The sequence below is a fragment of the Mustela erminea genome, chromosome 8 (assembly GCF_009829155.1).
Source record: "Mustela erminea isolate mMusErm1 chromosome 8, mMusErm1.Pri, whole genome shotgun sequence".
In the NCBI taxonomy this organism is placed as follows: domain Eukaryota; kingdom Metazoa; phylum Chordata; class Mammalia; order Carnivora; family Mustelidae; genus Mustela; species Mustela erminea.
The window spans coordinates 18,003,083-18,075,171 of record NC_045621.1 but is presented as its reverse complement, the minus strand read 5'-3'; the positions used below and the strand labels follow the sequence as shown (position 1 = coordinate 18,075,171).

Genomic DNA, 72,089 nt, shown 5'->3' with positions numbered 1-72,089 from the left:
TCAAGTGCTATCGGCAGAGCATGGGAACACTACTTCCGTGCATTTATTGTCTACACTTTACAGGCTCTAAGTGAGGATTATTCTTAGAATTAAGTAAGAGGGTGGAATAAAGAAAAAGTTTCAATGGAAGAAAAGGATTTGTGGGGAATAGAGAACAGAGTTCTATGGGAAGAGGTTGAGGAAGACAGACAGCAACTGGTTTTCTACAAAAATTAAAAGGAAATCACATACAGACTCCAGAGGAGTTCAAAGACATTTAAAGTTTGGGATGCTGATTCTTTAAGTATCATTTTTCTTTGCACAGATTTCCCAAGCAAACCACCTGGCTGACCTTACTGGGTTTTGTTGTTGTTGTTGTTGTTTAGATTTTATTTATTTATTTGACAGCGAGAGATCACAAGTAGGCAGAGTGGCAGGCAGAGAGAGAGGAGGAAGCAGGCTCCCCACCGAGCAGAGAGCCCGATACAGGGCTTGACCCTAGGACCCTGGGATCTGGCCTGAGCCGAAGGCAGAGGCTTTAACCCACTGAGCCACCCAGGCGCCCCATGACTTTACTGGTTTATCATCCATGTGGAGGTCTCTGGCCACGAGCTATAAACAACAACAATAACAACAGAAAATACAAATAACAACCCTGGAAATAGAGATTCAGCTCTCAAGCTATGAACATAGCTAGTTAAGTTACGTGACCTTACTGAAGCCTGGCCCTGACCTTATCAGGCTCATTCATTCCTATAGATGTGCCTGTGTAAACCAGCACCTCAGCCAACAGGCTCTTTCAGGGGGTAGATATTTGCCTCTCCTCTGCTTCATTCTCCATCCCCAGGTCTGTCCTGAGACGTCATTGTCAGATCTGGGGAATTATAGTATCTGCCTGCCACCCCAGTAATGCAGTCAGCGTGAATACATTTCTTATGTGCGCATCACATGTGGAGCTTTGGTCAATGGCCAGTATTTTCCTTCCTTCCTTCTCCTCCCCCTCACCCCCACACTGGCATTTCCTTAGCTGTGTGGAATCTGGGGCCAGCCTTGAGAACAGCTCTGCCTCTCAGGGGAGAGACTGATTGGCTATGCTCTTCACCCGGGACAAGGAGACCTTTCATTTAAAAAGGAAAGATGTTTTATTTCCTCCTGAATTAGAATAATGAAATATTTCTTGTAAACCTGGAAATTAAAATGCAGACAATACATGTCCTTCAATTTCCTTTTATGGGTCTTCGGAGGTGCTGGTTTACACAGGCACATCTATAGGAATGAATGAGCCTGATAAGGTCAGGGCCAGGAGGACTGTAATGACTCTTCAGTAAGGTCACGTAACTTAACTAGCTATGTTCATAGCTTGAGAGCTGAATCTCTATTTCCAGGGTTGTTATTTGTATTTTCTGTTGTTATTGGAAGTGTTGTAAATATGGACCGAGGGGCTCCTGGCCTGGAGGTATTGAAACTCCACTGACAACCATGCCAATTGTTGCTGTCTGGTGCCTCCAAGAGCCCCCTCCCATTTCTCCTCCATCTCCGTGTCACTTCCATCTCCCTCCCCTGTTTACAGTGACTTTGAGACCAGTAAGAAGCATTTTGAGGTGACACTCCAGCAGCTGTGTGGTCTGGAATGCATTATAATGCTATGTCTCAATTAGAATATTCTGTCGTTGATGCAGAAGGCATGAGCCAGGATCCAGCCTTAGAGTGCACTGCCATCTCCTGGAAAACCCTCTATACGGGAGGCCTGCTGTCCTCTCTCCTCCAATGCCTCGAATCAGAAACCAAGACCTCGGTCGTGGCCCTCTATCTTTAGCACCAAAGATCTGGGTGCACTGAGCCTTCTTCCTCTGTCCCTTCAAATTGGAACACACCAATTCCTGAAGGAAATGAAAAGGTGTTCTATTGTCATCTTAATTAAAAACAAGTAACTAGGTTGGGGAGGCCACTGGTGCCCAGACTGTGATTACCACCGCCTGCCTTCTGCTCCCGAGGCTGGTAACAGACGCTGCTTCCTGTAAATGAGTGCCTGGCACCAGTACAATCCTGCCCTCGGGATCTTGAGGAAAAAGCAGCAACCTTATTTACACCATTAAGGACAGTATTGAGGACTCGGGGCAGAAGTCACCTGCTCAGGCAGAGCATCAGAGACAAGAAAGCCCTGAGTTTGTCAGCCCTGTGTTCTGTGTCAGTTGCCTATTGAGATTCCACCTTACGGACATACTGGGATAACTAATGAGGTATTTTCAGAAAGCACCAAAGACACAGAAAAGCACCTATGAGTTTCCACTGATATTCCCAGCCTATGAAGACCAGCACACAATAGTATCTTAGAGACAACAGTAGATTTTTCTAAGACACAGCTTTCATGATTAGAGCTGGTTAGTTGTCAGATTTTGGCTAGAACAAAATGCATTTGAGAAGATATCAGCCTCTTCATCATGAACAAGATAGGGTAACGGATTTCTCCACTTACAGCTTTCTTTTGAAATAAATGATTATCTGTAAAAAGACAAATACAAAAATATTCTCATTAGCTGAATTAATTGATTTCAGTTAATTAACTGAATTGCTTAAATTTAACTAACAACCCTCTGAATCAGTAGTTCTTATCTTTCTGAAGATCCTTTGAAAAATCTGAAAATGTATGTGTCTTTTCCCCCAGAAAAATTCATACTCGCTTTCTGCATATGATTTAATAAAGCTCCTTACCAACATCATCAAAGCCAAAGTGATTTTAACAGCTCTCAATTAAAATGCCTTTTGCAGCTAGACCTCCTTTGCAAGCCTGGTTTTAAGTTTTGGGTCTCATGGTTATTTAAGGGGGAAAAGGAGGGGCTACAGGAATATTTGCAAACTAGCTGACCTCTGGGTTGGCACCTACAAGGAATGGCCGGGGATATTTCTCTTTCCTTTCCATTCCCTGGCCTCATATTGAAAGTAGGTTTAAATGTTCCTCTTTTGAAAATCCTGGACTTGCAAAGGCACCCATGTGAAAAGCTCTGAAAACCTCTTGCTTCAGCCGGTCTCCGGGAACAAAGAGGAAGCAAGCATCTGCCATGGCACCTGGTTGGGCCCCTCCTTTGCCTCAATTCCCAGAGAGAAACCCTAATGAGAACAGTCTGGGAACACAGCTTTCTATGTGATGGGAAGATCACACATCACCTTGCCCAACAAACTCATGGTAGTAACCCCACAACCCTTCCAGGGGACTCTCATGTATGAAGAAAGGAGCAGATCTCATGACAAAAAGGGTGAGAGGGATTGTAAAAGCAACATTAAAATAGTGCTTTTTAGCACTATTTTATCCTGACATTCAGGATTTATGCCAGGCTTTGGGCTTCTAACCAAAGACTTGTGTCTCTGGCTCCTTGTTTTCATCTTTATCATCAATTTCTAGAAGGAAGCCTTGTGTCTTCCCTTCCTGATCTGTTGGCAGAAGTTGTGTGACCACATGAGCAGGTTCTTGATGGAGCCTTCAAAGAAGTTTTCACTCTCCAGTCTTGTTCTTCCTCGGCCACTTCAGCAGGTTGCTGGGAACTCACTGCTGTTTCTCCCTCTGAAGTTTGATATGGTGGAATTTGATATTTACATGGTACTTTCAACTTTTTTGAAATTTCTCCCATTTAAACCTATTTTCTTCCCAGTTACAGGTGGGAAAACAGAAACGCTCTTAGATGAAGGTAAGGAACATCGCCTCCTGGCACCTAGTAATGATAATAACAAGGAAGCACTAATTGGTTTTGGGTATGGGGCAGTTTGTTTAGCATTTCACATGCACTGTCTCATTTACCTTCTCCAACAACCCTAAACAAAAGTACAATGATGATCCTTTTTTTTTTTTTTCAAGTTAGGAAACTGAGAGAAGATTCTGTTAGCTGTTGCTGCAATAATGTTGCTTAACAAACACCTATATCTTCTCAGTGGCATGGGACAGGAAGTAGCTACTGATATCATGCATTTCTGGGTTTTCAGGATGTTGGCTGTGCTAAGCTGAATTCAGGGGTGGTTCTGTTCCCTGTGTCTTTCATGCTCTTGGGCCAGTGGACTAGCTGGGGCATATTCTTCCAATGGTGCTGGTAGAGATGAAAGCAACCAAATGGAAATACATGAGGCCACTTAAGTTATAGGCTCAGAACTATATGGGGCTAATTCCTCTTAACATAAAATTAGCCAAAGCAGGTCACATGGGTCAGCCCAAACTCAAAGAATGGGAAAGCACACTCTGCCCAAGATGAAACTGGAACCCATGCTAGCTATGGGGCAGGGTTGGAATTTGAACAAGGCTTTAAACCCAAGTTCTTAACCAATATTTGCATCGCATGGACTTAACAAAGGGTCACTGTTGTTATTTTAAAAACTCAATTTGTCCCCTGTATAGATTGAGTGAATTACTATAAACAAACAAATGAGAGTGAGAAAGAAAAGCTATTAGTAAGAAACAATGATAGAAGAATAAGAAATGGGACAGAGAAGAAATCTGTAACAATAATCCATTACCCAGTGTTCACTATTTACAGGATACTTTGCTCATATTTTAAATCATCATTTCAGAGCAAATGAAGAGACTGTCTCATTTTGTCTTCCAAGTGTCTATCCTGGCTTAGGTTAAAAGCTTTGAGACTCAAAGTCACTTGGAAGTAGTGATTTGAGAGCTGTGCCCTGTAGTATCATGCTTAACTTTAGATAAGTCAGGAACACTGTGCTCTCCTGGAAAGGCTGCAAGGCCAGAAACATCAGGGTCTGACCTTAAGAGGAGCAGCAGAAAAGCAAAGCAACATTGATGAACCAGATGAAGACAAATAGGAAGGAATAGGACAATGGCTTAAAATGACCTATGAAGACTTATGAGGTTGGAACAAAATAAAAGTATGGATAGAGAGTTAAAAAAAACCTCTGCCTGCCAGGGAATGGATGACCTAGTTTCTTTAACTTTGTAACCTCAACTTGAGCTAGATTGCTGGTGTCAACTACAGATAATCTCACAGGAGATCAACCTTTGTCAGGTCCAGGCATCCAAATGCCACTCCCCAACAGGAAACCAGTGAAGGCTGGAAAGAGGTCATTGCAAAAAGAGCTGACTGACCCCTCAGCCACCTAGCACTTTCCCCCTGGGTTTATGACATTCCCCTTTCCTCTCCTTTTTGGAAGAGATCTATGTGGATTACCTTAGACAATGATTCTACTCTCCATCTCCTTATTCCCCTAATTTGAAATCATATTTAAGGAACTACTAATAATTGCTCTTTTCTCCTCACTGGACATGTGCATGCCTCATTGCTGTGATACAGAAACCTGTCTTACAGAGGCATGGAGAAAAGAGCCGAGAGAGCCCACAGAGGACTAGAAGTGACTCTGGGGTCAGCCAAGGGAAAAGGCAATAAGAAGGAGAGGAGCAATAGAAGGTTCTTACAAGAGAAGGAAGACAAGCTCTCTCCTCCTGGTGACCAGAAAGATTTAAGATCCAGAGTAGGTGCTGATGCCCACGAGGTAGCCAAATGTGGGGGGCCTCCGTGATACATTATGGAGTCATTTATCTGTACTTTGCCTTCCTCCTCCAACCCACTCGTCCATGCCAGATATCATTCTTAAAGGAAAATTCTTCAGTGATGCCACTGTGAGACATCTTACTGATCTCAGAATAACCAAATGCTGAGAAACCAGGAGATAAAAGAGGGAAGTATGTAGTCATTGACAATCACATCAGACATACCCTACGCTAGGCAAGTCATCATGGGGGAGGACAGTTGGCAGCTGGATAGACTCAAAGGTGTTTTCTTTTTTATTGTTACTCTATGGTAAGAGTTCGCTTCCTGTATCTTAGAATTTCCCATGAGAGCTGGAGTTTGGGAGTGATAGAGAAAATAGTCTTCACTCCTTGCATTTATTGAGCACTTCACTCTGATCAGTGAGGTGGTCAATTGACTTTGGGTGGACAAGTGACTAGGGTGGACAAGTGACTTTGTTGTGGAAAATCAGAACCCTTCAAAGTGTTTTACAAACATTATCTTATTGAATTGTCTCAATAACTCTGTAATGTGGATCCTCTGACTACTTCCATTTTATCAATAAGTCTGTTGAAGCACAAACAGGATCAGCAACTCCCTCCCCTCCAAGATATACAGACAAGAAATGACTGAACTGAGCTTTTCACCTGGGCAACAGGCTTCAGAATTTCTGCCCTTAACACTGCCCTGTATTGTCTTCTGCACATGAAACCTGGGAATAGTCTGTGAAAATAGTTACATGCAGACTTTGAGCCCCGGAGACAATTAAGTAGACCTTATGATTAGAATGGCTTTGGCTTTGGTCTGGGGAACCTCAAACCTAATTTTGGATGTATGCCCAGCCCAGAGTTGAAGAAAAAGTTTGACTTGCTTCTTGAGAATATGATCCTCTGAATCTGTTGGGATAAATTCTGAAATTGTACAAGGCTCTGCCTTCTCCCTGATAGAATTGTCAACTTTGCTTTTTGATTGACCAGTGTCCACTCACTCTTCTTCCATCTACAAGTGCCTGACTTCATTTTCTGTCTCAGTCTACATGGTTTAGGACAGCTGATCTATGAGAGGCCTAGAAGTCAGTGTATTCTTACTTCTGGGCCCAAGGAGCCCCATTCAGTCCTTATTGGGGCATCTTACTGGAACTACTAGAAAAGAGAAGCATTTTCCTAGTGGCAGAGAGGCTGGGACACTGTCCTAGATCAGTTAGGGGTAACTTGCCCCAAGCAGGAAGAATCTGTTTCAGGAAAATCAACAGGAAAAAAGCTGATACAAAATTAAAATATGAAAAATTACTAATCCTGAAAACATATTTGGAATTCCCAGATCCTTCTGTTCCTGAATTCCCTCTAAACATTTCTGTTATACAAATCAATAAATTCCCCTTTTTAAGTTTGAAGCCAGATTGTTTGAGGTTCCAATCCCTTGTGTTCAAAGAAAAAAAAAGTCTGGCTAGGACACCTGCGGGCAGTTGAAAGAAGGCGCACCCCTTGGTTCCTAGGGCTTAAGAACTCCATTCCTTTAGAAGCAGGGTCCTGGGAATTTCCTCCTGTTATCGGAGACAACAGCTGACATCAGATGCTTGACTTTTTATGAGGCAAAGATCCAGAAACAATCAGATGTTTCTTCACTGAGATTTAATTCCAGTCTTTTCTTCCCTGCTTGAGAGAGGGTTTGTTCAGGCTTATCCCCACCTCCACTGCTCCCCTGCACGCCCCCAGACTCCCAACCCCACTACTCCATCCTATTCTACCCTACTGCATTCTGCCTAATAAAAGTCTTGGAGAGTACTTTTAATTACAAAAGCATAATTGGATGGAAAAATCTATGGCTATTATCAGGACCTTAAATTAAAGAATGTGTCTTGCATGGACTACAGATCATTTAAACAATCAGACTATTTCCAAGTTGTGTTCAAGATTCAAGATTCAAGTTTTCCTTGCCTCCCCACCCCCGCCCCACACAGAGGCTGAGTTAATGGCTCTTTTATTCTTGGTTAGCTCCATATACCTGGCATCCGTTTTAGTACTTATCCTTAAGTGAGTGTTTACTTTTCTGTATTTTGAACTAGACTCAAGGATCTTTGAGGGAAGAGATTTTGTCTTTCACATTTTACCTCCTTTTACTCAAAAAATAAATCAAGGTACTCTCTGTCTACCTAGTGACAGCTTTACCCTGATTATGAGCCAAGGGCTCTAATTTAGTGTTTCCCAAACTGTGTTCCCTGCACCAGCAGCATCAATATCACCAGGGAATCTTGCAGAATGCAAATTCTCAGGCCCCATTTGCTGAATCAGAAACTGAGATGGGACCCATCAGTCCATGTTTAATAAGCCTTCTAGATGATTCTGATACACGTTAATGTTAGAGAACTACTGCTCTAACATTGCCACCCAATAGCATCACTGGGGAGCCTGCTAAACATGGAAATTTTATGCTCTGCCACAGATCTATTTGTGTGGCCCAAGAATCTGTGTTTTAATATGCTTTTTGAGTGACTTGTATACTGTAGAGCACTGCTTCCTAAAATTTCAAGGTCATCAAATTACCTAGGGATCTCGTTAAATCCATATTCTGATAGCCAAGGATCTGAATTTCTAACAAGCTTCCATGTGAGACTAGATCTACCAGGTCATGGACCACAATTTGAGAAGCAAGGGCCTACAGAGAAAACAGAAAGTGCTTCAGGACTTTGGGGAATTTGTGGGAGGGGGGCAAGGGGCATCTCTAGACCCACTACCACCCCTCTCTCCAGATCAGCAGAGCAATGCTGGTTTTGCCTGATTGATATGTCATACTTTAAGGTACATTTTTATTTGAAATAGGAATTCTGCTGCAAAACAAATCTTTGGAGCAACTGCGTTAGAGAAAATAGTCAACCTTTAAAGTGATAGACTTGCAAACCTAATTATAAAATAAATGTCATAGGGTACATTAGCGTATGTGCAGGAGGAAGCTGGTGGATATTATGTTTTTAAACTTTTTTTTTAAGCTTTTACCAAGTTTCCATATTGAAGGAAATTTTTTGAAGCATGAGATTGAAAAGAAGGTTGTCTGTGACTAGAGACCTGGTTTAAAGTTAGAAAGTAAGCCTGAGTTTCAACTGACACCCTTAACATGGCAACTTTGCATTTCCTGCTTCCTGTCTGAAACTCAGTGGTTCCTCTTTTTTCATACTGTTTCCCTTCCCTTCTGGTTTCCATGGATCTGTAAGTCCACTTTCAGCATTGGTCTGCTGTACCTTCCTAGGTAGGGATGAAACAAATTTGACTTAAGTTCTCATGATCTTATCATGCCATAATTTTTCTAATCACTCACTGGCAATAATTTCCACCTTCCTTTCCCACATCTCTGTGTTCTAAGAGACCCCACATTGAATCTTTCTGAACAACATCTCTGATTTCTATCTCTAGTTTCCATTTTTACAGCCTCCAACTTGACTTGAATCTTACTCAGTTTATATGTGCACAGTATATTTTCTGAACTCTTTGCCTCAGACTTCTCCACTCCAACTGTCTCTTTCTAATTCATCCTCCCAGACCTATCTTTACACAACATGTGTTTACTTATCCTCCCTGTGCAAAAACACTAGGACTCCAGGCAGCCTATAGGGATAATATCCAAACTGTTTGGCATTCAGGATCTTCAACCACCTGATTCCACTTAGACTTTCTGCCTCACATTCTCTGGATCCTCTACCTAATTAACTGGGTTTTCAGGGAGTTCAAACCCATGAATACATATTATTTAATGCCTCCTCTGCGTTTCTGTGGCTGCTTTTACATCATCTGTGTGAAGAGAAAAGACAGTGTTCGCCTTTGATTTGCACTATGGTTTTGCACTATGATTTACACTTGCTCAAATTATTTTTGTGTGTTTGTTTTTGTTTTTTTAAAAAAGAACAAGTTCTCAGGAAAAAAAACATAATAAGAGATCAATGAGAAAGGTATTTGCAGTTTGGGAAGGAGTTAGTACACTCACCATTTAAGCTACTTGGAGTTTTGCTTTTTATTATTATTATGTTAAATGAATGACTCCTTAGAAAGAAATAAAATTCCTTTTCAGGATAGCTAAGAAAAGACTGTACAGTCTTGATTACAGCAGAGTGTGAAACTGTGGTAAGTGGCATTATTTTCTCATAAACTTTTATCATAACACCAAATACTTCAAAATTTACAAGTTCATAAATGGTGATCTTTTTTTACTTTGCTTTCAATAAAGACAAAATGGGAAATGCATGTTTTCCTGAAATAAAAGTCTTATCTGAAACAAGATTCCTCACATTCTAGAATGATAAGTCTTCAAAATAAGAATATTTCTGTCCATATGACATTCATAATCCCCAGACATATTCTGATTATGAAATCCTACTATGACTTTTATTAAAGGTCATCCTAGGAAATTAAGAACATATTTTGTTTTGGTAATAATTCCAAACAGGGTTGTCCTATGTTGTGTTCCCCAGATGTAGACCCAAAAGTGAAGATTCATATACAACTGGTTTACTCAGGAGGTGCTCCCAAGAGAAGCTGGTAAGGAAGTGGGGGCATCAGGACAGGAGAAGGGAAGAAGCCTTGCACAGTTGTGCCCTCTGAGAAAGTTCTTTGGAGGGTAACTCCGAACTCATCCCACAAAATCTCTGCAACATGAGTTATGCTCCAGAGTTTTCCCCAATCCTCTGCAAAGAGATAGGGTGTTATACTTGTGAATTTGTCAGTCCCCATCTGGGCAGGTGCTGATGTTTCTGGTGGTGGGTAAAAACCCCATACATGTCTCACGCTCAGTGGCTGCAGGCAAAGTATGTGCAATAGCCCAAGGGTAGACATCAGAAGAAGAGTCACATATGTGTGAGCTGTTAAAGACTAAAAACATGTCAAGGACAGAGAGAGATACAGGAGAAGGGGCCTAAAGGTATCTGGATGAAGTATTGACAGTGAGCACTGGACAGTGCTTCTGATATCCCAGAGCCAGGGAATTCTTATAAATATGAAACTCTCAATAATTATTTGATCAGTCAACAATTACTAAGAACCATGTGAAAACTGGCATGCTACTTCTCTTTGTCTCGATTTCGTCATCAAATAAATAAAAGTACCTAACTCAGGATTCTTATGAGTATTACACAAGGTGATATACATAAAGTATTTTAATCACCTCATAGTATAACAGAAATTAACAATTATTCATTTTAATTTTTTAACTCCTTTATAGTTAGTATTGTAATTTTTGGGCAATGGGCTTCTCTTAGTGCCATGATACATTTAGGCCAGATTCAAATTACATGTATGAGATAAGAATAATACTGGGGTGATAAGAAGAATATATTTTTAGTAACATATCAAAAGATGGTTAAACTGCATAAGAAAAGGAAGGGAAACAGGAGCTTGGTCATACATAGCCGAAACAAAAATATAACTCATTTTGACACTGATGTAGAAAAAAATAGGAGTTAGAGGCTTGGATACCATCTGAATTTACCATTTTGCATCATTTTAAACTCTAAATTTACCTATAAGTCAAGAAGATTTAGATCCTTTGTAGGAACATTTATGGAAAAAAAACACCAACAGAGTTTAGTGGAAGGAAAGAAATAGTAACATAAAATGCAGAATATTCAAACTTTCTAAAAAATTTTTTAAAAGGAACATGGAGGCCCCTTTATTAATACTGAGAAATTACGTTAAACCATATACAATCACCAGTAGTTGGACATTTTTGACCTCGGAAAACAGCAATTTCGCATGATTTGATCTAATACATCAAGCCTATTGGAAGACAGTCATCAATGGGCTTCTCTTGCTCCTACAACATCCTGCTAGCTATGCTAAGGGTGTGAGGCTCTGGCCCATTTCAGAGTTGTGTTTGAAGCAAGCAAGCAACTGTGAGTATTGAGGAAGTGTCTCCTACTACAATAAAGAGCAGGCTTGCTTACTGTTTGGTATAAAAGCAGTGAAATCCTCCAGCTTAGTGTTTTCTCTCCTGCATTAGCAGGTGTCATCTGGGATCTTTGGAAACTTGAGAGCAAGAGGAATCAATGTGAATATGTTGATGCTCAAGCTGCTTACTGTGCTGTGAGTACTGCTGTCCTGTGTCCCTGACTCTGGAGTCTCATGTCTTTCAACATCCATGAAACAGTAACAAGGTAACTTCTTAGCTTTAAAGTAGGATAATATCAAATCCCAGATCCAACAGTCACAGGACAAGACACTCTCAGGATTTCATTAATTGCATCGGTTGTGAAGTTTTCCCAATCTATTGCCACTTATGACCAGGAAGTTAAAACTTCCTTAAGAAAGATCTGTGTGGTTGTTTATCACCTTTCCACCCTTGCTCTTAGGATCCTGGCACAGGAAGTATGAAACTTTCAGAAGAAGTAAAAAACATGTCCTGGACCTCAGATCCCCTTCATGACCTCAGAGTCATGTGAAGTCCCCCACCAAGAAGCTATGATTGTGTCCTAGACTCTTGAAAGAATCCATGTAAGAGGTTTCAGGCGAGCTAATAGCTTGCATCTCCATCTGTTCCCTTCCAATTTTATTGCCCATAGGATCAATCCTTCGACATAAATTAAGCTTTGTAGGTCAGAGTTCCTATACTACTTACAGGTCCAAATTGTTAAAAGACAGTGATAGAAACTAAAACACAAGCTAGATGAAAGTTGATAACCCAGGTTCCAAGGCACAGCTCCCTCACTTTCTTCTTGAATATGGCACTGGTGGTCACACTAGTTTTCTTCCCTCTTAGGCTGATTACTGATGAGACCCTACCATTTCCTCCTGACAATGCCACAATTGTGGGGTTGGCATTTTTATGGAAATAGCTGTTCTCTGATTCATTAAGCCCTATTGCCCCTGACATTTTTTTTCTTTCTGACCCTTATCAGCCACACACTGGCAAAACAGGAAGAAATAAAGAGGACAAAGAAAGGCAATAACAGGGTTACAACCAAGAAGTGTATTGTGACTGTGACTAACAGGGAAATTTAGAAATGGGTGACTGAACACCCAAGGATGCTCTGTCAGTGGGTTACAGCTACAACATTTGTTCAAAGCCTGACAAGTGCTTAGCTCCATTTCAAGGTGTCACACGGAGATACATAGGAAATGACAGTCATAGACACTACCTTAAGAGCACTTGCAATTTAATAGACAAGGTAGCACAATTAAATGCCTGTATTCCTGTATATGTACAGTCTGGCCCTTGCTTTCATCTCTACTTACTCGTTCTCTCATAGTACCTGTTACAAGCTTCAATATTCAGTTTATTTATTTGTGTTCTTGATTATTATGGCTTCCCTGAGCCAAGAGTTGTCCTTATGCAACAGTGTGTCCATTCCAACTATTTATAGCTATCCCCAATCTCACCTACTGGAATAGAAATTCCAAGAGGTTAGGGACCATATCTATCTTATTCACCACAGTTAACACTAGCACCTAGCGAAATGTACCTAGCAGATTCTCAAAAAAGATTTTTGAAATTAATTAATTAATTAATTAATTAAACATTAAATAAATAAAGTCAGGAATGGCTATATAGAAAGATTATGTAACATCTTCTGAATGCTGCTACTAATTCAGTAATATAAAATTAAATGTGAACCTGGTTCCAAAAAATGAGCAAATTTTTAAAAAATTTAGATAAGAAAAAAACATCTCTAGACCCTAGAGTAGCTGCCCTGAAACTGATCACAGATGCATGAAAACGGATGGGCCAAAATCATCAGAACTTCCCAGCTGACCTGTAGATTCACGAGTCACTGAACTTTAGAGTGGTTTGGTGTTGCATTGTTGTAGCAATAACTAATAGTACACTCCTTGAAAGTAAAAATAAATAAATAAATAAAATAATAATAATAATAATAATAATAATAATTACCAGCAAAACACACCTGAAAATGCAAACATGGTTCATCTTTATTGAAATGGAAAATATACTTGAATTATCTGATTTCTCTTTAACTTCAGACAAACACCTTCCTTACATTCTCATGACTGGGGCTGAGCAGGCCTGGGTAGGATACACTCAGAAAACAGACATGAAGGAGACCAGCAGGCCCAGCACCATAGCAGTCGATGTCATCTTTACAGCACCGTTTGAGCCCCAGTATTTCTCACAGACATCATCCAGGACCGAGAGCACAGCCTCCATGGTCTCCTCGCAGGTGGCCTGAATCTGAGATGCTGGCAGAATAAATCCGTATGTGCCATTGTCCCTCAGCTCAAACGTGTATGAGAAGGGGATCCCAATGTCCCGAGCCCAGTCTCTTGAAGACCCTGATGTGGTATCTACAACCGAAAGCATGAAGGTAGAGGTAGAAATTGTACTGGGAAAGGACAAGTTTCTATGGCTATGTCAGGGAATAAAGTTCCAATGCAAGAACATGAGTAAATTTTTTCATATGAAGGATTCCTGGGTAGCTGTCTTCTCCCTTTCATTGATTGGAAGCCCCACAGGGCAGGAATTATATCTCATTTAGACTCTCTGTATCCCCTCACCACCTCCCTGAATATCTAGCGTTATGCTTGGCACATAGCAGAAGTTTGGTTAAAGTTTCCTGCTGAATCAAAGACTAGACAACCTAGTTTTACAAGGCAAGTGAACGGACATATAAGGGAACAGAAGGAAAATGAGCAACAGGGAAAATATTATGCAAATATTATCCAGGTGGTCCTCAGGTGGATGGAGGAGGTGGTGGCTGCGGATGGGGGAGGCTGTGCACTATCCTTTTAACTAAAGTCTTTTCTGTGTTAGATCCTTTCTCCAGGCCCCACCTGCTTTGCTTTCTCAGCCTGATGGGTCCTCTGAGAACTGAATCAACTGACCAAGGGTCGCTGGAAAACGTCCTTCCTGTACACTCCTGTGCCTTCTCACTTGCCAGCTCTTTTTAACTGAAGCCAGAGGGAGTTCTGGTCTGAGCCAGGGTATTAATTTTTTCTTTTAGCTCACACCTTATCCCTAGAGAGCATAATTCTGGACTTGTACAGACTCCCTTTTATCCTTGGTCATTTTGATTTGTATAACTTCCTGTTGACCCCAGGAACTCTTCCGTCCCTCTCCAGCCCACTCCACTCCCCAAAGTCCACTGGCTTCTTTTGTGCCTTAGATACTATTGAAGAGGAAAAAAAAAAAAAAAAACCTACTTACATAAAATATCTGCACTCGATCCAACTCTATAATTGGTTCCATGCTTTTTTTTCAATGCATTTGCTGCCTTCTGTCCAACTTGGATCTGTAGGTGGGAAATGCAGAGACAGATATCTGGTGTTAAAAATAAATCCAACAATCCAGAGGGTTGGGTATTTTGTCCAAATCCATCTCCGGAGTTCCAGACCATCTTTCTAACTTCCCATTGGACCTCTATACCTAGATAGCCTTCTGGTACTTTAAACTCAACACGCTCACACCCATTTTCATCATTCCCCCACTAATAAAGCTATTCTGATTTCCAATTTCTGGCTTATCATGCTCCTCCAAACACACGTAAAATCCTGCAGTCACCTTTGAATCTCCTTCTTTCAAATGGTTACCAAGTTGTATTATCCTATTTTAGTCTCATTACCTCTGAAATGAACTATTGTCATCTTCGAGTAAGTTTCCCTTCCTCTCACCAATCCTTATCCCAATCGAGCTCTGGATTCCAGGGGAACTTGGGTGGAGTAGAACTATGATCATGATCCTGCTGAAAAGCCTTATTCTTAATTGCCCACTGAATTAATCCCAAGCCTCTCAGTTTCACATTCACAGACCCTTTACGATATGGCCTTAACCTACCTTTCCAACACCATATTCTTTATATCCTACCCTAGATCATAGTCACACTCAAGTTTTCCCACTGTTTCCCAGACATGCCCCTTTCCTCAGACTCTGACCTTTTCTCCAGATATTCCCTCTACCTGGCATACCTTACCTCTTTTCTCTGCATGTTGAAATTCTATCCAACCTCAAAAGAATTTTTCCAATGCGGACTCTTCCATGGGGCCTTTCCTCATCACCTCAACTAAATCCCCTCTCTCCCTGCCCCTCCCACCTTGGCCCTTTGTTCATACTTCTAACTCCCTTCTTATTTTTCCTTATAGGTATTTAATACTTATCTCTTATAGGCTTCTAGAATTTCAGAGCCGGAAGCTACACCCTTCCCTAATCTACCACCATGTCACCTGACTACACTGGAAATTTCTCAGAACTGAATGATTTCTAATGTCTCAGCCTTGCTCTCTGAAAACCTTTTCCTGAGATCAGAACCACTAACAAGGAGAGATCCAAGTGTATTGCTGTGTTTATTAACCTTCTGATAAATTTTTTCATACATCCTTTCAACAGTCTTTCAATAGTCTCCTCTAAATATTCCCAACCCAGACTCTCTATTACTTCCCCTTCAATTTTACACAACCACCGCCAAAGCCTCCTTGACCACTTCCTGCCTGGACTGTGATCCATCTTTGCTTTCTCCACCCTTAGGGCAGTCTGACTGCTCTTACAGGTGCATCAGCTCCCCTGACTTCTGACTAGTGATGAATCCAACTTTAAAGCTTCTTGGTCCTGCATTGTCCTGCATCGCCCTGCATTGTCCAGCTGAATCTTGGGGTATAGCAGAGTGGTGCTTGGGCAGAGTAGGGATAGGTATGATGAAGTTCAAAAGGAAGAGTAGAAAAGGGTATAAGTGGTGGTAAGTCATATACAGTAGCTGTGAGCAGTATCCTTAGGGCACTTGGGACTTTCTGAGTGTGGCAGAGATGAAAGAAAAAGCATTCAACTGAACATATTTTCAAGAGCTTTGCCTCCTCTTTACTCACTATTGAGAATTCTGTCATGGGCCATTCACCTTCCTTCTCTCCTCCTGAAAAAAGGGTTCTAAGTCTGGCTTAGTCCCTGGGCTCATGTTGTCCAGAATGACGTCATGGGTAGGAAGGGCTTGAGGAGTGCATGAAATCAAGCTGGTTTGAGTCTTTTACACTGCAAAAATGTATACGAGCTGTTTGTAGATAGAAGAGAAAATGATGGTAAGAAGGAGAAGAGGATCAGAAAGAAGATATCTGGAGAGAGAAATTCTGCGAAGGAGATAAAAATGAAGAGTGAAGGGAAAAGACCAGGGGTAGTTGCTATCCATGAGCAAAATGAAGAGCGTGAGGCAGGGAGGGGCAAAGAGTTGCTAGGATTTACCAGCTACACTTCCTTTTGAAGTTCTTTCAAAGTCTGGTAGAGACATGAATTGCTTTTAATTATTTTTAATTCCCATATGTTTCTCAATTTCTCTTAATGAAACTCCATGCTAACTGGTCCATGTGGGACCTTAACTTTTACTTGGGTTATATGCACCAGCTCCAGCCTGCAATTTCCTTCCAAATGGCTCTTGCATTTTTTTTCTCTTCTGCAGTTCAGCCCACAACTGGGCTGAACTTTCTTTCTTTTCTTTCTTCTGATTGCCAGCCTTTACTTACTTTATCCTATGTAATTCCTTTCCCTCACATCCTGTTGGATGGGAAACATTCTTTCTAGGTTCCTCTTCTTTATTGTTATAAGAAATTTTGATTTTTTTCAGTGATTCCATTAGCAATTACTACAGAGAAGTTGATAGGAGTAGGAAGTATCAGGTATATAAGAAGTATACAGTTGTGACCATAGCTTGTAGACTCGGTCCTTTCCAAGAAGACACAACAAAATCCAGAGACTCTGACTTCTATCCCTAAGGGTGGACCTCCTGATTATTCTTCCCTCTCCTTTTGACACTATACTGTAGGGCCATCGAAAGCCAATTTCTCTGCTGCCCTTCTTCTCAGCCCAAAGGAATGTTAGTCAAAATAATAAAAATCCCTTTGCCAGTAGTACATAATTTACATTTCTCAAGACCTTGAGCCTCCTGAATAACTCCCAGAGAGTTTCCTATAGGCATATATTCACAGGGAGGCACACAAAAAGGTTGATGAGGACCCTGGCATGTGTGTAGGAGGAAGGAGCTTGGGATAGGATCGAGAAGTTGATAGGGGAAGAGTTCAAATGGAAAGAATGTCAACATTTAAAACATTAGAATTTTTATAGCTATTCTAATTTCCAGAGCAATTTAGAACAGGGCTATATATAGTTATGTTTCCCCTACATAGTGATTGCCAAGTTGTCTATCATGCGGTATACTATTAATCATGATTTCTACAAATTTTTGGTTTTGTAAATATATAAAGATTAATTACTAGTCTCTGGTAGTTGTAAATAATACCAAAAATGGAGATCTCCTTCAACAGTTGGCTTGATTCTGTGTCTTTTGTGCACTCTATCAAAGCTTACTCATAAGAACCTATAACCACTGTTAGCTAGCTTCAGTGAGATTGACACAAGGTGGCAAAATTTTCACACTGTCTTTTTTATTGAAAAGTCTTGGAGATGAATGTTTATGCTAACTCTTCAGCACCTCAGACTGTAAGAAATGCAGAACTGAAGTACCCTTTCTCAATTCAATGTGCTCATTTCTGCATACGATTCTAAAGGTTTCTCATTAATTTCCACCTTTTGAGTTACCTTCCAGTCGTGGCAATGTTAGTACCACAGGTCTCTCCTGCCCTTTTGCCTCCTTTAGTTGTGGTCAGAGTGCTGTAAGCAGAAAACCAATGGCACAAGACTCTCTCATATTTGAATACAAACTTTGCAAAATGGTCATATAGTATCTGTTTTCCTGAGCCAAGAAGAGAACAGAATTTAAAAAAAAAAAATACCAGGGGTTACAGGCTGCTTTTTTTCTGTTGGTGGAAGGCCTGGCCCATTAAAGATCTACAATGGCTTGTCTATGGTGGTTCATTTGTATTTGTCACAGATCCCTTTGACCAGAAGGTAGGACATCTACAATACCATAGGAACAGGGAAATAAAACAGGTTCTGCGCTTTTCAACTCAAATTTCTGTTTCTGCAGTTTCCTTTAATGAGGAAATTTCTAGAGCTCAGGAATAGGAGGAAATAGAACATAGTGATCTGGTCATCAAAGTTGATAGGTGCTCCAAGAAGTAGTATGCCCTTTCTAAGCAGAGAGGCAGTATGAGGAGACTGAATAAATGTAGCCTCTGGAGTTGAAGACATGAGTTCCAACCTGGGCTCTAACAATCACTCTCGATTGTTAACTCAAGGTCTCAATGTTCACATCTCCAAAGTGAGCTTATTGTATCGTCATCGGGTCAGATGAGATAATGGTCCTAAAATCCCTTTATAAATTGCAAAGTGCTAAGCAAATGTTAGTTCTTGCCACACCTTGCAAAAAGGTCACATAGTACAAGTGTCTGAAAACACTGCAAGAAAGATTTTGGGGTACTACCGGAGGTACTTGATTGTTGGGGGATGGGGTCCCTTCAGCAAAGACAGATATCGGTTTTTCTTTTTGTGCCCAGACATGTGTTCTCCAGGTCATGTTCCAGCAGGAGAAGGACAGGACAGGTAAGAGAATCGGAAGGTCCACAAGCCTCTACCTCCTCAAGAACAGAGTGAGCTTAGCCTCCATCCATCCCAACATTTGTTGATAATGAGGGGCTTGTTCTAAATAATAAAAAAAATGAGCAGAGAATAACAAGTGTTGATGAGCAAGTGGGGGAAATTGGAATGCTTGTGCGTTGTTAGTCGGAATAAAAAATGGTGAAGCCACTATAGAAAACATTATGATTCTCCCTCCAAAAATTAAAAACAGAACTGTCATATGATCCATCAATTCTACTTCTGGTTATATCCTCCCAAATTTGAAAGTGGGATCTCAAAGAGATCTTTGTATACCTGTGTTCTTAGAAGCATTATCTGCAGTAGCTCACAGGTGGAAACAATTCAAATACACATGGACAGACGAATGGATAAAGAAAAGTGAGACATACATATGATGAAATATTATTAAGACATAAAAAGGAAGGGAATTCTGATATATAATACAACATGAATGAACCTTGAGGACATTATGCTAAATGAAAGAATCCAGTCACAAAAAGATAGATACTGTATGTTTCCATTTGTACGAGGCATAAAACTCACAGAAAGTGAAAGTAGAATGGTGGTCTACAGAAGCAACAGGGACGGAGAGTTGCTTTTAGTGGGTATTGAGTGTCCACTGTGCAAGATGAAACAGTTTTGAAGATTAGTTGCACAATAATGTGAACATACGTAACACTTCTGAACTGTCCACTTAAAAATGGTGAAGATGATAAAATTTAGGTTATGCAAATTTTGCAGTACTTAAACATAGGAAAAATACTGTTTTTAAAAAGATAACAAATATTCCAACAATTCTAAATTTACCCTTCCTTTGATTTGTGTCTGCTGTCCATAAGTGCAAGAAAGGGCAAAGAGACCAGTCCTTTTCAGCAACTGTGCCCGGTGCTTGCCTAAGCACAGCTTCAGAGGACCCGGATGTAACAAAATGCACTTTCCCTGCCGGGGCTTGGGCTTTGCTGGCACTTCCCCTTACACATATCCCTAAGCAAATACTAGAAGCAGAGTTTAGAAGAAAATAAAGCATTGTGTTTAGCAGAGAAGAGAGCAGATATTATTTAGCCATGTTATTTTAGATATGCCATATTCCACTAACAGCTGGCAAGTTCTTTAAAGCACGGTTCAAAAGCTATAATTGCTGAACGGAGCTTCAAGAGAATTTACAGAAATGAAAGCACATTCCTGCAGATTATTAACATAATCGTCTCATTTATATTATAGACGAATACCTAAGATGTCTCCCAACTTGACACTTTACGAAACAGGTAGTTAATTAATGTAGGTAAAGCAGCATTTAACCTGAAGCCTTCCCAGCAGGTGTCTGGCAAGGTGCAAAAAGCAGAAGAAAGAAAATAAGGAAGAGCAGAGAGAACAAAAGCAGGGCTGGAGCCAAAATCTTGAAAATGGAAACCAGGGAAAGGAAAGCCAGGGTCCCACGGAGGCTTTTGTAAAGCCCCTGGTGCTATGGTCTTACCAGCTCTTCATGGTTACTGGACTTATTTTTAGTGTAGCCATAAGGTGTGAGAATGAGCTGCCCGTAAGAGTGCATGGTCAGGAAACACACAATGCTCTCCTTCTTGCTCTCTACAAAGCTGGAAACAGCCTTAGTCTCTGGTTCCGATACTGGTCCTGTCCCACAGAATGTTAAATCGTGGCAGTCTTTCGAGGCACCGATACCTGGAATACACAGAGAACCAGAAAGAAGTGAACATGATACCTAGTTTAGAACGGACTGAGGGCAAGGAGTCACCCTTGCTCAGAGCAACCTGTGCATGGAACTGGGGCTTGCCCCGGCTTGTCTAAGTTAGTTCTGGCTAAATTAGTGAACGGGGATAGTCATTCAAGGACGAGCTCGGACAGGCAGGAGGGCTGACATTCAGATTTAGAGACGACCTCCATGCTTCCGTGGCTCACAAAGGAAGATGCAGAATGAAATGGTGTTTTCAGTAATCTTTTACTACTGAAATAGATGTTTGGAATTCAGTTCTTGGGTTCCGAGGTCAGGCTAAGTCTCTCTCACTGTCCTACTGGCTTCTGTGTCATTCGAGCTATTTTGCAAGGACACAGTAGTCTGTTCTAAGTGATGATAATAAGGACTGCCAGCTGAGCACCGTACACCCCCTGGGCACCTGGGCACAGTGGTTAGCCCCTCCTCTGTGGCAACTCATCAAATTCCCACAACTACCTACTACTGATTGGATGCTAGGACTACGGCCCACATTTTAAATAAGAGAAACCTAAAGCAGAAAGATGAAGCAATTTTTCCAAGACCACACAGCCGCCAAGTCTGAATTTTTACCCTTACCATCTGGTTTTTAATCAGATTGCTCTTAACCATTTCTACCTCCTTATTTGCTTCTGATTCACAGGGCATGTTAAGATTCAGAAACAAGAACATGCCTTAAGGAGAAGGAAATGTTTGCCTTATTTACTCCTGCCTCCCTGCTATAAAAATAATCTGCAAGGATAATTCTCTGATTTTTTTCTTTTCTTTATGAAAATTCATATATTTAAAAATAAAGTGATAGATTTCAAACATATTCCCTTTGACCTAGGTCTTCTTTGCCCTTGTTTAGCCAATTCCACTTGAAAAGGGTCCTGCACTTGAGTGTTGCTGTTTCTTACTGCATAGATAATGTCATCCCTTAGGGTGAAAACGCTGGTCAAGAAGTCCAGAGAGCTGTGCAAAATTAGGTGTTTATTTTTGAAAATTATATCTCTAGTAATTCATCTCTGTCCTAGCTTCTCTTCTCCATTTTTTGCTCATCAAGTCGTCAACTAAATGTGTACTTACTACACCAGGCCACATTGAAATTTCGATTGAGATCTGTCCCAAAACATGTGCCGTTATTATGGGATGAACGGGATTTCCTCCAAAGCCGGTCCTGCAACAGAGGAACATAGAAATGCTGCTGTTCTAGGGTCTTATAAATCACAGTGTTGGTGATAAGTGGATGGCCCTGGAACATAAAAAAAAATAGTCCATAGGATTGTCTGGGAAAACTTGCCTTTCACATAACAAAGCTCGTGCGTATATTTTTTAGTCTCACAGATGGACCAGCAACACCAAAACAGGAACATCTGTCCAACCCCAGTGTACCTACATGTACACCATCAAACTGGAGCGAGTATGGCCTTTTCCTCATGAGCAGATTAGCAGTGCATGGTGGACGTGATCTGCTTAATCAGGGAAAGCTTCAGAGAGTCATTTTTTATGTCCAAGTGATATAGGATGAAAGGTAAATAGCTTGGCAGATGGAAAGAGCCCGTTCCAGGTGTATCAGTGATGGTCTCTGCACATTTCTGGAAGCAGAAGACTGATGAGTGGAGATGAGCATAAAGACAAGTTTCTCCAGACAAGCTTGGAGGGAAGAATTTGATTCACACCCGAGCCAAAAGGCTGCTGCAGGAGAAGGGTTCCCAGGAACCACTTTTGGGAGAGCAAAAAGGAAAAGGGAGGAATGGATACTCTCTAGAACCAGGGGGTCTTGTTTGTGAAGTGATCTGTTTTCAAGACACTTTTAGAGAGGAAATTTTCTTTCTTTTTTTTTTTTTTTAAGATTTTTTGTTTGTTTGTTTGTTTGTTTGAGAGATAGAGAGAAAGAGAGCAAGCATTAGTAGGGGAGGAACGGGGAGGGGGCGGGAGGGGGAGAACCAGGCAGTCCATATTTTAACAAGCCCCCCCACCAGGTGATTCTGATGCAAAATACAGCTTGAGAACCACTACCATAACAAATTGGACAGCTGAGAAGCAGGCAAGCCTCTGAGCAAGGAGCCAGATGCACAGGGCTCTATCCCAGGACCTTGGGATCATGACCTGAGCCAAAGGTAGATCCTTAAACCACTGAGCCACCCACGTAAACCAAGAGACAGTTTCCTATTAACTAAAAAACTTCAGAGATGTTTTCCCCCCTGTATAAATGATCACAGTGGAAAATGAAAGTTGGGTTGGAATTTATACACCATTTGTGCCCCTCGTGCTTCAAAACTGGTGGTTACAGGGTAGTATATGAATTTCATACCAATCTGAGAGGCAGTCCACAAACTTGAAGGAGGTGGACTTGGAGAAAAGTTAAGGCTGGCTGCGAAACTGGGAATATGTCAAAAACAAACAAACATAAAAACATGTGCTGGATTTCAACTCTAACAGGGCCTCCACTTTCTCCATCCTAAACTTGATGTAGATTTTTGGCTTAACAATACTGAGTTAATTTTTATTCCAGATGGGGTTTCTTTCTTTACTTGGCCACAAACATTTCTGTTTCTACAGTGACTAAGGTCAGAAAAATGTACCGGAGTCAAGATCTAGTTCATGGACTCATCCCACAACCACACTTGATGTACTCACAGTCGTCCAAGTATAGACATAACCATCGATGTTAAGAACGGGAAGCACATAAAAGTCCAGGTTTCTAAGGAGTCTTCCTATCCGTGGGTTGTCTTTATAGTTTTGTAGAATCTGGAAATTTAAGAGAGAAACATTTGAAATGCTCCTGGGAGAGGTCTTTTTTCAATTTTCTAATAATTTCAAGGTAATTATAAGAGGTGATTGCACACGGAACATTTACCTTCTTGCCCTCCAATCCTGCCTCAGCTGTCCAAAATGCAAATTCCGGTTCTCCTCCCCCCAAACCCCCACCGCCCCCATTCACTGGGTCTAATGTGGTGGGTGAGGTGAAGCCCCAGAATTTGCATTTCTAACAAGTTCCTTGTTATGGCAATGCTATTGGTCTAGGAACCACACTTTGAGAACTGCTCTTTGTGGGTTTCTTTCTGTTGTGGTTTCTGAAAAAACTAACATAAAAAGTATCTTATAAGATATAGCTAATACATAACAATTAACTGAGCTAGGTATTTTCCACATGCTGAGTCTCTTCATCTACGCGACAGACCCTCTAAAGAGGCCATTCCAAGCTCCTTCTGCAGGTGAAAAACTAGGGGTCCTGGAGTTAGAAAATTTGCTCAAGACTCTCTGAAAAACACAGACCGTGCTTTCTAAATAGCTAAGATTTGACAGGTATTTTGTTGGGCAGTTAACCATTATAAGAAACCTAAGGACACTTACTTCTTTCACAAACCATTGGCAAAAAGCTGGGGCAATCCATTCTCTGGCATGGATTCCACAGTCCATCCAAATGATCTTCTTGTGGTTAGCAGACGGTTGGCTGATCTGGAGGAGACATCCATGCTCTATTACCAAATAACTGCTTATAATCATAAACTTTAAATCTTTAAGCAGATTTCAGGTTTTTTTTATTCCCCTACAGGTCCTTTCTTCCTCCACTCTGTGATTCCAAGAATGAGGCAGGGATGGTGGGAGACACACCGTTCACTATCCACTCCTGGTCAGCCCAATCTTTCCTTTCTCCCTGTGCCATTCTTGTGCAGCAGTTCAGCTCTCTCCAGGGAGAAGGATCCACTCCTCTTTCAACCTGGCAAGTATGGATTCTCTTTGATGGGTAAAAGGTCGTGAACACTTCCAAGTTTGTCACAGTCACATCTGTTTTGAATGTAAATGACCTGGACTCCAGCCATTCATTGAAAGCCAATGGAAGCTGGGCTGATGAAGGCTCTACCTATTTATCAGTGAGAAATTTACAAATTGGGATAAAGACAAGACTGGATCCATCATATTCAAGGAGATTTTTCCTTAGAGTCTAATCCATTTTCCTAATCCAGTCAGCATATTTCCTAATCTACCTTTTACCTCCATTCCCTCTTATGATTACCCTTTTTATAAGTATGTGTATTTGATTGTATATCTACCTTTATTGCTTCCTTATTATATACCAGTTCTACTCTTCCTGATTATATACCGATTCTACTCTTTAAAATGTGCCTGTAGGCAGAGGATGTTTAGATATCTCTTTTGGCTGGCTCAGCTCTGAGTTTGATGGCCTACTGAAAATTAGGCAGGTAGGCACCCCATGCTTAACATATTAGGCAATCATTCACTCAGCTCCTGGGTAAATTCGATTTCAGAGGCAATAGTTGTAGTTCTAGATAACTCTCAAATTTGGGAACATGTTTTGTAAATTAACATGTCCACAATAAGTGGTAAGAGGGGAGTGAACTAAGTAATTAAGGGAATTCCCAGCCTTCTCACTCACCTTTAAATAATACATGGGCCGGGTCTCATAGGTCATTCCTAGGAAATGTTGTGTCACCACTCCACTGTACTTCTCAGTTATCTGGACCATCCACTGATAGATCTGAAAGAGCCAGGAAGGACTGTGGCTATCAATAAGAAAATAGTTTGCTTGCCTCTAATTAAGATAACTGCTTCTCTCATTAAGATACTGAACTCTGGACTATTTGTTCTGCATTGCGACTGTGTGCTAAACAAAGTACAGGACTAAACCAATGAACTATGCTCACCTCCTCCCATTTTCTGTTGAACTTTTCAAATAAGTTATTGAGGATTAATAGTTTCAATAATCCACTGATAACACTTCAAAAACATCATATCCTTCAAATGGCCACACACCTCTGGACTTGGACCCAATAATGGGTACCCAATCATGCCAGCAGTTTCAGGTCACACTGATTTGGGTGAATACTTTTGGATCCCAACAGTATCCATTGCTAATGCCTATAGATCCAAGATTAGAGAAGAGTTGGATATGCCCTTCATAGAGCATGCCAATAGAAGTTTCTATATCAATCCCAAATTAGTCATTTGGATTCATTTGAGGAGACCTGAATTGTTGTTGAATTAATTAAAAGTCTTACACCATGCTTGGAAAGGAAGAGTCTTATACATTCACCTGGAAGTCTATAATGTGGGGTTCTGTAATGACGAACAGACTGAGGGAATTCGCAAACATAAGATAGTCATCAACACATGACAGGATAGTCCCACACTGAGTTTCTGTATAGTTGAAATAGCTATACAGTAAGTTATGGCAAATAACCATAATTGACTTGAGATAATAAATATTCTATTTAAAAACTATAGTATCTCAATTGGCATTCATCTTAACAGATTAAGCACATTAATATAACAGGAATAATATGTCAGTGGAGTATTTTTGATTCAGTTCTGTCAAAGGAGGAGAACGACAACTTCTCACATGGGTGTTGTGCATGCTTCATGATGGGCTGACTCAGATGAAGGTGTCAAAAGCCCTGGGAAAGCTACAAACAGCAGGGCAAGAGTAGCAATTATTTATCTGCTGTTTAATCAGAAGTAGTGTAGTGTATTCTATTTGCAGTCACAGAAAACCTGCAAGATCAGTACTGACTTCCTGTTTCACAGGTGAGGAAACCAAAGACTAAAGAGGTAAGTGTCTTGGTCAAGGTCACAGGGCAAGTGGTCAAGCCAGGTGTGATCTATCTCCCATACGGGAGCTTAAGCTTTCCATGGGCCTTCCTGGATCTTGTTCAAATTTTTAGAATCTTTAGCACTTGGGGGTGATAGCTACAAAAGAATGTGTCAATTCATTCTTTCATTCTTTAAAAAAATTATGGAAAATAATAATATACTCCCAAATGCTGAGAGAATAAACGGTAAACCTATTTGGAAAGCAACTTGAACATTCATATAAAAATTTAGACGTGCTTAACCTTTAACCCAAAGATTCTATGTTTAGAAATTTATACTTCAAAAAAAGCTTTGCATGAAGTCACACGCACACTTCACAAATATGCATGTATAGTAGCTAATTTTTTACAATATCCAGTTTCAAAAATAACCAAATTCATCTTAGTAACAATATGAGTATTTCTTTAAGAGAAATTTCCCCCTTTAAGAACTACTGCCTGCTTCCTTTGTACCCTACAAGAAATACCACATTTTCAGGTAAATGTGATTGACTCACAAGGCTTTTCCATCCCAAGTCCCACAGGCCTTGCCCTGCTTAAACTGGCTAACAAGCTGACAAACAAGAATAAGGGTTAATTTTAGTCCATGTTCACAGGAGCAAAACTGGCTAGGCGGTTCTTTTCTTTTAATTTCTACTTATTTACCTTTTTATTTCATATGAAAGGATATATATCTTCAGCCAAAAGATGATTTTCTGCAATCCCTTGAACTCAGTGCACAGGCAAATCTCTACCTCATATTTTGAGATTCTCTAACCTATGGATATTAACAGTGAACCATCCCTCACCCATCCTAAAGTAGGCTGTGGCCACCACCAAACTCCATGTGTCCTTGCTCACCTCTTCCATGGGGTGATATTTGGTATAGGAATAGGTGTCCAGGCTCCTCCATGGGCTCACTGTCTCTTCCAAAACCCCCCGCCTGGTTTGTGCTAGGGATCTGCAGAAGAAAGTCAGACTCAAATCAGTGAAGAAACTAGAATACAATGAGGATTGGAAAGCTAATGAAAAGGTGGTAGAAAGCACTGTGAACAGGCTTTGGAGGAGAAAAGCCAGTGTTAAGAGTCTTCTCATTGTGACTTACTGACTGTGAGAACTGGGGCAATAATTGTATTGCTCCAAATGGTAGTTTCTTCATCAATAGAGTGAGGTTAGGACAGCCATTCCAATCTTGCAGGGAAGCTGGGTAATTCAGTGAGATGTTATAGATAAACATACTTTTAAATTTGTAAAAGAAATAATAGCTAAGACTTATTGAACTGAAATGTGTTACAAGACACTCACACAATTTAAATCTCATTTACTTCTCTTGAAAACTCTGAGATAGGTACTCCTACTATCCCCATTACAGAGATGAAGAAATCGAGTCACAGGGAAAATGTTATTGGGGTTGACAATAACTGACAATAATGGACAACCTGATTGAAGAGCCTGCAATATTTTTAAAATTAATTTTAAAACATTATTGAAGTATGAATATATATAACATTGTATGTTAAACAATGTTATATCAGTTACAGATATACAATACAGATTCAACAATATTATGCATTTTTTAGTGCTCATGATGACAAGTGTACTTTCAATTCCTTTTATCTATTTTACACATCTCCCCTTTCACCATTCAAATGGATCACTTTGTTCTTTGTAATTAAGTCTGTTTTTGTGTTTGTCTCTTTTTCTCTTCGCTCATTTGGTTTAAATTATTTTTTTTAAAGATTTTGGTTTATTTCTTAAATTCTGTATGAGTGAAATCTCATGGTATTTATCTTTCTCTGTCTGATCTATTTCACTTTACATTATACCCTCTAAGTCCATTCATGTTGTTGCAAATCGCAAGATCCCATTCTTTATTGTGGCCGAGTAATATACTATATGAATATATAGAGAGAGAAAATATATATAGAGAGAATATTCTTCTACTGTTACTATCCCACACCATGGTCAAACATTTGTTAGATTCAATGAACTGACATTGACAGACACATCTTTATTTCCCAAGGTCCAAACTTTACATTAGGGCTCACTCTTGGTGTTGCACATTCTATGGATTTAAACAAATGTGTAATGATATTTATCCACCATCGTAGTATCATAGAGCACAGTCTCACCGTCCTAAAAATCCTGTATGCTCTTCCTATTTATCCTTGCCCCCTCCCAATCACTGACAACCAATGAAAATTTTTTTTCTCCATTGTTTTTGCCCTTTCCAGAATGTCAAGTAGCTGAAATCATACAGTATGTAGCCTTTCAGACTGGCTTCTTTTCTTAGTAACATGCATTTAACTTCTCTCCATGTCTTTTCATGGCTTAATAGCTCATTTCTTTTTAGAGTTGTATATTTCATTATCTGGAAGTACCACAGTTTATTTATCCTTTCATTCACTAAAGGGCATCTTTCTTAATTGCTTAATTGCCAATTATAAATAAAGATACTACAAACATCTGTGCGCAGGGCTTTGTGTGGATATAAGTTGCCAGCCAGTTCATTTGGGCAAAGACCAAGAAACCTCACTACTGGATCATGTGGTAAAAGTATGTTTAGTTTTATAAGAAACTACCTTCCAAGAAACTGTCTTCCCAAGTGGCTGGACCATTCTGTATCCCCACCAGCAATGTATGAGAGTTCCTGTTGCTCCACTTCCTTACCAGAATTTGGTGTTGACACTGTTTTGGATTTGGGCCATTTAATAGGGTATAGTGGTGCCTCACTGTTTTCACTTGCAGTTCCCTAATAACATATGATGTTGAACATCTTTTTGTAGGCATACTTGCCATTGGCATATCTTTGTTGGTGTGGTATACGTTCTGGGAGTTTTCCCATTTTTGACTCAAGTTGTTTATTTTCTTACTATTGAATTTTAAGAGTTCTTTGTTTATTTGAAACAACAGTCCTCCATCAGATGCATCTTTTGCAAGTATTTTCTCCCAGCTTTTGGCTTGTCTTCTCATTCTCTTGACATCATCTTTTGCAGAGCAGACGTTTTTAATTTTAATGAAATCCAAGCTATTAATTATTCCTTTTGTGGATTGCATTTGTGGTGTTATATTTAAAAATCACTGCCATATCCAAAATCATCTAGGTTTTCTTCTATATTATCATTTTATTTTCATTGTTCCAAAATTCATTTGTTTATGCACCCCACTCAGTTCTCCATGCAATATGTGGCCTCTTTAATACCCACACCACAAGGCTAACCCATCTCCCTTCTCTCCTCCCCTCCAAAACTCTCAGTTTGTTTCTGAGTCCACAGTGTCTCATGATTTGTCTCCCTCTCCAATTTCCCCAACTCACTTCTCCTCTCCAACTCACAGTGTCCTCCATGTTATTCCTTATGTTCCACAAGTAAATGAAACCATATGATAATTGACTCTCTCTGTTTGACTTATCTCACTCAGCATTATCTCTTCCAGTCCTGTCCATGTTGATACAAAAGTTGGGTATTCATCCTTTCGGATGGAGGCATAGTACTCCATTGTACATATGGACCATATCTTCTTGATCCACTCATCTGTTGAAGGGCATCTTGGTTCTTTCCACAGTTTGGCAACTGCAGCCATTGCCACTATGAACATTGGGGTACAGATGGCCCTTCTTTTCATTACATCTGTACCTTTGGGGTAAATACCCAGTAGTGGAATTGTATAGTCATAGGGTAGCTCTATTTTTAGTATCTTAAGGAATCTCCACACTGTTTTCCAAAGTGGCTGCACCAACTTGCATTCCCACCAACTGTGTAAGAGGGTTCCCCTTTCTCCACATCATCTCCCAACACATGTTGTTTCCTGTCTTGTTAATTTTGGCCATTCTAACGGGCATAAGGTGGTATCTAAATGCAGTTTTGATTTGAATCTCCCTGGTGGCTAATGATGATGAACATTTTTTCATGTGTCTGTTAGCCATTTGTATGTCTTCTTTGGAGAAGTGTCTGTTCATGTCTTCTGCCCATTTTTTGACGTGATTATCTGTTTTGTATGTGTTGAGTTTGAGGACTTCTTTATAGATCTTGGATATCAGCCCATTGTCTGTAGTGTCATTTGTGAATATCATCTCCCATTCTGTGGGTTCCCTCTTTGTTTTGTTGACTGTTTCCTTTGCTGTGCAGAAGTTTTTGATCTTGATGAAGTCCCAAAAGTTCATTTTTGCTTTTGTTTCCTTTGCCTTTGGAGACATTATCTTAAAAGAAGTTGCTGTGGCCGATGTCAAAGAGGTTACTGCTTATGTTCTTCTCTAGGATTTTGATAGATTCCTGGCTCACATTGAGGTCTTTTATCCATTTGGAGTTTATCTTTGTGTATGTTGTAAAGAGAATGGTCAAGTTTCATTCTTCTATACATAGCTGTCTAATTTTCCCAGGACCATTAATTGAAGACACTGTCTTTTTTTCCACTATATATTTTTTCCTGCTTTGTCAAAGATTATTTGACCATAGAGTTGAGGGTCCATATCTGGGCTCTCTACTCTGTTCCACTAGTCTATGTGTCTGTTTTTGTGCCAGTACCATGCTGTCTTGGTGATCACAGCTTTGGACCTGACAGATTCTCTGGAAAATTCTACCAAACACTCAAAAAAGAAATAACACCTATTCTCCTGAAGCTGCTTCAAAAAATAGAAACAGAAGGAAAACTTCCAGACTCTTTTTATGAAGCCAGAATTACCCTGATCCCCAAACCAGGCAAAGACCCCACCAAAAAAGAGAATTTCAGACCAATATCCCTGATGAATATGAATGCTAAGATTCTCAACAAGATCCTAGATAATAGGGTCCAACAGTACATTAAAAAGATTATCCACCATGACCAGGTGGGATTTAACCCTGGTATGCAAGAGAGGTTCAACATTCGCAAATCAATCAATGTGATAGAACAAATCAATAAGAGAAGAGAGAATAATCACATGGTCCTCTCAATTGATGCAGAAAAAGCATTTAACAAGATACAGTCAGGAAATATTCCTTCTGTTTCCATCTTCTGATAGAGATTGTAGAGAATTAGTGTAATTTCTTCTTTAAGTGTTTGATAGAATTCATCAAAGACCCCATCTGGGCCTGATGCTTTCTTTTTTGGAAAGTTATTAATTATTAATACAGTTTCTTTAATAGATATAGGTCTATTCAGATTGTCTACTTATTGTTTATCTTTTGACAGTTTATTTTATTTATTTATCTATTTATTTATTTAGAGTGGAAGGAAGGGGTAGAGGGAGAGGGAGAGAGAAACTTAAGCAGACTCTGCACTGAGTGTGGAGATCTCACAACCCTGAGATAGACCTGAGCCCAAACCAAGAGTTGGACATTCAACTGACTATGTCACCCAGGTGCCCCAACAAACAGTTTAAAAAAACTATTCAGTTCCTCTCCTCTATAGCAGATATTGTGCCAGTACTTAAGAGAACACTTTAATGCACATTATATAATTTACTCTCATTACAATGGGCGAAGTGTCATCATCCATATTTTATAAATAAGAAAACTGAGGCCAAGAGCAATAAAGTAACTTGCAAATAGTCACAGAGTCAGTAAGTCACACAGCGAGGACCCTCTCTGTAAGCCACACGAACGTTTGATGAATGTTTTAGTCTCCTAGCTAAAATCTTTATTTAGGCAAGAAACAGGATTATATTTTCATTATGAACACATACCAGCTGATAATTCATTTACCCAACAAATATGTATGGAGTGATTACCATGCTAATAGCAGTAGGATCTGAGCCTTTGAGAAGCTGAAGTGTGAACTTCTGGATCGTGATCTCTCATTGCAAAGATATACGTCAGAGATTGAATTAGTTAATGTTTCAGTGACTTTTTGTGTGTGTGTGTGTGTGTGTGTGTGTGTGAGTGTATATTTACTGTTTTTTATTTTTTATTTTTTTAAATTTCTTTTCAGTGTTCCAGAACACTGAAACAATTCATTGTTTCACACAAACAATTCATTGTTTATGTACCACACCCAGTGCTCCATGCAATACATGCCCTCCTTAGTACACACCACCAGGCTTACCCAACCTCCCACGCCTCACCCCTCCAAAACCTTCAGATTGTTCTCAGTGTCCACAGTCCTCATGGTTCATCTCCCCCTCCAATTTCCCCCAACTCTCTTCAATGACTTTTATCTATTTTCTCATTTTTCTCCCTGAACATTTGTGGTATTATATCTGCTCTTTCCCTAAAACTTTATTTCTTTATCTGTAAAATGGGAATAAGAATACCTTCCCAAAAGTTTCTTATAAAGATTAATAAATAAATTTGATCAATTTAATAAATAAATTTAATAAATTAAATGTAATCCATGTTACAGTGAGCACAACTCTGACACCTAGTTAAGGCTTAATAAGTGTTAAGACACACTAGTAGTTCAAAACAAAGCAAAACAAAATGCTATTTAGGTGCAATAGTTTCAAAAATGAAAATTGTATGGAGAATAATTTATCCACCTACCTGGTATTGTCTTTAAACAATACCAAACCATAAAATATTTTGATAGAATTAATTAAAACTCAAGTTCCATTCATAGTTACATAACTCCAGGAACTGGATTGACTAAATTTTAATTTTTTAGTCTGGTTCATTTAGCACCATATACCACAATTACCTGCTGTAACAGAATCAATTTCCCTACACAATTCTATGACTTTAAACTTGGAACTATACTTATTATTTTTAATTGTTACTAATATATATAAGAATAGCTAATATTAATAAGAATTGTTATTCTCAATGAGTTCTTTACCCTCAAAACTGTAAATGTTTTATTACACTGCTGAATGAATTTTACCTTATTTACTTTGTGCAAATGAATATCTCATGAGATAAGATTGCCTAAATAATCAGTTAAAATAATGAAAATGAATTTTAGAAGGAGATTAAAAGAAGCAAATGTAATTAAAATTATAATAGTTGAGGAGCAATATGCTTCTCCATGTTATTCAGGGATTTGTTTTTAATACATATCATTCATTTGATTTTTTTTGTTAAATAAGCAAGACTGCTTCGTTCAGAGTGAGCAATTCTAATATAAAATACATATACTGGTAGAAGCAATACATTGAAGCTGACTGACAAAACACATTATCATTTATAAAGAAAATATGTATAACCATTGGTGTGTTTCAATTAATAAAAATTCAATCTACACATAAATTTTCAGAAGCACAGTTAATGTCTTTATCAAATAATCAGAAAATATATGTATTTTATGATACCAGTTAACCTTTATTGAGCACTATATACTAGGCACTGATAAAAGCATTTATATTATCATCTTATTTAACCCATTCAGCAACCCAAGAGGTTGGTACTCTTGGTACTGTATAAAAAATCAGTAATAGATAATAGCAGTAGAAAAGTAGATTTCGTTCTTACAGACCTTAAAATCCACTTAATGGACTAGAAACAAATACATGAAAAGCAAAATAATTCAGCCATTACATAATAAGGCATGAAGTCTGATAAGAAAATTGCCTGACTGACTACTAATTAAATGGTACACTAAGTATATTGATGACAAGGGATGGAGAATTCCTAACTCAAGCATAGTCAGTGATAACAACCAGTGTTGTCCTAGTAATTATGCATGCCAGCACTGTTCAAAGAACTTGATATATATACACTTATTTAACCCTGACAAAAAAACCTTATGGTAAATTACCCCAGGTTGTTGATTTGTTCTGAAGATTTTGTTACATAGGCTAAATTATGCTTTTATTATACCCTAGAGAATCAGCATAAAATATTTATTAGCCCATTTAAAAAACTGTCTGGTTTTGATTCAGACTATGAAGAAAGCAAAATAAGTATCAGCATTATAAAGAAACTAGAAAACAATTCAGCATTATAAAGAAACTAGAAAACAATTTCAGTACTTTTTCAGAAAGGAGAGAGGACAGGGGTGCCTGGGTGGCTCAGTGGCTTAACCCTCAGAAAGCAGGGTTAAGCCTCTGCCTTCAGCTCAGGTCGTGATCCCAGTGACTTGCTCAGCAGGGAGCCTGCTTCCCCCACCCCCCTCTGCCTGTCTCTCTGCCTACTTGTGATCTCTCTCTCTCTCTCTGTCAAATAATAAATAAAATCTTAAAAAAGAAAGAAAGGAAGGAAGGAAGAAGGAAAGAAAGAAAGAAAGAATTTTTAAAAGAGAGAGAGAGAGGAGAAGAAATGAAGTAACTGAGAAGGATATCTTTTCAGCCCTCGCTCAATCCGTCCTCGCCCTGGCTGTCCTGCCCGTCCAGTCCAATCCAGAAATGAGATCATCAGAGAGGCTTTCACGACACTTTTGGGACAGAGATGGTGGCTTTCAGAGTGGCCCTGTTCCATCCTTCACACAGTTCAGCAAATGTTTGGGTCTTTATTTATCATATTTATCATAGTTTTCTACACACAAAGCTGGGCTGGTCCCAGTGAATTCCTGTTTCAGTAGGGTTGGTATTCCCTGGCAATTCCATAATATAGAATGGAAGAAATTAAAGGTAACTGGATACCATCAAGAACCAACATTTGGGTTTTCCCCCAGCTAATGTCTGCCAAATGTGTAAGTACCTTGTTGCCTAGGCCCAGTCAGCACTGAAAGACTAGGACAATGTAATATGCCAAAAAAAGGAAAAAGAACAAGAAGGAGGAAGGGGGGGGAGGAAGAGGAGGAGAGGGCGAAGAAGGAGAAGAACTGTATGGTATCTGAGTGAAAACTTCTGTTCTTAAGAAAGTTTATCATTTTTACATGAGATTAAACACAATACTTAAACCTCAGAAACCCAAATACTTAGTTCAAGCAATGTTGAAACCATATACTTAGAAAAGGCAATTCTTTGTTTCTAGGCAATTTCTTGGGTAATGCATAATGCATGTGGAGAGGGAGGAAAAGCTGGCTAATCCCCCAAATTATCACCAGTCTCATCTCACCAATCAAACGAAAAGATTATTGTACTTTGTGTATTCTTTTTGAATAGGAATTCATAAAATGTTTAACAAAGAAAGTGATCCTTTGGGGTACATTATTAATAAATATTGTAGATCTAAGATTGTCTAGTGGAGTTTTGATTGGAATGTATAAAAAGGCAAGAATCTAATGAATACTGAGGCAAATTTTGTATTTTCAATACTTCGTAAGGCTACAGTTATATGAATATTTCATGACAGTAATGTATTTTCAAACTTTTTTTTTCCTTCTTACAAAATTAGCATACACTTATCGTGGAAAATTTAGAAAGTACGGAGAGGAGAAAAACAAAAAAGAGAAGAAGGAAAAATCTTCAATAATCCCACTTCCCTGAATCCCCTGTTGATATTCTGGCATATTTCTCATCAATCTTTTATCTGTGCGTATTTTTTTCTTGAACACGGTGCAGATTATATCTATATATAGTTTTGTATTCTACTCCTTTGTTTTGCATGATATCCTACCAGAAGCATTTCCTCTAACCAATGAAAACTTTTTATGAATATTATTTTCAATGACTGCATAATATTTGACAGTAGGTATATATTACATAATATCATTTATTTAAATATGTCATCTATGCTGGCTCTTAAATCTATTTCCCCTTTTGGTTTTTTGCTCTTGTAAATAATTCTGGAGTTAACGACTTTTTGCATAAATCTTTGTGCTCATTTCTGGTTATTTCCTTGAGCTACATTCCAGGAAGAAGAAATAGTAGGTCAAAGATGTGAGTATTTTCAAGGCATTTGGTTCATATTGCTAAATCCCAAGTGATTCTGCAGATTTACACTTTTATTGGGAGTGTGCAGTATATAGAAGAGTCCACCTCTCTAAATGCTCAAAATAAATATTACAAGTCTTGCAATCTTTCTTAATCATAGGTTTTCTAGACTATTATTACACCATAGGTAATGAATAGAGTATCAAAATGGCAGGTAAACTATGTTTTGCATTGGTAAGAGCCATACAAGAGTGGACATTATTTTCTATTAGTAAATAATAATGATGATACAAACAGTCACTAAGGACCAGGACTAGAAGATGTAAGATGTTGTCCTCAAGTACAGTCAGAAGCTGCACTTGAGTTATCCAATGGAAGTCCTCTTAAGTCCCCCTGCCTGTGCCACATCACTTCCATAATTTAACCTGGGTTTGAAAAACATTTGTTCAAATCTTCATTAAAGAATATTCACAAAATGAAGAATGAAGGGTGCCTCAGTGGCTCAGTCATTAAGTGTCTGCCTTTGGCTCAGATGGTGATCCCAGAGTTCTGGGATGGAGCCCCGCATCAGGCTCCCTGCACTTGCTTCTCCCTCTGCCTGTGCCACCTTGCTTGTGCTCGCTCTCTGACAAATAAATTTTTTTAAAAATCCTTAAAAAAAAAAAAAAAAAAGGAAAAATCACCCAACCAAGAATAACAATGACCACTTTGGTACATATTTTTTCTTTTATTATTCTAAGTATTTTATTACATTTTCTACTCTGTGTCTTGCTTTTAGCATAAAACATGTCTTTTCTCATGCTATTAATTTTTTCATAATCTTTATTCTAATAGATAAATAATATTCCATTGTCATATATCACATATCAACATTTACATAACCTAATGTGGGACATCTAAGTTATTTCCAAGTATTATAATATTTATGTTATAAATAAAGCTACATCTCAGTGTATAAAACTTTTCCCATACTTTATTTTCTCAAAATAAGTTTCCAGAGGCAGGGATCAGTATGTAAGTTTCATTTAAACAATGTGTAAGTTTAAAGCAAATAATAAGAATGGACAATTTATAAACTGATAAAATGAGTAATGATCAAGACAAACGCTTAAACTTTTTAGAAATCAACAAAATGCAAGGTAAACCAACTGGTATTTTCATATGCAAACATACAATTTTTCTAGAGGGCAATTTGGCAATGTATAGCAAGATTCTCACACTTTTCTCAGCTTCTGACCCAGGAGTTCTACTTCCTGTAAATTATATTAAGAAAAAAAAAATCAAAGATTTGCAAAAAATTTCATGTGGCTGGATGCTCACCATGGCTTTTTTGTAAAAATAATATGGAGGACATTGAGAGTTGGAGGGAGAAGTGAGATGGGGGAAATCAGAAGGGGAGACAAACCATGAGAGACCATGGCTCTGAGAAACAAACTGAGGGTTTCAGAGGTGGGGGCATGGAAGGATGGGTGAGCCTGATGGTGGGAATTATGGAGGGTACGTATTGCATGGAGCACTGGGTGTGGTGCATAAACAATGAATTTTGGAAAACTAAAAATAAAATAAAATGGAAAAAAAAACGACAAAGTAGAAATCAACTGTAGGGTAGCAATGATGGAATGTAGCAATGATGGAATATTATTTGTGGTTGCAGTATGTATTATTATTATTTTTTTAAAGATTTTATTTATTTACTTGAGAGAGAGACAGTGAGAGAGAGCATGAACGAGGAGAAGGTCAGAGAGAGAAGCAGACTCCCCATGGAGCTGGGAGCCCGATGCGGGACTCGATCCTGGGACTCCAGGATCATGACCTGAGCCGAAGGTAGTCGTCCAACCAACTGAGCCACCCAGGCGTCCCTGCAGTATGTATTATTAATGTCATAAGAAAATTTCTATAACACGGTTCAACTGAAAATTTCTGGCACTAGTACTGAATACATAATTATCTATCTATCCAAAAATATTAAGAGTAACTATTTCTTGGTGAAATTTTAAACACTTTAAGCATTTTTTTAAAAAATTGGAATAATTTATCAGTTGTGAAACTATAAATGAAGAGTTTTCATTATTTTTCATTAATTATAATAATGAATATAATAATGAAAATATAATGAATATAATAAATAATTATATTCATTAATTTTCATTATAATTTCCTTTTTCAATCATAAAACATGACATATCTATTGGTATTTATCATATTTTATGCTGGAAAATATTAGATATTTATTCATTTATTCAAAGACTTAAAGTAATGCTGAATGATAAAACTTTATTATTCTCATCTCATGGTGGTGTGTATGTGTAGGAAGAGGGGAGAATCCAGCTACATGGATCTAGCTTTCCATTTAGACAATCTAAGTCAAGATAATCAGCCCCTCTTCCCACTTCACACTCACCCATCATATCCCAGCCCCTCAGGAACCAGGATCCCCAAGAGGTAAAGGATCCCAAGCAGAGGCTTCATTCTTCTGCAGAGAACAAGAAAATCCTGGACTTCTCCTGTAGGTCAATGGATCAAACATCTCTGAGAAGGCATAAATACAGAGGCTCTTACAGTCAAGATAAGGTAAGTCAGTTAATGAATGTCTCAGCAGAATTCTAAGTGAGCAGTTGTTTTATTAAATCTATCGTGTCATCAAATAGCTTTTTTCTTATATAGTGGAAAATACTATCATTTGATTTTTCATTTCTCCTTGAAAACCAAATTTATACAAGCTCTGGACTCCAGATCCAGATACAAGCTCTAGATCCAGAAAGAAGTTTCTTCCTTCCACAGGTTTCTGGGCCTAATGGGTTGTATGTTTTCCACCCTGGGTTTGGTAGGTGTGGTTATTATTTGGATTTCCACTTCTCTCTTAAAGCTGTATTTTGGATCATATACCTTCTCCTGTTCTGAAAGATCACAGCGCCAGCTTCTTAAACGAATCTAGGTCTCTCCAAATCTGAACAGTGAAAACATTTTAAATCCTTTCTCAAGTGGATTTTCTCACACAGCCCTCTCACAAAAAGGTCTATGTCAGATACCCCATCGTGTTTTCAGACAAACCCAGATATGCCTAAATCTCAAACATGACCACTAAAAAGTAAAAGCTCAAGTTAAGATCATTGCTAAAAGTCTAACTGAGCAAGGCAAGATTTAGTGCAGAGAAGTAGAGAATTTAAATGGAGTCCTTGGCATTTGGGGGCCCAGTCTGAATCCTTTGATCTATATTCATTATTCTTTCATTTATTCATTCACTCATTCATTCTACAAAATGTACAATGTTACAAAAATGTAACGAGTACCCACTTTATGGCAGGTATTAGTACTAAGATGAAAACAGACAAAGATGAAAGAGACAGGTCATCTCTCTGCTTTATGGAAACTCAGAATTGAGAATAATTAACAAGTGTACAAACTAATAATACAATTTCAAGTAAATGAAATCAAATTAAGGAGATAGGGGGTGATCATAGGTCAAGACTATACTGAGATGGAGAGGACTGTCCTGATTTATTTAAGATGATTTTTGAGGTAAGTTCTAAATGATGTGGTTCCTGAAAAAGCTTGTAGGAAAAGTGTGCTAGGTAAAGGAAGCAGCATGTGTAGGGGTCCCAGAGAAGACATGAACTTGGTCCCAATAAGGTCCAATAAGAAATTGGAAGAAAGCCAAGGTTTGAGTAAAGTAGTGTTCAGAGAGTGATGGAAGTTGAAGTCAAGGAGATAGGTAAGAGGGCAGATCTTATGGAGACCATAGGCCGTAGTAAGGACTTAGAATATTATTCTAAGAAATCACTGAAAAGGTTTTGGTTTTGTATTTTAAATAATTTGTCTGGCTGCTGCATAGAGTGTAGGCAAGAGACAGACCACATAGAAACAGAAAAGCCAGCTGGAAGGATACCATATCATTCCAAGGGAGAGATGATGGGGCCTCAGGTCAGTCAGTCATAGTGATACGGTACAATATGGTCACACTGGGAATTAACTTTAGAAGCAAATTTACTTATGGAATAATTGTGAAGTGTGAAGAAATTAGAAAACTCAAGATTAATTCCTAGACTTCGAGGTCACAAAATGAAGTGAATAGTGGTTAGTTTTTATGAGATGAGGAAAATTGAGAGAGGACAAGATTAAGATTTGAAGAGAAAAAAACTTAAGAATTGTATTTGCCTTTGATAAATTTGACATGCTTATCAGATATCCAGGGGATTTTCAAGTGGGTAGCAACTATGGCAGGCTGGAGCTGAGGGAAGCTGGAGTGAGGTGAACAAATTTGTGACTCCAGCTTGTAAAAGATGGTGTTTGAAGCAGCATGAGGAGTTCATGTAGGGTGTGAATACAGAGTGAGAAGGCAAAAACAAAGACTGAGCCTTGGGCTGGTCTAACATTTAGAGGTCTTGGTAGAAGAGAGGAATCCAGCAACGGAAATTGAGAAAGAACAGCCAACAAAGTAGGTGGAAAACTGCGAGACTGTTGTGTCCTAGAAGCCAAGTGAGAAAAGCATTTTAAGAAAGTGGGAGTTACCAGCTGGGCCAAATGTTGTTCAGAAGTGGAGTCAGATGAGGACTGAGAACTAGCAATCTTATATAGCAGAATAGAGGTTCCCAGAGACCTTGAAAAGAGCAATTACAGTCAACATGTGGTAGAAACAAAAGCCTGACTGGAGTTGGTTAAAGAAGGAAAGCCAAGTGAGAAAGTGGAGGCAGTGAGTATAGAAAACTCCGTTCGCATAGAACATGGCTCTCATCATAATGGCAACTTCATCATTATGATCTTCTGTCATCCCTTTAGGATATTGTTGATTCAGAAATCTTGAATTTGAGTTTTGTTGAAGTTCAGAATGCGAGGTAAAATGCAACCCCATGACATTCTTTCCCTCATCCATGTGCAGGTCAAAGCAGTCACCTCGTCGTAACTCTGAAGCAAAGGTTTTAATGGAGCTGTGAGTTCCACAGAGGGAGAATGGAACCAAGGAGCTGACAGTGGGTGTTTTTTAAATTTTTTTTTTCCATTCTCCTACTCTTTGGAATTGGACCAAGATGGACTCAGGGCAGAAAGATGCATGGTAATCCAAATAAAAGGCAAGATTAGAATAGTCTTCCCCCTCTGACAAATATATAATTCCATGCTGTTATTCTGAAGCAAAAGAACATAAATAAAAATAAGAAATGCACCAAAATGCACAAACAATGCAAACAAATTGTTAGTAGAAACCTGCAAAAAATTTCTTAATGTTGTGAGATCATTTGGCATTGCTACACAGGGTTTTCCTAAAGTCACTGATAATTAGATTTTCCTCAATCCCCATGTCCAATTGCACTGCAATATATGTTTCTCTACCAACTCACTGGCCAAAGATCATCTTTCTGCAACCTTATGTAATGAAAGCTGTAAGCTAGAGCACCGAAGGCCGATGAGCTGGAACCACGGACTCCTCACTAACAAGGATGAATTATTAACACATCTTTCCTTATTGTTGTGTTTTATAGCTTTCTAGTTAGTCATCTCAAACAATTTATTCACAATAATACTGTTTTTTATTATTGCTGTTTTATAGTTCCTATAACAGTAAAATTTATCCTCAACTCTATTATTACAATATTCAACTACTAATGGAATTCTTGTTTTTATTTGATTGTTTTAAAGCCAGAGCAATAAAATTTACTCCCAAAAATATTACTGCAAGCTTCATGTCCTTTAAAGTATTTGATAGCATGCCTACAAACACATGTAGTTCTTTAAGTCCACAGGAGAGAAGACCTGCCAAAACATAGACATTGTTCTAAGAAAGATGTGGGAATTGGTTGCTATTCTATCTTTGATAGAATGAGTAATAAAATAGAAGAAATGGAAGAACCTTTGAGACTACTGATTTAGAGGAAGGTTACACTCTAATTGGCAGTAATGTTTGTTTAAAAAATCAACTTCATTTTTCTTCCATGCCAAACCCTGGACATTTCCACCATCTTCATCCTCCAAAATAATGTGCTCTCAAAATGAAACTCCTGATTTCTCATGGCTAGTTGCCATTTGAGTTGGAAAGAAGCTCTACAAAATATTACTAACAAAGGCTAGGGTCATTTTGAAAGTAAACAGCTTCAAGGACCTAAAAATTGAAATGTACACAGCCAAGCCAGCTCACCATTTCTACTGTTCCTAATTTTTTCTCACTTACCCTGAACCCATGGTTACTACAGTGAAATTCCCACTTGCCATGTACCTTTTATGCCTGGTGATACGACTTTTATGACTGAATCAAAGGGCTAGAACATAAATTATAGGCCACCCACTGGAACAAAATATCAGTAGGACTCAAGAAAGAGGTGTGTCTGCTGGGCAAACATCCATGTGTGTTTAAGGGATTGGTCTCAGAAGGATAATAGTTTGACTTATGGTCACAAGCAGATGCAGGCAGATTAGGTGGAGACACAAGCCAATTGTCACTCAGAGATTATGGCCTTAGTAGCAGAAAAGGCAAAAATCTAGATTTGGTTTCTATGACAGCACCAAGGGTACATTCTTGTTGTGACAGAAGCGTAAGAGACTGCTGCTATCTTCTAAGACAACAAAGGAGTGGATGAGTGGATGGGTGAATGGGTGAATATATGGATGCGTGCACGCATGAGTGGATGGATGGAAACATGAATTAAAATGCATATTATTGACAGATGGCATAAGTCCATTGTCTAGACCTAGTCTCTCACCTATGCAGCAAGGCTGAGTTTTCTGTGACCGTCTGCTTCCCTTCACCTAGCTGAGGTAGCTATGGTTGCACCCTGTTGAAATCTACTTTCAAGAGAAAAACTGCTGCCAATCTCTGGCTGTGAGTACTTTTAGAATCTGACTCAGCATTCAAGCTGAGACTAAATGCTATTTAAGAGACATCCCCTAGCCAATGACTGAGCACAGAAGTGGTGCAAAGGCTCACCACGGTACCCGTGCAGCATTCCTCCAGAAGCAATCTTCTTGGAGTGGCGCCACACTCAGAGGCTCTCTGTACCCAATCCTCCTTTCTTCCCTTTCACTTTTTACAGGTGTCAGATCTGCATCATTCTCTGAAGGCTCTCCTTTCCTTCTCTCTTTTTTTCCTCTTCCTTTTATCTTTCAAGGATTACTCCCTGTAAATCTCTTCCACTTCTAAGTTCATCTTGGCACCTGCTTCTCAGATGATCCAGCCAACACATCAATCAGACTCCAGGACAAATGAAAATAAATGAATATGATAGTCCTTGAGTCATAGGGATCTTTCTGGATTGGGTGGATAATTAGATACAGAAGCCAAACTGCAGTTCAGAAGAATAGGGGCAATCGTACACAACCAGTCCTTAGCAGGCTCCCAAAAGAAAGCCAGGAAACTACAGAAAATCACATGCTAGCTATTTATCATACCATACTATTAGCACATACCATACTATTTAGCACACCACACTAGCTGGCCTGAAAAAAAAAAAAAAAAGTATTTTCTATCTCACTGCTTGCTTGCTCTGTCTAATGTGTTTGCAGTACTATATGGCAGGGTCCTCAACCTTTTGTGGAGATGATAAACTTTGCTCTTTCCCTAATGCTGAAGTATCTTCTATTTAGATCATTATGGGAAGGAAGAGGAAAACGGAAGAAATTTATGCTCTCAAATGCCAACAGTGGAGATGGTAGAGCAAGGAGAGAGAAGATATCCCAGAGAAGAGCCTGGATTTTGTTCAGAAACCCCAAATACCTGCCTGGGTGAGGGATGGACATAGAACCAAGGTATGGTAAGGACAATTATCTTGGGAATTAGATCTTTGGATACTTCTCCATCTCTTTCCCAACTGGATAGTATCTCATTCAGCATTAACTATCAACTAATTTAAAAAACAAAGACAAAAACACTTTTGATTCATCACCCTAGATCATCATTCTGGAAATCTTGGTAAGGAGGATTATCATTTTTCAATCTACTTCCATTGATTTCTCAGGTATAAAGAAAAGGCAAAAGATAGGGAAACAACATGAATACCCATCAACAGACAAATGGATAAAGAAGATGTGTGTGTGTGTGTGTGTGTGTGTGTGTGTGTGTGTATACCACATATATAAATATACCTATATGTAGGTATGTATAAAAGAAAGATATATATAGAGAGAGATATATATCTATGTCTATATATATATCCCATAGTATTATTCAGCTATGAGAAAGAAGGAAGTTCTGCCACTTGTGGCAACATGGATGGACCATGAGGGCATAATGCTAAGTGAAATAAGTCAGAAAAAAATAAATACTACAAGATATCACTTATATATGAAATATAAACAAAAGCCAAACTCCTAGAAACAGAGAGAAGGATGGTTACCAGAGGAAGGGAGGTGGGAGAAATGGGGAGATGTTGGTCAAAAGGTACAAATTTCAGTCAGAAGATGAATAAATTCTGGGGTTCTCATATACAGCATGGTCATTACAGTTAATAATACTGTATTATATACTTGAAAGTTGCTGAGAGTAAATCTTACATGCTCTCATCACCAAAAAGAAGGTAATTATGTGACATAATGAAAATGTTAGCTAATGCTATGGTGATCATCAGTTTGCAATATGGAAGTGTATCAAGTCAACATGTTGTACATCTTAAACTTAAATAACGTTATATGTCCATCTTATCTCAATAAAACTATAAATATAAGTGCATATATATTGAAATATACCTATATATAGGTATATATAAAAGAAAGGCACAATTAGAACAGATTTTCTTCTCTTCTCTGGTTTTTCCCAAGGTTCATTGTCTTACACCTTTTCATTTCTATTGACTATATTTAGCAAAATCATTATTAAAGATTATTACATTCATTGTCTGAATCTCAGTGCAATACTTGATGGGCCATGTACAGAACACTGGGTTAAAAATCGGAAGCCTTAGGTTCTAATTTTTGTTCCCTCATGTGTCAGCCATGTGACTGGGGGCAAATCTCACCTATTTTCCTTCACAAGTAGTTGTAACTGTCTGCCCTCCTACTCAGAGCTGTGGAACATATTAAATGAAATAATGTATGTGAAAACTCTGTGCACATTGTAGAAACTATCAAAAATATATTGTGTAATTATCATTGACACTAATAACAAGGATCTATAACCAGATTACAGTTCTGCACAAGAGTCTTCCAGTACTAGACCATACTATACAGAAGAGAAAATCCAAACTGCCAAACAGTAAAATGTAGAATGTTTTATCCTTTATCATGAAATTTCTTGACACAAAGTTCTCTAGAGAATTTTTCTAAAGGTGGAGCAAAGCATGGAGGGGCTTCTCTGCTTTACATACTTCAGAAAAACAGATTTTTGAAAATGAGCATCTGTTGAAAATGAGCTGTATCTTAGCTACCAAAATCAACTTATACAATCTATATAATCCTAGCTTGCTGATTATGACCTAAGAACATATTCCAGCATAGTTGACTTCCAATATAAAATATCCCTAATTCAATATAATTCCTATATTCATATTCCCATAAATTTCACTATATGTCTAAAATAAAAAGATAGAAGCAAGACTCCTACTGGATTTCATATGAGATTCAGTTTATACAGAAAAGTAGTTACTAAAATTACAATGGGGTTTAGTCAACCCAAATACATTAAAAAAGTTCAGCTCCCCACTTGTATACTGGGAGCACCAAATTTCACAAGACTTGTACTTGTTATTTCCAGCAAAGGGGGGTTGCATATCTCTTACCCTAACTTTCCCATGTCCTATTTGTTTCTTTATTTTTTATTTTTTATAAACATATAATGTATTTTTATCCCCAGGGGTACAGGTCTGTGAATCGCCAGGTTTATACACTTCACAGCACTCACCAAAGCACATATCCTCCCCAATGTCTATAATCCCACGCCCCTTCTCCCAACCCTCCTCCCTCGAGCAACCCTCAGTTTGTTTTGTGAGATTAAGAGTCACTTATGGTTTGTCTCCCTCCCAATCCCATCTTGTTTCATTTATTCCTCTTCTACCCCCTTAAGCTCCCATGTTGCATCACCACTCCAAAATTGCTAGAACTTGTACAGGAATTCAGTAAAGTGTCAGGATATAAAATCAACGCACAGAAATCAGTTGCATTTCTCTACACCAACAACAAGACAGAAGAAAGAGAAATTAAGGAGTCAATCCCATTTACAATTGCACCCAAACCATAAGATACCTAGGAATAAACCTTACCAAAGAATCTATACTCAGAAAACTATAAAGTACTCATGAAAGAAATTGAGGGAGACACAAAGAAATGAAAAAATGTTCCATTCTCCTGGATTGGAAGAATAAATATTGTGAAGATGTCTATGCTACCTAAAGCAATCTACACATTTAATGCAATTCCTATCAAAGTACCATCCATCTTTTTCAAAGAAATGGAACAAATAATCCTAAAATTTATATGGAACCAGAAAAGACCTCGAATAGCCAAAGGAATATTGAAAAAGAAAGCCAAAGTTGGTGGCATCACAATTCCGGACTTCAAGCACTATTACAAAGCTGTCATCATCAAGAAATAAGTCAAGCAGAGAGAGTCAACTATCATATGGTTTCACTTATTTGTGGAGCATAACAAATATCATGGAGGACAAGGGGTGTTAGAGGAGAAGGGAGTTGGGGTAAATTGGAAGGGGAGGTGAATCATGAGAGACTATGGACTCTGAAAAACAATCTGAGGGGTTTGAAGTGGCGGGGGGGGGTGGGAGGTTGGGGTACCAGGTGGTGGGTATTATAGAGGGCACGGATTGCATGGAGCACTGGGTGTGGTGAAAAAATAATGAATACTGTTTTTCTGAAAATAAATAAATTAATTAAAAAAAATAAATAATAAAGAAAGAAAGAACCAAAAAAAAAAAAAAAAAGACAGCATGGTACTGGCACAAAAACAGACACATAGATCAATGGAACAGAATAGAGGGCCCAGAGATAGACTCTCAACTCTATGGTCAACTAATCTTCGACAAAGCAGGAAAGAATGTCCAATGGAAAAAAGACAGCCTCTTCAATAAATGGTGCTGGGAAAATTGGACAGCCACATGCAGAAAAATGAAATTGGACCATTTCCTTACACCACACATGAAAATAGACTCAAAATGGATGAAGGACCTTAATGTGAGAAAGGAATCCATCAAAATCCTTGAGGAGAACGCAGGCAGCAACCTCTTCGACCTCAGCCGTAGCAACATCTTCCTAGGAACATCGCCAAAGGCAAGGGAAGCAAGGGCAAAAAACGAACAATTGGGATTTTATCAAGATCAAAAGCTTTTGCACAGCAAAGGAAACAGTTAACAAAACCAAAAGACAACTGACAGAAATGGGAGAAGATATTTGCAAACAACATATCAGATAAAGGACTAGTGTCCAAAATCTATAAAGAACTTAGCAAACTCAACACCCAAAGAACAAATAATCCAATCAAGAAATGGGCAGAGGACATGAACAGACATTTCTGCAAAGAAGACATCCAGATGGCCAACAGATACATGAAAAAGTGCTCCATATCACTCGGCATCAGGGAAATACAAATCAAAACCACAATGAGATATCACCTCACACCAGTCAGAATGGCTAAAATTAACAAGTCAGGAAATGACAGATGCTGGCGAGGATGTGGAGAAAGGGGAACCCTCCTACACTGTTGGTGGGAATGCAAGCTGGTGCAACCACTCTGGAAAACAACATGGAGGTTCCTTAAAATGTTGAAAATAGAACTGCCCTATGACCCAGCAATTGCACTACTGGGTATTTACCCTAAAGATACAAACGTAATGATCCGAAGGGGCACGTGCACCCGAATGTTTATAGCAGCAATGTCCACAATAGCCAAACTATGGAAAGAACCTAGATGTCCATCAACAGATGAATGGATCAAGAAGATGTGGTATATATACACAATGGAATACTATGCAGCCATCAAAAGAAATGAAATCTTGCCATTTGCGACAATGTGGATGGAACTAGAGCATATCATGCTTAGCGAAATAAGTCAAGCGGAGAAAGACAACGATTATATGATCTCCCTGATTTGAGGAAGTGCTGTTTGTTTCTATTAGCATTTCCTTAACCCCCAGAAAGATGCCATGTTGTTCTGATGGGAAGTCTTATAAAAGTTAAAGCAAATTACAGTTATCACTAAAGTTTATAGAGTGATTACTACATCCCAGATACTGTGCTTTAATGCATAAACAACCTTCATGTAGTAGTGATGTGGGAAACAGAGGCAAAGGAAAAATTACATTTCCTTACTGCTTAAGCCCATCCACAAGTCCTTGAAACAGAGTGACCTTCCTCTAGGAACTCAGTTGCCTCAGTGTTGACATTGTTACAGGCAAAAGGCAATCTTAGCATAACATTATCCCATTCCCTGGGAACCTGTGAGTCTACTTTATACATATAAAAATTTCTTTGGAAAATTCTTTATCTCTATCTCTCCCACAAGATAAATGGCCCACTGATAAACATTTAGAGTCTCATGACTGAGTTTTTACTAAACAGTAATAAATGACTTTTTCCTAACAATAGCTAGCCCCTTCAGCGACCTGGAAATCTTGTTTCTAGATTCTGTGTAGGCTTCTGCTGTCCCTAACCCCTCCCAACTTGAAAGTATATAATCAGACACCTATCACAACCCCAATGCAACTTTTTTCTGCTCGTGGATCCTGTTCCTATGCTTTAATAAAACCACTTTTTGGTCTTTCTTGATCATTTGCCCTGAACCCCAAAATCTACATCAGTAGGATCAACCATTGACCCCAATTACAGAAAAAGAAACTGAGTCAATCTTCATTGACCATGTTATCTAAAACCTACAATTAAAAAGCAGAATGGGGTGGGCACCTGGGTGGCTCAGTGGGTTAAGCCTCTGCCTTCAGCTCAGGTCATGGTCCCAGGGTCCTGGGATCGAGGCCTGCATCAGGCTCTCTGCTCAGCAGGGAGCCTGCTTCCCCCTCTCTCTCTGCCTGCCTGTCTGCCCACTTGTGATTTCTCTCTCTCTTTCAAATAAATAATTAAAATCTTAAAAGAAAAAAAAAAAGCAGAATGTGGGGGCATTTGGGTGGCTTAGTCGGTTGAGCATCAGACTCTTGGTTTCAGCTCAAGTCATGATCTCAGGGTCATGAGATTGAGCCCTGCATGCAGTACCAAGCTCAATGGGTAGTCTGCTTGAAGACTATCTATCTCTGCCCCTTCCCCCACTCGTACACTTGTGCACTCTCTCTCTAAAATAAATATATAATTCTTTTAAAAAAGAATCAGAATGCACACTGGGGACCAGCATCACCAGCATCATCAGAAAGGCAGAATCTCCATCCCAGACTCTCTGTTTTAGTAAGACTCCCCAAATGAGTCACATTTTGTTCCCTCTGTATTCATTTGTTTATTGTGGGACCTATTTGCTTCTGTTAACATTTCCTTAATACCCTAGAGGAATGTTATGTCACTACTGTTCTTGCTTTTCTCTCCACCTGGAGTGTTCTCCACAAACCAACCACTAGTAATCAAGATTTCCCTCATTCTCTTAGCAGCCCCTTGAGGCAGATCACCAAGTCTCTCTGAGCCTTCATTCCCCCCTCTAGAAAACCGGGATGAAAATACCTCTCTTGAGGGGTTACTAGAGCAGTTAAAATTAAATCAAAGGACCCTTGTAAATTGCATAGCACAGTAGTTCATTAACTTGGTTTCATTTTAGAATCACCTGGAGGGTTTTCCCTGGCACTTCCCTTCCCAGAGCAATTACATTCGGATTTCTGATAATGGGGCCCAGGGAAGCAGCATTTTTACATTCCCACGGGTGATTCTAATGGGTAGTCAGGCTTGAGAATCTCTGGCACCAATTTCCTTGTACATAGTAGATGCCGAATAAAATTTAGCTTTGATTGTTTTTTGTTTTTTGAAAGACAGACAGAAAGTGGGAGCAGGTGGGGAAGAGCAGAGGGAGAGAGAGAATCAAACCAGGCACAGATCCTGACACAGGGCTGGATCTCACAGCCCCAGTGACAACCTGAGCCAAAATCAAGAGTGGGATGCTTAATCTTGGCATTTCTTATACCCAGGCCCTTGCCAAAGAGCAAATCTCTCTGAACTGATCATGCTTGATCATAGGAGGTTCTATCTTCTATCTCTTCTGGGCTTTCTGAAGTCCTAGCCCTGAAATCATACCTTTTCTCTCAAATCTTTTTTTGGTGAGCGCAAGACCTAATCTCCTTCTTTTCTCAAATCCAGTGGCAACCTGAAGTCTCTATTATAAAATCAACTTACTTGCCCCGCTCCGTTCAGGGTAGTTTGCTACTATTTCATGTGTGTCAAATTGCGAGTCTCACAGGCCCCCAGCTTAATGCTGAGGACACTCTAAACTAGACACTGAAAAAGGATAATTTTTTAAAAAACGTAAAATCAAGAGTCTCATTTAAAATGAATGCAAGTCAAAGATTTTATTTACTGCATGAATTAATGAGAGAGTCAATAAGAAGTTAGAACCTATTCAAAGGAAAAGTCTGACAAATATAAATTAGCAGCAGGAATGCTGAAATAAATTTACGAAAGATGCAAAATTTGTCACTTCTTTTCACTGACCACTATTCAATGGTATTTCTACAAACAAGAATCATTTGGATTGTTACTTACTTTTTATGATGTACAGAATCATAAAATACATCAAAAACAATGAGAAACCAGTAATCACAAATAGTGCTCTAGACAGTGTCTAGTTTTACCATTGTAGATGCCCCATAATCTTTGTGGTCCATTACATAGCTTTTCACAACTTTTCCTGAAAATGCTCCATATTTTTATGGTCTATTCCTTTTGGGGGTAGTTAGAAAGGTTAGTTGAAGATCAGGAAGAAAAACTTCACTTAATGAGGAATTTGTGTGAGATTAATTCAGCTCATGGTGTCTTCATATTACTGCAGCCAAGGTAAAGCCCAAACCCAAACTTTATCTGGAGTAACCCAGACTTTTGAGATGTCTGTACAAATTTTACTATGAATAAGGAGTTCTAACTTGCAATATTTCTTAGAAAGTTGTTATCATCAAGCTGGCCAAGCTAGGAAAGAAAAGTAATTTTTTAAATTGATAATGACAAAAAAAATTATGACCTGTTAGTCGTTAAAAATATATGTGGATTTTAACACTGACTTGGGTGCCTAAACCGTTTAGTTAACTTTATTCATTAGACATTATTAGTCTAATGTTAGTCACTGATCATTTTTGATGAATGTACAAGTATTTGGGGTATATTTCCTTAGGACTTATCAAAGTAGAATGAATAGGTTTGCAATGCTTTATGGAAAATTGAACTAAATTAGAAATTACAAGACTCCGTCTATAGTTTCCTAATTCACCTGCCTACAGCCTCTCATTCTCTCCTTGATCTGTTCTCTACTCTGATTCCAGAAGCAGCTTTTCAAATCCCAAATTTCTCTATATCTTTCCCTGACTTCACATTGCTTTAAGGAGTAAAACGATTACTTGTCATTTCCTCGGGCCATGCGGTTTGACCCCTCTGACGGCCCTACCCTAGTTTAGATAACCTTCCCCATCCCTTTCATACTCCATCCCATTCTTTTCTCAGGAACGTCTTCCCTGCCCAGCTCCCACTCCTGACTGGGTTATCTCTTCCTATTATATGGTGTTCTATTAGCACTAATCAAGAGTCCTTTCTAGCACTAATTAAGGCCACAATTTCATACTTACTGATGTAATGATTTGTTTATTACAAATAAGGGCAGGGGACATATTTCCATTGTCTAGCATGGGGCCAAGCCCAGAAAGGGCACTCAATAATTAATGAATTAATAACTGTATAAAGGGTTACTGGTTTCTTCTTAGCCCCTATGGCTTATCTACTTATTTTGCTCATGTGTTTCCTTTGAATTTTTCTTGTTTTACTTTCCTTTGTTGCTGCTTTTATAAGATCACATCATAGAAAAGGGAAGGAGGAGGCAGGTATTGAGCAGGTACCAGGACACTTGCAGAGTATTATGACATGATTTCATTTGAGCCTCATAACCTATGTAATAGGTATTATTTTCCAATTTTATAGAAATGAAACTGAGGCTTAGTGATATTATACAAGTGATACCACTAGAAAATGCTGGAGCTGAGTTGGAACCCAGGTTTACCCTTTATTGCTGGACTTGGCATCAAAGACCTTGCTTGGTTAGCAGGCTGGGAAGTCATCTTCTGCACCACCTTAACAAAGCTTTGGGCCTCAGTCTCCAGCTCTACAAAAAAAAGCTAGAAGCCAACATTAATGTGCATTTCTTTAATCACTAGTACTGTTATAAAGTTTCCATACCATGATCTGCTGTTCTCTCTGGTACAGCTGCAAGACTCCTTTGCCAATTATGATGTAGGGTAGATGACAAAACGGCCACAGATATGCCCCTTTGCTGATTTCACACACTTTGGCAGTGGCCTCCCACATGGACTCTGGGACAGACCTTGTGATTGTTTTAGCTCATTGAACAATAGCAAATGTGATGCAGGCAGAGACACGTAAGGCACTTGTACATTGGGATTTACCCTCTGGCTGCACTTGGAACCCATCTGCCACACATGAACAAACCTTGATGAGACTTTCAGATGATGAGAGCAGGTGTCCCATCATGTCAGCCGACAGCTAGCCAACCCTTAGTGGCCAGACCACCTAACTGACCCCAGATGCCTAAATAAGCCAGCAGAGACCAGCAGGAGCAGCGGAGAGTCAGTCCAAGTTACCAACCCATGGACTCAGGCACTAAATAAATGGTTATCATTTTAAGGTGCTACATTTTGGAGATATATATATATATATATATATATATGTAAAATTTCTTTACTTTTAATAGTAAGTTTGTATTATATGTTGGTCTTATCATTTTCCCATTCTAAGAGAAAGGTGTCATATTTCCTAGATTTATTCTGTTAAATGATACAAAATTTAAAACTTAACAGACACATATCTCTTCTTCATAGGTGGGAGGAATAGACTCTTTTATTTTCTTCTGATTGTGATACAATTTAACCCACTAACTCATTTGGAACTTAATGAAATTTTAGTGATGAGGCATGGATTTAAATTATTTTCCTCCACATTAATATTCAATTGTGACATCCTTTATCATTTAATAACTCCTTTCTCAACTGCTGTATTGCTTCTTGATCTTCAAGTATTAATTTCGTATAATGTATTAGTTATATTCCTTGGAATTGCTATGGCATTCTATGAACTAACTTTTCTTTTTGTAATTTAATACCATAATTTTATTACAATTTTATTATTCATCAATATAAAATATATTAGTAATATGCAACTTATAAAAGTTGTTTGTTTATAATAGTACAACTAATGAAGGCCCTTTATGTACGCAGAGTGCTGTTTCTCTTTGTTAATTTCCACGGCCTTTTTCCTTCCTTCTGTCTCCTTCACAATTCTGCTCCCATTAGAGTTATTTGTGTCATTCTCACCATTCTCCACCTGACTGTAAACTTCTTGAGACTGGGAAGAGTACATATTTTCCCTTTGTTGAGGGTTTTCCAAGAAAGGATGTCCAGAACCTATTTGTTAGAGTGATGTGACATTTCTTATCCAGCAGACATTTATTCTTAATGCAGTCTTTGAGAACCTGTGAGGGTTCCTCACTCATACAGTTCTGAAATCTGTACAAAACTTGTCTTGTTGCTCTGACTTGTATTGCTTAAATAGAATATCTGTAAGCTAGAGAGGAAACTCTTGGATAGCTCAAAAAACAGTCATGTAAATTTAACTGATTGGGATGTCAGTGGAAATAGATTATAATTATTAATACAGTAATTGGTTGCAAGACCCGGGGATAGACTTTAGGTCAATGCCAGCATACTGGACAACATCCCCATATGCTAGGCCCAAGGCCTACAAGGATGACTCAGGTATGGTCCCTGCTTTCAAAGCCAATATAATAATACTGACCCAAGGCTAGGAGAGTTTCAAAGTATAATGAGATGATTTTGCAAATCTCATGTCAACTACTTGAAAGAAAAGTTCTCTGTAAGAATTTAATGTCAAGATTGTCATTTAAAAATCAAGTTCCAATGTCTGTTTTCATTTCCCACTCACAAATCTGTTTTTCAAGTAGGAACTATTTGTTGTTTAAACTTTTTCCTCCTCCTTATCCTTGGTCGTGGGAGGTCCTACTAGGTTGGGAGGAATGCACTGAGAAGCAGAATGTTAAGGCCAGGAGCACGTCTGGACCTGCCAAGGTCACATCCCAGCCCTGCTCCAGCTCTGATGATTCCCATGAACATACCACTCCCATGGTCTTGCCTCAGACCTTTCCCTGGCCTTGGCATGCACCACCTCTCAAATCCTGTCCAACCCAATCCTTATGGAGCATGTGTCAACAAGGCTCTTGCCAGCTCCTTCAACCCCTGCTACACCCACCTGAAGATCTTCTAATCACTCTGGACCATTTACACCATCCACCTCTTTTGCTTCTCTACCCTGGCATCTGAGAGCGATGGGAGAAATCTCACAACTGCCATATTGTTGATGTGTATTCAGCCAGTATTTGTTGAGCATCTGCTATGCACTAAAAACAGTAGAAGAAATTATACTAGACTCAGAAAAGAATAAAGCAGTGAATAAGAGAGCTTCTCCTCCTTCTTGAGGGGGGGAGCTCAACAACTACACGGTAGTGTGATAAGTAATTATCATATGGAAAGTCAGCACCTGTGGAAGCCCACAGGAATGTACCTAACCTAGAGACTTACGGGTTCAGGAAAGCCATCCCACTTAAAATTCATGGTCTTCAACTCCAGTGGGGCCCTTGGCACCACTCACCACTTATTTTATAGTTGTCTAGTCAACCATAATTCCCCAAAAGGAGTAGATAAACCTTCATGGCTCTCCTCAAGACCCCCAGTCCACTCATCTCTCTTACTCATCTCTCAGCAGATGAGACAGCTCTTGACTACATTGAGGAAATCCAATCCATGTTTAAAAATCTATTTCCACAACAGCTCCTCCTCACTTCCCCTTTTGAATCTGTAGAAAAGGTGTCTTTTTTTGGATCCTATCTCTCCACCATTAGCCCCAATTCTAGGACCAGGGACCTTGACAAATTGGTTTATTTCCTCCCTCACTTATATTCTTTTATGTTCAAGCTCTTCCTCTTAATTACTCAAGCACAGCTAATGAACATATACAAGTCTCTATTATACAAAAAGTAAATTATAAATAAAAAATATTATGTAACCCAAATGCTCTCAGGTTTCATCAGCTTCCAGATTGAACTCAAATTGCACCAGATTAAAAAAAGAAAGTAGTTTACAAATGTTTTCCTGCACCTTGCCAAGTAGTCTAACCGCAACCTCCACCTACCTCTGTCTCCAGTATGTGTGAGATCCCCAAAAGGAAGGGAGATCTTACATATATTCATGAGAAAGCTGTGTTTGTGGCTGCTGTCTTGTCAGAGACCTACCTCTCCTAGCCCTCTCCCTGCCCCTGTGTTGAGGTTCTATCATCCACTGCTGGAGAGCTATTGGCACTCTTGTCTCCAGCTCAGCAGCCTCTGAAGATTCCAGCTGAATCTGCAATATGTCTAATTGCTGGTCTCACCTCTGCTGAGCTAGGGTTCCATGCTGGGGTGCAGAGTCCTGCTGACCATTCTGCCTGCCAATGTTTTCAATGTGGACACTAGCAGCAGTACATTGCATGGTGCCTGCACAACTGTGTGTGCAGACAGAAGAGAAGGTTATGGCTCCCAAACCTCTGCCCTAATGTTTTTTAAGAAGCCTAATGGCAAGCATGTCCCTAACAGACCTGAAGCTTTGCACAACTTTGTACAACTCCTTGCACACTATTTTCTTTGTGAATGACAAACTCAGAACATAGCTTCTTAGAGTTCTCTTGACGTTAGTCCTATCAAATATTCTAGTCTCTGCTCTCACTTCTCCAATCAAACACCATTTGGGGGACGTACGATATACGTCTGAATCCCCACGGTGGATACAGCTCAAGATTTCTCAGGAGGACCCTAAGTCTCTCGTAAATCAGTGGGTGTCAATAAATGCCTGGGTGGGAGAAGGATGTCATGGGTCAATATAATTGCTGTAGAGAATGAGCCAGTTTTCCTTGACCCTATTGGGGTCCCTGGCTCAATCTGAATATGAAACTGACAAAAAGAAAGGTTAACAAAAGAAAACCATCCAAATTTCTTGCATACAAGTTTTATGTGACATGGAGCCTTCATAAGGAATGAGGACCTGAGGAAACAGTTGGATCTGAGTATTTTTATGCTTGGGTTGAAGAGTAGGCAGTCATGTAGAACTATGATAGGTCAGAGAGTTTGAAGAAAGTACAATAAACTGGGGAGAATTACTAAGACCTGTTTGTTAGGATTCTTCTTGGCAGAATATTCTAGTCTCTGTTTTTGCAGATAAGGATGTTCCCTTACTCCAGATATAGAGAGGGCCCCTCTCATATGGGATCTTATGACCTCTAGCAGGGCAGACCAGTGTGGGGGGAGGTCAGAGCAACCTTCCTGTTTCTACTGTTTTCTCAAACTTTTTTAGCCTAAAATATTCAATATTCCAAGAAGCCGTAATTTAGAGTGCCGTTTCCAAAATCTTGTCACAGTCTTACACAAGTCATGGAATAGCCATGACTCTGCTACAAAAAATAAAACATCACTCCTTAACCCTGCACCCAGTTCTGGCTTCTGCTCTTTTCTTTCCTTCACACCCAAGCTCTGGAAAGAAATCAGTTGTAATCTTCACTTCCTCTATTTTTTTCAATTTAACATTATCTTCTTTTTAAACACAATTATATATTCACTTGGTTTAAATTTCAAAAAGAACAACAACAAAAAAAAACTATCCCTGGCTACCAAATATCCCTCCCTAGAGGCAACCAGTTTCCTGTGTATCCTATCAGAGATATTTTATTAAACACAAGCAAAAACATATCTATTTCCACTTTTTTAAAAATAGCAATTGCATCCTGTTTCTAAATACTGTTCCTTTTTTTTATTTTTTTATTTTTTTTTTTTTTTTTTTTTTTTTTTGCTTAACACTGTATTTTAGGGATCATTTCAAATCAACAAATAAAGAATGTCCTGATTCTTTTTTGGAGGATGCTACAGAACTATTATTTTGAATAGTTATACCCTAGTATCCTTTAATTGCCAGACTGTGGTTGTTTTCAATTTATCATGACTTCAAGTAGAACAGGATTTAAAAAAAAAAAAAATGCAAGTTTCCACCGAGGCACCACGATATATTTTGTTAAAAAACAAAATTCAGTGGAATAAATTTTGAAGATCTTATTGGCTTTATTTAATGATTTATGAATCATGCATCTTCTAATCTAGCAGACAGAAAGAAGCCCCAAAAAGCTGTACAAAATGAAAGACTTTTATAGGCAGAAGGGAACAGGAATAAGGAAGTTATTCTAGACAAAAGTAGGTTGGTTATCACAAGGTTACTTTCCTTTAGGGGATAACTGGGGTCTGTCAAGCAGATTACCTCGCTAGTGCTGACCAGGCAATTCCTGACTGGCTGGCTTAAGATTCCATTTGTGGGAGAGCCAAGACTGTAATTAAGTAAAGTCTTGGTTTGGTAACAAGGGGCTTAGCATAAGCAACTCTATGTTGGCTTATTATCTAGTTTTTCACAATCCCAAAGTGAAGTAGAAGATCATATAATTTCTAAGGGAGGTGAAAAATCAGGCTTGTAACTATTAAGCTTCTCATCCACAGAAAGGTTACAAAGAGGTTGGGATTTGGAGATTAGCGACTATTTTGGAGACTGTAGTCTTGGGTTGTGAATCCTAGTCCCCAAGGGAGGAGTCCTGGGGATCCTTACTACACATTGTGACAAAGAAAGATGTTTCAAGATGGTTGCCGAGAGAGTTTGATACATGGCCATACAGTCCATCTAGAAAACCTAAAGGTAAGTGTTGTGTGATTTGCTGCTTAGGAAACAAAGACAGCTACAGGGGAAGCTGCTCTCCTAAAGCTGGTCAAAGAATGTGTTTCCTCAGGGCAAGGACAGCATGGAAAGTCTCAAGTTTTGTTCACCAGGAACACCTGGAAGCAAAAGTCACAGCCAAACTGAAGCCAAAGTGCTAAGCACTGAGGAAAGTGTTAAAGACCCATTGCAATAGAGATGGATCTAACTTCATGGAGGATAAGTCAGGTGAGAGATTCCCTGATAATGAGGGAGACAGACACAGGTCTCCAAGAATCCATGAAAGATCTCAAGAAAGAGCTGTTTAAAAAAAAAAAAAAAAAAAATCCCCTACAGCCAGAAGTTGGTGTTGGTAAAGTGAGGCATTTCTGCTTCCTCACTCTTCCCTCTTCCCACTGACTCCACCTGGCAGGGGTCTGAAAGCAGATTACAAAGGCAGGAGGAAGGGCAGAAGCACAGGGCAGGTAAGAGAAAGCCAATGATGTCCCCTCTTCCACTACTGGTATCCAGCTTGCAGTAAGCTGCACCCGAGAAAGGGGAAATTTCAATGAAATTTTAAGTATTTATTATTAATTTGGACTAAATGTTTGAATTGCTGGCTGTAAATAAGACATTTTTATTAACTGAAAATGATCACAAAAGTCATAGGTTTATACCAATTTTCACTGAGGGATTGAGTTCCACAAATAAATCTGAAGTGACAGCGGGTGACTGCCACTTCCTATAAGGATGTAAAAAGTCACGAGAAACTGTTGCTTTTATTCTAGCAGCAAGAGCACTCCAGAGAAGTTACTAAATCATAGCTGTGGGCGTTTTTGTCTTCATCTGTCAGAAAGATAAGAACCCCAAGATATCTAAATGAACTACATTCCATAAAGTGACCAGACGTTCTTAAGGGGGAAAAGACCCATGGTCACCTTTATCCCTGGCAGAGTGGAAAATCTGATATAGTATCTGATAGTGTGAAGGAAAAAAAAAAAGACAAAATTGAAATGTACTTTTATTGGCCTACAAGGGATGTTCTGAGACCAATTTCTTTTTTTTTTTTTAATTTTTTATTTTTTATATGAGTGGTCTTCTTCCCCTTATATCCAACAATTTTCTGCACACTATCTGGGTGTCCTACAATTCAACTCAATTCTCATACTCTCTACCTGGAGATGGAATCAGATTCTACGGGTTAAGTATTTAATCCTAAAAGACTGCCTCCTCTGCCACTTCAGATGCCAATTGCAAGCCCAGGTGACCACCTGTGCTTCTGACTGATAGGCTATAGATTGGAGACCTTGTTATCAGTATGACTATTTGTGCTGTGTGGGAGATCCTGGTCCTTGGATTCCCATGAGAAGATTTACATGAGGATCCACTCTCAGACTAAAGATCGCCAGAAGGAAAGAAGCAAGCCCAAAGCAGTTTATTATAGCAGCAGTACACTCTCATGGTGGGGGAGGGGCTCAAGGTGGGGAGAAGCAGGTTTCATGAGATGGAACAAGCCCTAGATTGTTTTGGGATTGGATATGTGCGGCAGCTTTCTGGGCTGGGAAGTGCTGTGACTCCTAGTGGGGTGGTCTCTAAAGGAGGCTGCTTCCAATCATTTTGGGAACTCCTCCTACAGGTTGGGTGGGGAGTTTTTGACCCTACAAGGTTTGTACCTGAATAGTCCTGGCAGTCTTTCTCCATGGGGTCTGTACCCACAATGCAAATGTATTATAATAAGTCTGTGCATACCCTGGGGCAGAGAGGGGACGAGGAGAATGCATGCTCTGCACCTGCACTTGTGGCTCTTGATCTGTCATCCTCAAAGTCTTGGAAGCTGCAATGTCAAGATGTTGTGCTCCTGTCTCAATAACTCCCTCCTCGGGTTCAGCTAATTTGCTAGAGCAGCTCATGGAACTCAGGGGAACATTTTAATTACTAGATTACCATAAGGATACAAAAGGATGTAGCTCAGGAACAACCAGATGGAAGCAATGCCTAGGGCAAGGTGTGGGAAAAAGGCACAGAGCTTACATGCCCTCTCCAGATGTGCCACCTTTCCACATCGTCACATGTTTACCAACCCAGAAGTTCTCTGAACACTGTCCTTTCGGGTTTTTGTGGAGGTTTCATACATGTATACTGGCACAGCAGATTTGAACCCCACGGTTCCCCAGTCACAGAGCAAGTGTGTATTCAACAGCTCTTTCCCACAGTCCTTCACTAAGTTCATGGGGCTAGTACTCAGAAGACTAGAGGCATGGCAGGAGAACTGAGAGAATTCACCTCTGAGTATCTGCAAGGAGGAATGAGGAGCAGCAGAAAAGGTACGTTGAGATAATTATTTATTGTCTAAAACAAAAATAAGAGCAATGTATACTTTGATTTATAGCATTTGTATAAGTAAAACTTATAACCACAAGAACACAAAGGATTGAGGGAGGGGATAAGCTTCTTTATACCATCGTAGGATTCTTTCCACTGTGTGATATGATTACATATTTTTTGAAGATACACTATGTTTCGTTAAAGATGCATGTGTTAATATCTAGAGCAAACACTAAAAAAAAGTACAGCTAAAAAGTCAGTCGAGGAGGTATGTATAAGTAAAAAAATCATATTCAATTTACCCAAGAGAAGTCATCAAAAAATGGCAGAAAAACAAAGAGTAAATGGAACTATCAGAACAAATAGCAGTATGATAGACTCAGATCCAACCATACCAAATATTATATTAATTTTAAATTAACTAAATACTTCTACTAAAAAACAGATTGTCAGACTGGATTAAAAATACAAGACATAACTATGCTGTTTGCAAGAAACCCACTTTAATAACTTTTTTAAAAAAATTTCCTTAAGTAATCTCTACACCCAACATGGGGCTCAAACTCACAACCCAGAGATCAACAGTTGCCTACTTTACCAACTGAGCCAGCCAGGTGCCATGCAAGAAACCTACTTTGATTACAAAGACACAGATAGGTGAAAAGTAAATGTGTGCTGTAAGACAAAATATGCAACACCATCTCTAAGATGGGTTGTGCAGCTATAATAATACAAAGTCAATGTCAAAATCAAGGGTATTACCAGGGTTTAAAAGAGACAATACTTAGTAATTTTAAAAAGTTGAGTCATCAAGGAAACATGGTAATCATCTAAATATTCGTGCTCCTAATAAAAACATCTCAAAATGCACGGACAAAAATCCAAGAGAAGGAAAGGCAAAATATGTAAATTTACCTTTTTTAAAAAAGGTAGAAAAGGGGCGCCTGGGTGGCTCAGTGGGTTAAGCCTCTGCCTTCTGCTCAGGTCATGATCTCAGGGTCCTGGGATCAAGCCTCGCATTGAGTTTTCTACTCAGCAGGGAGCCTGCTCCCTCCCCCACCTCCTGGCTGCCTCTCTGCCTACTTGTGATCTCTGCAAATAAATAAAAGTTAAAAATCTTTAAAAAATACATAATAAAAAATGAAAAGGTAGAAATAGGAAATTTTAAAATCCAATTGATAAAACAAATAGACAAAAATCAGTAATGATATAGAAAGTGTGAAAACTGCCATCAGTCCCAAAACTAGTTGATATTTTAGAACAATACCCAATAATTGCAATATTCTTTTCAAATGCACATGGAGCATTCACCAAGGTAGACATACAGAGTATGCTCTCTGACCACTATAATATTAAATTAGAAATTGATCATAATAAGACATCTAGAAAATCTTCAAATATTTGGAAAGTTAGCTACACACATCTAAATAACCCATGGGTCAAAGAAGAAATCACAAGAGAAATTAGAAAGTACTTGAAAATGCATGGTAATGAAAATACCACATATTAAAATTTGTGAGGTACATTAAAGCAATCTTAGAAGGCAATTTGTTACATTAAATGCCTTTATTAGAAAATAAAAATGATGTAAGAATTGATTATCTAAGTTTCCTCATAAAGAACTAACAAAAGAAGAGAAAATTAAACCCAAAATAAGTACAATAAAGGTAATATATTAAAGCAGAAATTAATGATATAAAAAAGACAAAATTGAGCAAATAAATGAAGTCAGAAGTTATCATTAAAAATTAATAACATTTTAAAAGATTTTGTACCTAAAATGGTAAAAAAAAAAAATTTATAACATTGATAAACCCCTAGCAAAATAAACACCACACACACGCACACAAACACACACACACAGAGAAACAGAGAGAAAGAACAATAAATTAAGTGGAAAAGGCAGGGGTTTTTTTTGTTGTTTTTTTTCTTTTTACTAATCTACACCCAAATGATAATGAAGGGGTACTATAAGTAATTTATGCCAATTTTCAAGAAATACAAAATATACTGAATTGTCAAGAACTGTAAAGATATCAGTATATTTGCAAGCTAAACTAGCCTGCCAGTTTTGTGTGTGCCAGCAGAAGACACAAGACTCCTGGATCAGAGACAAAGGATTTTATTACTCACAGCAAGTCTCATGAGCTTCATGTTTGAGCAGATTCTCCCTCGATCCTAAGTTCCATCAGGAGACATAGTAATTCTCGAGGATGTTGCACACATAGTTGTTTTGTGTCATGGCTGAGGAACCCTGACGTTGAAAAACTCCAGTCTTTGAAAAGGAACTGCAAGCAAACCCGCCTGACATTTGCCCCAGAGAAAGACATTATCTTTATTATACCAGACAACCAACAAACCCGCCCTCTATTCCAGACAGAGAAATCATTTCTATTTTCCAAGTTGACTTGCCATACAAATATCTTCAAAAGACAGTCTGGGACAAATGCTGTCAGTGCTTCAGCTCACAAAACATACAGAAATTTGACGAATCCATGGAGAATTATCTCCCAACACTAGATGAACTTGGAAAAATTCCTTGAAAATTACAACTTGCAAAAACTGATACAAAAAGACATACAATATTAAATAACTCTATATCTAATAAATAGAAGTTACAATCGAAATGTTTCCACAAAGAAATTCCAAGTTTTATCAGTTTTTCTACTGAAGATTTTAAGAGGGAAACTCTTTCAGAAAATAGAAGTGAGCACTTACCATTTTTATGATGCTAACATAACCCCAACAGTATTTGATAAAAATGTTTTTTGGGGCACCTGGGTGGCTCAGTGGGTTAAAGCCTCTGCCTTCGGCTCAGGTCATGATCTCAGGTCCTGGGATCGAGCCCCACATCGGGCTCTCTGCTCAGCGGGGAGCCTGCTTCCTCCTCTCTCTCTCTGCCTGCCTCTCTGCCTACTTGTGATCTGTCTGTCAAATAAATAAAATTTAAAAAAAAATGTTTTTTTTAAGTTACAGACCAATATCTTGCATGAATATAGATTTGGATAAATTTAAGAAAATATTAGCAGATTCAATCTAGCAATACATAAAAACATGCCAAAGTGGATTTTATTCCAGGAATATAAAGTTAGTTTATTATTTGAAAAATCAAAGATTGATACTAACAGAAAAAAGAATAAAAAACACAATTATCTTAATATATACAAAAAGCATTTGACAAAATCCAATGCCTATTTAAAATAGAAATTCTCAACAAAGGAATAAAGTGAACTTTTTCAATGTGACAAAGGTTATATATGGAAAACCTATAGGTAATATCATATATCATGAAACCACAAACACCTTTTTTTCCTCTGATCCAGAACAAGGCAAGGGTGTATACTGTTACCACTTCTATTAAACATTGTATTGAAGTCTAGTCTAGAGCAATAAGAAAACAAAAGAAATAAAAAGCATAAATATTGAAGAGGAAAAAATAAAATTGTCACTATTTATAAGCATGACTTACAGCTACAACACTCTTTGAAATTTGCCAAGAACTGCTAGAACTAGAGTTAGCATGATACACAATTTGCAAATCCATCATATTTCTACATTCTAGCCATAAACAATTGGAAAATTACATTAAATTTAAAATGTTATTTGTAATATTATCTAAAAAATCAAGTATCTGAAAATTAAGCTAGTGAAAGATACAAGACTACACATAGTAAATTACAAAAGATTGCTGAGAGAAATTAAAGAAAATACAAAGGGGGAGAAACATATAATACAAACGTTAGGTATCAAGGAAAGCATGTACTACATGGAGCACTGGGTGTGGTGCATAAACAATGAATCTTGGAACACTGAAAATATTAAGAATATAAACAATAAAATGGGAGAAAATATTTTTTAAAAAAAGAAAACAGCATGATATTCATCATTTTCTATGAACTTTTAAATTTTACTTCCAGTATAGTTAACATACAGTGTTACATTAGTTTCAGGTGTGCAATATAGAGATTCAGCAATTCTACACATTACTCAGCGCTCATCATGGTAAGTGTGCTCTTTAATCCCCATCACCTATTTCACCCATCCCTCACCCACTTCCCCTCTGGTAACCATCAGTTTGTTTTCTGTAGTTAAGAGTCTGTTTCTTGGTTTCTCTGTGTCCCTCTCTCTCCCTCTCTTTCTTCATTTTTTCATTTGTTTTGTTTCTTAAATTCCATATATGATCAAAATCACATGGTATTTGTCTTTCTCGGACTGACTTATTTGGCTTAACATTGTACTGTCTGGCTCCATCTATGTTGTTGCAAATGACAATATTTTATACTTTTATGACTGAATAATATTCACTTGTATATATATACCATTTCTTTATCCATTCATCTATCAATGGATACTTGAGCTGTTTCCATAACGTGACTGTTGTAAATAATGCTGCTATAAGCATTTGTATTTTTGTAGTTTGGGGGTAAATACTCAGTCATATGATAGCTGGATCATAGGGTAGTCTTATTTTTAACTTTCTGAGGAACTTCCATAAGTGTATTTCACAGTGTCTGCACCAGTTTGTATTCTCACCAATACTGCACAAGAATTACTTTATCTCCACATTGTCACCAACATTTGTTTCTTGTGTTTTTGATTTCAGCCATTCTGAAATGTGTGAGATGATATCTCATTGTAGTTTTGATTTGCACTTTCCTGATGATTAGTGATGTTGAGCATCTTTCCATGTGTCTATTGGCAATCTGGATATCTTCTTTGGAGAAATGTCATGGACAGAAGACATAGACAGACATTTCTGTCCATGTCTTCTGCCATTTTTTAATTAAGTCATTTGCTTTTGAGGTATTGACTTGTATCAATTATATTTTGGATACTAACCCTTTATTGGATGTGTCACTTGCAAATATCTTCTCCCATTCAGTAAGTTGCCTTTTAGTTTTATTGATTGTTTCCTTAGCTGTGCAGAAGTTTTTGTTTTGTTGTAGTCCCAATAGTTTATTTTTGCTTTTATTTCCCTTGCCTCTAGACATATCTAGAAAAATATTTTACAGTGGTTGTCAAAGAAATTACTGTCTGTAGTCTTTTCTACAAGTTGTATGGTTTCCAGTCTCACATTTAGGTGTTTAATTATGGTACTCATTATTGGAAGATTCAATGTAGTTCTCCCCAAAATTATCTATAGGTTTGAGACACTCAAACAAATTCAGCAATGTTTTGAAGAAATTCAAGCTGATCCTAAATTTTTCTGAAAATGCTAATGATCAAGAAGAGCCAAAACAATTTTGAAAATGAACAAATTTGACAGTATGGAAGACTTACACTACCCAATATCAGAAGTTACTATAAAGCCGTAGTCACTAAGACAGTTTGATTTTACGATAAAGAGAGACAAATAGGTCAATGAAAGAGAATATAGCATAGAGACATTTACCCATACAATTGATTTTTGACTAAGGCACCAAGTCAATTTAATGGGAGAAATAAATGTCTTTCTAACAAATAGTGGGAAGAAAATTGAATATCCATATGGAAAATAAAACAAAAATACCCATGCAATGGTGCTATAATGGTGCTAGTTGCTATGGTGCACTCTCCAGATTCCCTCTTCAGACTTGTTTCTCTGCCACTGAAGTGTTGGCTGCTGATGGCTCACAGCTGAGTCCCTTTCTCTCCAGAAATTGTTCTGTCAACCAATGTTGCAGCCTCTCTTTGGTGAGAGCTGGAATCCAATAACTGGCTAATGTAGAGAGAGATGCAAAGGCCCAGCCCTCTTGCATCATTTGTAGTAATGTTGAAGAGCCATCCTAAATCCCGAGAGCCTCTTTTGCATAACTGCTTAATTTCTCTCTCTCTGCCCAATCATGTTTCCTTCACCCGTCAGAAGTATTTTTCCTGTGAGTGCTCCCCAATAAAGCTCCGGGATGTAAATGTGTTTCATGGAAAACTCAATACATGTCTGGCAAACTTGACCTTACTAACTCTATACCAAAAGAAATAATTTTTTTAAAGATTTTTTTAATTTATTTGACAGAAAGAGAGATCAGGAGTAGGCAGAGAGGCAGGCAGGGAGAGAGAGAGGAAGGGAAGCAGGCTCCCCACCAAGCAGAGAGCCCGATGCAGGGCTCGATCGCAGTACCCTGGGATCATGACCTGAGCCAAAGGCAGAGGCTTTAACCCACTGAGCCACCCAAGCACCATCAAAAGGAATAATCTGAGTTGGATTATAGAGCTAAGTGTAAAAGCTAAAACTTAGCTTATAGAACTTCTAGAAGAAATCCTGGGAGAATATCCTCATGACTTGGGGGTAATCCAAGATTTCTTAGGACACAAAATGCACTATACAGAAAAGGGAAACATCAATAAACTGTATTTCATTAAATTAGAAATGCTTGCTAATCAAAAATACCATCAAGAAAATGAGAAGGAAGTAACACATTGGGGAAAAAAATACAATACCTAAATAATAGTTTGTATCCAGAAATATAAAAAAAGTCTTTATAAATCAACAATATAAAGACAAATGACCTGATAAAAATGGACAAAAGACTTAAAAAGAAATTTATGAAAGGCACATGTAAAGATGTTTTGCATCATTGCCATTATGGAAATGCAAATTAAAGCCACAGTGCGATACTGTTTACAACCTTCAAATGGATAAAATTTTAAAAGACTGACCACATAAGGCAAGGATGGGGACCACCTGCAACTCTCATACATTGTTGGTGGAGTGTAAAATTATACAGAAACTCCAAAAAACTTTTTTAGTTTCTTATAAAGTTAAATATACATCTACTCCATGACTCAACATTTCTACTTCTAGATAAGAAATGAAAGTTTATATCCACAAAAAGACTTGTACAGTAGTGTTCCTAACAGACTTACTCATGATTGCCAAACCTGGAAACAGCCACATGTCCATCAATGGAAGAACAGGTAAACAACCTCTGTTATGTTCATTCACTGAAATACCACTTGTCGAAAAACAAACAACAACAAAAACTACCAATACACACATCAATATGGACAAGTTTCAAAAACATGTTGAATGAGAAACTCCAGACACAAAATAATCATAGTGACTGATTCCATTTATATGGAGTCCAAGAAGAGAAAAATAAATCTATGGTGATAGAAAACAGAAAATAATTGCCTCTAATTGTAAAGGAGCATGATGAAATTTCAGCTGTGGTTAAAATATTCTAAAGTATTTTTACTTGAAGAGCTTTAAAAGGAGTCCAGGAAATTTGGGTTCTCCAAATAAAAGACACTGCAGTTTTGGAAAAAAAAAGAAAAACTTCACAAGTTTACCAAGATTAAATTCAGTCTTTTTTTGGGTGGGATAAACAGTAATTTCTTCATACAATTATTCTATCTTCAAAGTATCACGTATCTGCCAAATTCAGGATTGCAAAAATTAGGGATAACTTTTTGCTAAAGGGTAAGCAACTTAATACAAAAGACTCAAGACTTTATTTATTGTGGAGATTAGTGCTAATCAGTATATTCCCTTACTGTTTTGTTTTGGTTTTATTTATCTCAAGAGGCAAAGGGCTTGTTTGTTTGTTTGTTTGTTTTTCACTAGTATATGATATATTAGTCATTTGGCAACAAGACAAGGGATCACTTTTGCTTTCTCAAAATTAAAGACCTCATCCCAACCCCACAGATTTTTGGGAAGAATGATCAAGGTTGTTCTTTGTTATATCACATTGTCTTACTCCTGTAAGTAAAAGCCCTCCCTTACAATTACTAAGAGATCATGAAGTATCAATGGTTAATATTTGAATACAGTACTCTTATTTATAGCTTCCTTTTGTGGTTTTCTACCAGAAACATTACAATCCCCCACTAAGGGGTATTTGGAGTTCTGTAGGAGCACATTTTGGTTGTCATGGTGACAGTGTAGCACTACCAGAATTTCATAGCTAGGGACCAGACTAAATATTCTATAATGTACAACATACAGGAGAGTCCTATACAGTAAAGTATTGCTCCAACCAATGTCAGTAGTACCTCTCTTAGTCTGCTTGGGCTGCCATAACAAAATACCAAAGAGTAAGTGGCTTAAACAACAGGGATTTATTTTTTTATAGTTCTAGAAGTTGGAAGTCTGAAATCCGTGTGGTTTGGTTCTGGTGAGAGTTCTCTTCCTGGCTTGCAGATGGCTGCCTTCTTGCAGTAAAGAGAGAGATAAAGAGGTGTAGAGGGGTCAGGGGAGGGGCAGGTGGGAAAGAGAGAGAGAGATAAAGGGAGTGGGTGGAGGAGAGAGAGAGAAAAGCTCTCTGGTGTCTCTTCTTATAAGGACACTAATTCTATCAGATCAGGGTCTACCCTATGATGTCATTTAACCTTAAATTACTTCCTTACTACAGACACAATGACATTGGTAGTTAGGGTTTCAACATATGCCTTTCGAGGGACACAGTACAGTGCATACCACACCCCTACTGAGAACAGAAATTATGAGACTGTTCCAGCTTAAGGTTATATACCAAAACATGAAAATTAACATTATTGCTTCAAGTTAAAATGAAAATTATACCTTCAGGATAAATTTAAACTCCCAGTCATGGTGTATAGGTCTTCATATCCTGGCCTTAAACCATCTTTCCAAAGACTTACTTCCATCCATTTCCCTCAATTACGCACTGTTTCCCAAATCCCCTTCTTATTTCCACACTCCTGCCCTTGTCCCATTATTCTCTCACCCTAGAATGTTCCTCTCCTTTCAGTCTGCCTAGGAAGTGCCTACTCATCTTTGAAAGGCCTAACTCACATGACTTCCTCCTTGTGACTTTTTTTTTTTAATTTTTTAAATTTCTTTTCAGCATAACAGTATTCATTGTTTTTGCACCACACCCAGTGCTCCACACAATCCGTGCCCTCTCCAATACCCACCACCTGGTACCCCAACCTCCACCCCCCCCCCACTTCAAAACCCTCAGATTGTTTTTCAGAGTCCATAATCTCTCATGGTTCACCTCCCCTTCCAATTTCCCCCAACTCCCTTCTCCTAACACACCTTGTCCTCCATGATATTTGTTATGCTCCACAAATAAGTGAAACCATATGATAATTGACTCTCTCTGCTTGACTTATTTCACTCAGCATAATCTCTTCCAGTCCCATCCATGTTGCTACAAAAGTTGGGTATTCGTCCTTTCTGATGGAGGCATAATACTCCATAGTGTATATGGACCACATCTTCCTTATCCATTCGTCCGTTGAAAGACATCTTGGTTCTTTCCACAGTTTGGTGACTGTGGCCATCGCTGCTATAAACATTGGGGTACAGATGGCCCTTCTTTTCACTACATCTGTATCTTTGGGGTAAATACCCAGTAGTGCAATTGCAGGGTCATAGGGAAACTCTATTTTTAATTTCTTGAGGAATCTCCACACTGTTCTCCAAAGTGGCTGCACCAACTTGTGACTTTTTCTTACCATATCACTACTGTCAGAATTAATTAATTTCTTCTTTGGATTGTACTGAAATTAATTATAGCTTGTCTCTTTTGACAGTTTGACCTTTGTATCTCCAGCATCTTAGAGGACAGGCATGTGTTCACCCAAGAGTTCCCAGGTTGCCTTAAAATTTACTTGATGTTCATTGTGGCATCATTTATTTTTATCTACTTTCAACTTTGCCATTTATTTCTTTTTTCCCCCCCTTGACTTCTTGTTACTGAAAATTATGATTTAGCACGAAAACCACCCTAATGACTTCCTTTATTCTCCCCTCCATTCTCCTGATTATTATATCACAACTTTTTATAAAGTGAATAGTCCTTATTTATAATAACAATGCCTGTATAGTAATGAATAATTATTATATCTCATTTCTTATTTTTTTCTTACATATTCTGATTATCAAATAAATCTACTATCTGATTCATACTCGCTCCTTGTCTTGGACAAGATACATCATGTATTGTCCTCACTACCAAAATTTCAATATTGCTGGCAAATCTTCTCTCAATACAGTAGTGTCCCCTTATCTGCAGGTTCACTTTCTACCATTTTAGTTACCCAGGGGCAACTGCATTCTGGAAGCAGATGATTCTCCTTCTGACACATCATCAGAAGGTCAATAGTAGCCTAACACTACGTCACAATGCCTTTGTCATTCACTTTACTTCATCTCCTCACATAAGTATTTTATCAACTCACAGCATCATAAGAAAGGTAAGTGCAGTACAGTAAGATATTTTGAGAGAGAAAAACCACATTTACATAACTTTTATTACAGTGTGCTGGTATAATTGTTCTATTTCATTATCAGTTATTATTATTATTAATCTCTTACTGTACCTAATTTATAAATTAAATTTCATCAGAGGTATGTATGTATGTATGTATGTATAAAAAAAATCATTGTATATACAGGGTTTGTACTATCCACAGTTTCAGGCATCCTCTGGGAGTCTTGGAAGGTATCACCCACGGATAAGAGGGACTATATAAATCTTGACTCTCAAAATCACCAATAACGCCTTTGTTGATGGGTGAAATTTCCAATCACATATAGGTGAATCAAAGAAGATGAATCTTTTGCTTACTAAGCAATCAAGAGCTATTTCTTACAAATCGTAATCTGTCCGTACAAAGCAAAACTTGATATCATAAAGGTTTTAGGAACCATGGTGTTCAAGGATTGGCAGACGTTATAAAGTGGGGGTTTTTAGTGTTTGGCTGACTTTCAGCTGTGAAGTTCAGGGATTAGCTGACTTTCAGAAGCAGTTCCTGGAGTGATGCCGCTGCTGATTGGCTGACCTTCAGAAGCATGGGGCTGTCACTAATTGATTAGTATGGGTTTAATACTTGTTCTGTGGTTACTTGTTTACTACCTTGGAGTCAGGCCAAAGAACAGTCTTTTAAATCTTCATTTTCAAATTAGGAAGCAAGATCTTTCCAGTTAGGGCAGGCATCAGAATCACCTGGAGTGCCTGTTAAACACAGCTTGCTGGGTACCACCCAAAATGTATTATGTAATAGGCTGGAATTGTACCTTAGAGTGTGCGTTTCTAACAAGCTACTAGGTGATACTGCTGTTGGGGCAGAGACCACACTTTGAGAACCATTGAGTTAGAGAACAAAATGTCACAAAAGTAATTAGTAATTAGAGTTGGCTAGGTTTAAGAACTGTTTGGTGGTGGTACAAGATCAACTGAATTGCAGTTGGACAGAGGAGTTTAGGCAATGGACAGAGAGTTGGGCAAGACTAAACATAGGGGTTCTCTCAGGGGCCCCTGGATGCCAGAGTCTTAAGAATTATTGGTATGAAGTATCTGCCAGAGAGGCATTAAAAAAAAAAAAAAAAAAAAAAGACAGGTTCTGGTTTCCTCCTTCCACACAATTCATGACTGTCTTTTGATTCTAAATTGTCAGCTAGACGAAGAATTATATTACCTTAATTTGTTTTCCTTTTTGTAAACATAAAATACCAAATAAAACAGGATTTTAATCTCCTCTTTCTTCTCAGTGTATGTTCATAAATTTTGGCTTTGCTAATTAGCACATTCATTCAAGGTAGTGGATACTTCATACATCTGAGCAGGCAATTTAATGCCTTAAGGAAAAGAAGATCCCCAAGGGGGAGAAAAATGTGCATCATCAGTTCCTAACACATGGAAGATATATGTTGAAAAATCAAGGTCCATGCCCAAAAGTGCAATATATTTTTTGTCTTAAATCCATTCCAGCACAAGAAATATGATTCCAACTAGATTGAAGATTTTTCTTCTCCTAAGAAATGTGATAGTTGCCAACTAGTGATGGAGTTTCCAGAATTCTTCTCCCAATACTTAACAGATGAATTTATTGGATGGAAAAGTAAGAGCAAATCCAAGCTTCTTTGGAAGCATGCCCAAACTCAGCCACAGTGATATCAATAAGTGTCACATGGAGGCATGTATAAAAGACAGGAAAAGAGCGAAGCAAATACAAAACCACCAAAAGGCAGCAGAGTAGAGCATATCTAACCTTGATGGAATACTAGAGTCAGGGTCCGAGA

At 38.5% G+C, this 72,089-nt stretch overlaps 1 protein-coding gene and 1 long non-coding RNA gene across 7 annotated transcripts; one reads left to right on the top strand and one right to left on the bottom strand.

The window, feature by feature from the left end:
* Positions 1-13,371: 13,371 nt before the first annotated feature.
* Positions 13,372-68,796, bottom strand: CPO (carboxypeptidase O). Of its 6 annotated transcripts, XM_032354566.1 has the most exons (12): positions 62,249-62,425; positions 54,285-54,432; positions 52,006-52,107; positions 38,300-38,402; positions 27,093-27,192; positions 25,040-25,141; positions 23,995-24,099; positions 23,278-23,388; positions 21,724-21,814; positions 20,404-20,606; positions 14,625-14,709; positions 13,372-13,765 (listed from the first exon to the last, which is right to left on the bottom strand). In XM_032354566.1, exons 3-12 carry the CDS (start codon positions 52,061-52,063, stop codon positions 13,503-13,505), a joined length of 1,221 nt encoding a protein of 406 aa, XP_032210457.1. In that variant the 5' UTR covers positions 52,064-52,107; positions 54,285-54,432; positions 62,249-62,425; the 3' UTR covers positions 13,372-13,502. The 6 variants fall into 6 exon arrangements, with proteins under 6 accessions (XP_032210457.1, XP_032210458.1, XP_032210456.1 ...); XM_032354567.1 differs by lacking the exons at positions 54,285-54,432; positions 62,249-62,425 and adding an exon at positions 68,619-68,796; XM_032354565.1 differs by lacking the exon at positions 54,285-54,432 and having other exon boundaries at positions 62,249-62,435.
* On the top strand, positions 57,574-64,096 carry LOC116597188. The gene is made up of 3 exons (XR_004288484.1): positions 57,574-57,793; positions 60,004-60,114; positions 64,060-64,096. It is a non-coding gene; the product is annotated as an uncharacterized LOC116597188 (long non-coding RNA).
* Positions 68,797-72,089: the final 3,293 nt, after the last annotated feature.

Coding starts and splice junctions, on each gene's coding strand:
- CPO (XM_032354567.1), bottom strand. CDS start 52,063: ATGACTTCCCAGCCTGCTAACCAAGCAAGGTCTTTGATGCCAAGTCCA. Junction 24,100..25,039: donor GGCCCATGTATTATTTAAAG/GTGAGTGAGAAG, acceptor TGTCTCCTCCAG/ATCAGCCAACCGTCTGCTAA. Junction 13,766..14,624: donor ATCGAGTGCAGATATTTTAT/GTAAGTAGGTTT, acceptor TTTCGGTTGTAG/ATACCACATCAGGGTCTTCA.